This window comes from Hoplias malabaricus, chromosome 7 (assembly GCF_029633855.1).
Source record: "Hoplias malabaricus isolate fHopMal1 chromosome 7, fHopMal1.hap1, whole genome shotgun sequence".
Taxonomy (NCBI): Eukaryota; Metazoa; Chordata; class Actinopteri; order Characiformes; family Erythrinidae; genus Hoplias; species Hoplias malabaricus.
Genome location: NC_089806.1, coordinates 37,891,963 through 37,964,051, shown reverse-complemented (window position 1 = coordinate 37,964,051; position 72,089 = coordinate 37,891,963). Strand labels below are relative to the sequence as shown.

General features: G+C 42.2%; 2 protein-coding genes across 2 annotated transcripts; both read left to right on the top strand.

Moving 5' to 3' along the window:
• Positions 1–20,461: 20,461 nt before the first annotated feature.
• Positions 20,462–22,978, top strand: LOC136701505 (junctional adhesion molecule-like). Its single transcript, XM_066676073.1, has 7 exons — positions 20,462–20,570; positions 20,662–20,961; positions 21,206–21,526; positions 21,679–21,816; positions 21,903–21,974; positions 22,590–22,658; positions 22,765–22,978. The coding sequence occupies exons 1-6, from the start codon at positions 20,522–20,524 to the stop codon at positions 22,637–22,639; spliced, it is 930 nt and encodes a 309-aa protein (XP_066532170.1). The 5' UTR covers positions 20,462–20,521; the 3' UTR covers positions 22,640–22,658; positions 22,765–22,978.
• Positions 22,979–28,664: 5,686 nt separating this feature from the next.
• On the top strand, positions 28,665–68,362 carry LOC136702738 (uncharacterized). Its single transcript, XM_066677881.1, has 6 exons — positions 28,665–28,865; positions 33,409–33,496; positions 38,960–39,097; positions 66,222–66,287; positions 67,685–67,749; positions 68,080–68,362. Exons 1-6 carry the CDS (start codon positions 28,665–28,667, stop codon positions 68,191–68,193), a joined length of 672 nt encoding a protein of 223 aa, XP_066533978.1. The 3' UTR covers positions 68,194–68,362.
• The last annotated feature ends 3,727 nt before the right edge of the window (positions 68,363–72,089 follow it).

Below are 72,089 nucleotides of genomic sequence, written 5' to 3'. Positions count from 1 at the left end.
GGAGGGGGCGCCAGTCCTTCACAGGGCAACACACACACTCACACACACACACAGACACACACTGACACTTTTGAGTTGCCAATCCACCTACTGACGTGTGTTTTTGGACCTTGGGAGGAAACAGGAGCACCCGGAGGAAACACACTTGGACATGGGAAGAAAACACCACACTCCTCACAGATAGTCACACGCAGGAAACCCACACAGACACAGGGAGAACACACCACACTCCTCACAGACAGTCACCCAGAGGAAACCCACACAGACACAGGGAGAACACACCACACTCCTCACAGACAGTCACCCGGAGGAAACCCACGCAGACACAGGGAGAACACAGCACACTCCTCACAGACAGTCACCCGGAGGAAACCCACGCAGACACAGGGAGAACACAGCACACTCCTCACAGACAGTCACCCGGAGGAAACCCACGCAGACACAGAGAGAACACACCACACTCCTCACAGACAGTCACCCGGAGGAAACCCACACAGACACAGGGAGAACACACCACACTCCTCACAGACAGTCACATGCAGGAAACCCACGCAGACACAGGGAGAACACACCACACTCCTCACAGACAGTCACCCGGAGGAAACCCACGCAAACACAGGGAGAACACAGCACACTCCTCACAGACAGTCACCCGGAGGAAACCCACGCAGACACAGGGAGAACACAGCACACTCCTCACAGACAGTCACCCGGAGGAAACCCACGCAGACACAGGGAGAACACAGCACACTCCTCACAGACAGTCACCCGGAGTGGGACTTGAACCCACAACTTCCAGGTCCCTGGAGCTGTGTGACTGCGACACTACTTGCAAAATTTAAGGATAGCTTTTATTCTTAAAGAAACTCAGCAATGAAAGCCTGATTTGAAATATTTGTGTACACCCACTCCTCCAACTTCTGAAATTAATGACATTAATAAATTGCTCATATTCTTATGAGATGGTGTTAGATTTGATGTGGGAACAAATCAACGTTTAACTTTTCTGTAAGTGTTTATTCACTGTTTGAATTAGCACAGAAACTCATTTATAACTCGAGTCGTTTAGTTTTGTAGCACCTTCAGCGATGCAGTTATCCATCTCCCAAATTTGTAGGTATTTCCACCTTAAGTAAAAAAATACCTTAAAATACCTTTAAAAGATTCAAAATACAAAAAAACAAAAATAAGTCAATATTACCCACTTACACTTTCAGAAATGTTGTCATTGTGGTGGTACCCTCAAGGGTACATATACTGTACTTTTAATTGGGGAATATAACTGTACCTTATTTTATTATAATTGTGTTGATTTCATACGGGGGCGGCACAGTGGCACAGCAGGTAGTGTCGCAGTCACACAGCTCCAGGGACCTGGAGGGTGTGGGTTCGATTCCCGCTCCAGGTGACTGTCTATGAGGAGTGTGGTGTGTTCTCCCTGTGTCTGCGTGGGTTTCCTCCGGGTGACTGTCTGTGAGGAGTGTGGTGTGTTCTCTCTGTGTCTGCGTGGTTTCCTCCAGGTGACTGTCTGTGAGGAGTGTGGTGTGTTCTCCCTGTGTCTGCGTGGGTTTCCTCCGGGTGACTGTCTGTGAGGAGTGTGGTGTGTTCTCCCTGTGTCTGTGTGGGTTTCCTCCGGGTGCTCCGGTTTCCTCCCACAGTCAAAAAACACACGTTGGTAGGTGGATTGGCGACTCAAAAGTGTCTGTAGGTGTGAGTGTGTGAGTGAATGTGTGTGTGTGTCTGTGTTGCCCTGTGAAGGATTGGCACCCCCTCCAGGGTGTGTTCCCGCCTTGCGCCCAGTGATTCCAGGTAGGCTCTGGACCCACCGCGACCCTGAACTGGAAAAAGTGGTTACATATAGTGAATGAATGATTTTATAAGCCCAGTTTCATCTCCAGGACTTTTATTATGTTTTTTTTTTATATAACACAGTTCTACAATGAAAGATTAAAAATATGTATCTTGTAAGGGTTGCTGAGGGGTGCGGACTGAAGGAGGGCGGACGCAAACGCTTAGAACACAGACTTTATTGAACAAAACAAACACAAACGAACTAGAACAGGAAGCGAGCATGAAACGGGCGTGAAACGAACCAGAGAAACGAACACGAGAGACGAGCAAGAGACACGAAGAACACTAAGAACATACAAAGAGCAATCTAAAGAACTATGAACACGAAACAAGTAACAATGTACACCGCGAACGAAACATGGAACAAGGTACAATGAACCACAAGAGGAAGTGAGACGAGAGGGCTTAAATACAATAACAAACGAGAAACACCTGAAGACCATAACGAGGGTGACGTAAAAGAGGCGGAGACGAAGGTAGAGACAAAGGCGGGGCATGAACATAAACAAAACAAAGCCATGTGCTGAGAACAGGAAAACACGAGACGAGACGAGACGTAAGTGTGACAGATGCCCCCTCCTGAACGCGCAACTCCGGGGGCGCGTAACCTAGACCCCCCAGAAGCTGGTGCAGGAGGGAGCACGGAAAACAAGACAGACTAGAAAAACAAGGAACTGTAGGAGACGGGACTCAGGACAGGACGGGAACAGACAAGGGAAATGGAGCTGTGAACAAGGGACTAGACAGTAATGGACGCTGGCCAGAACTAGAAACAGGGGACGGGAATCGTGAGAGGACAGGAGACAAGGCAGGAGCAAACACAGGTGACTGAACAGGGTGCTGGACATGATTAACAGGGGACTGAACATGAGACAGGACAGGTGACTGGACTGGGGTTGGGTGCTGGGAACGAACAGGAGCAAGGACTGGTGACCAAACAGGGGACATAACTGGGGACTGGACAGGACTAGAGACAGAAGATTGGACAGGACTTGGCAAGGGAACAGGTACTAAGACATTTACAGGGACAGAGACAAACACGGTAACAGGGACAGGAATCGAAATGAAAGCAGACAAGGGTACAGGGACAAGCACAGAGACAGGAATCAAGACAGGGACAGATACAGGAATCAAAATAACATGGGGGTGCCCAGGACTGGTGAATGTCTGTGGGGCAGTCCGAGGAACCAACCTGGGCACAGTTCTGGGGATCGGCCCCGAAGTCCGTGGGGCCGTTCTACGGGTACGACCGGAAGCGGCCGTATCTACAGTCACCAGGGCAGACACGGCCGTAGCAACAGTCTCGGGGGCAGAAACAGCCGTTGAAGCCGCTTTCACGAGCAGAGGAGCGGCTGGCTGGGCCGCTTTCACGAGCGGAGGAGCGGCTGAGGGAGCCGCACCCATGGAGACAGGGGAACCTGCGACGATGTCCACGGAGACAGGGGAACCTGCAGTGATGTCCACGGAAGCGGAGGGAACTGTGACGACGTCCACGGAGGCAGGGGAACCTGCAGCGACGACGTCCACGGAGGCAGGGGCCCCTGCAGCGACGCCGTCCACGGAGGCAGGGGGACCTGCAACGACGCCGTCCACGGAGGCAGGGGGACCTGCAACGACGACGTCCACGGAGGCAGGGGGACCTGCAACGACGACGTCCACGGAGGCAGGGGGACCTGCAGCGACGACGTCCACGGAGGCAGGGGAACCTGCGACGTTGTCCACGGAGGCAGGAGAAACTGCGACGACGTCCACGGAGGCAGGAGAAACTGCGACGACGTCCACGGAGGCAGAGGAATCTGCGACGTCGTCCACGGAGGCAGGAGAGGCGGACGCCGCACTCACGAAGAGAGGAGCGGCTGGCTGCGCCGCTTTCACGAAGAGAGGAGCGGCTGGCTGCGCCGCGTTCACGCTGAGGGGAGCGGCTGGCTGCGCCGCGTTCACGCTGAGGGGAGCGGCTGGCTGCGCCGCGTTCACGCTGAGGGGAGCGGCTGGCTGCGCCGTGTTCACGCTGAGGGGGGTTTGTGCTGCTCGCCGGGCTCGCGCTGGAGCTTTAAAGGGTTTAGGGGGTTTAACGGGCGCACTCACGAGATCCCCTAGAGGTGCGCCCCTATTAGCCTCTCCTCCATCGTCCTGAGGCTGAAGGCTAACAGCCCCTACCCTTAACCCCCCCCAAAAAATTTCCCCGGACTTGAGGGGGCAGAGGGTCCTGCGGAGATGTCCTCGAGAGTCGATCGGGAGAATCTGGCTCTTAATAGTTCACTGAAGGTCTCCACTGTAATATGCAGGGTTCTCTCTCCCAGCACACGATCAGCCCACTGCAATGCTATCCCTTTGAGAAGGGATCTCATGAACATTACCTTAACGAATTCATGTGGTGCAGGGACCGTCAGGTAATTAAAATACAGGTGGCACTGGAGCAGGAAACCCTCAACGTTTGAAGTCCTCTCAAACTCGGAGGGAACTCCCATAAAGGACGGCAGGGCAGTAGGTTGATCCCCCACCTTCACCGTCAGAGACTCCTGGACTTTCCTGAACGTCTCTTCGAAAAAATAGTCCGTGCTTGCTGCGTCCTCTTTAGGGTCGTTCATTCTGTAAGGGTTGCTGAGGGGTGCGGACTGAAGGAGGGCGGACGCAAACGCTTAGAACACAGACTTTATTGAACAAAACAAACACAAACGAACTAGAACAGGAAGCGAGCATGAAACAGGCGTGAAACGAACCAGAGAAACGAACACGAGAGACGAGCAAGAGACACGAAGAACACTAAGAACATACAAAGAGCAATCTAAAGAACTATGAACACGAAACAAGTAACAATGTACACCGCGAACGAAACATGGAACAAGGTACAATGAACCACAAGAGGAAGTGAGACGAGAGGGCTTAAATACAATAACAAACGAGAAACACCTGAAGACCATAACGAGGGTGACGTAAAAGAGGCGGAGACGAAGGTAGAGACAAAGGCGGAGCATGAACATAAACAAAACAAAGCCATGTGCTGAGAACAGGAAAACACGAGACGAGACGAGACGTAAGTGTTACAGATCTCTCCTAATGGACAAGAGAATGTAATGTACCTTTAAGGAACAAAACTTTTAAGTAAAACACTGTTGTACTTTTGAAGGTACATTTACTCAGTTTGTACCTTTAGTGACCAGTAATATACCTCTACTGTACCTTTTTTCTGAGAGTGTATAGAGCAACATCCTCATCTCGGTTTGGAGTTCCTCGTTTTTATCTAAAAATATTTAAGATGCTTCTGCCATGAGGAGAGAGAGAGAGAGAGAGAGAGTGAGAGAGAGAGAGAGAGTGCCTAGCATACCAAACAGATTGTAAAGCCACAAATGGTGAGGAAGCATGTTCTGAATTTTATAAAAGTGTGTTTTGATCACAATCATGAACATCACTTTTAACTGGTTCACTTTACCATAGCTGTGTATTTTGTGTAATGATTTGTCACTCTTCTATTAATGAACCCATGAGTCATCCCTGTCAACATTTACATCATGTGATCTCTATAAAGATCTTGACCACATCCTCACCTTCGTTTTGGTTGTGCATTCTCAGAGTTTCCTCTTCAGTCCGTAGTCCAGCTTCTCGCTGAGGGACGTTGGTGTGTGTATTAGACCATGCCACAAGCACTCATGCAACCCCATACCATCAGTGATGCAGGCTTCAGAACGGAGCGTTGATAACAACTTGGGTTATCCTTGTCCTCTCTGGTCCGGATGACATGGCGTCCCAGTGTTCCATAAATAACTTCAAATCGTGACTCATCTGACCACAGAACAGTCTTCCATTTTGCCACACTCCATTTTAAAAGACCCCTGGCCCAGTGCAAACGTCTGAGCTTGTGGAGCTTGCTTAGAAATGGCTTCCTCTTTGTACTGTAGGGTTTCAGCTGGCGACGGCGGATGGCACAGTGGATTGTGTTCACTGACAAGGCTTTCTGGAAGTATTCCTGAGCCCATTCTGTTATTTCCTTGACAGTGGCATTCCTGTTTGAGGTCCAGTGACGTTTAAGGGCCCGGAGATCACGAGCATCCAGTAGATGATGATGATAACTTAAAAGTCTTTGCTATTTATCCGCTGGGTAACACCATTCTGGTATTGCTGCACTATCTTTCTGCGCAACAATGGTGGAATTGGTGATCCTCTTACCATCTTGGCTTCAGAGAGACACTGACACTCTGAGAAGCTCTTTTTATACCCAATCATGTTGTCAATTGACCTAATTAGTGTTAATTGGTCTTCCAGCTATTCGTTATATGCTCAATTTCCTTTTTCCAGCCACTTATTGCTACTTGTCCCAACTTTTTTGGGATTTGTTGACACTGTAAAATTTTGAATCAACATTTTCTTCCTTTAAAATGTTCCATTTACTCAGATTAAACTTTTGATCTGTCATCTATGTTCAATTAGGAATGAAATATTGACATTTGCCATCTCCACATCATTGCATTCAGATTTTATTCACAGTTTGTTTAGTGTCCCAACTTTTTTGGAATCTGGTTTGTATGTAGTACACTGTCTCTAAAGGTGAAGTGCTGATTACTGTTAAATGTTTTATTTCTGCAGTTTGTGATCTAGTGAAGGGTGAACATCCAGAAGTGACAGGTTTCTCAGGAGAGTCTGTCGTCCTGCGCTGCTCCTGCACTGACCCACAGACCAAACCAGACACTATTAGATGGAAATTTAAATCAAAGACATCTGCAAACAGTAGCTTTGAGGAAATACACCCTGCACAGACTGGACAGCACAGAGACAGAGTGAGACTGACCAATCAGAACTCAGGAGACCTCTCTCTGCTCATATCACACCTGACTGAAGAGGATCAGGGAGACTACAGGTGTGAGGTTCAGGGAGATACCAAAGATTTCAAACTTTATATTAAAGGTAATGTTTGTTTGCTGTAATGACTCTGAGAGACATGAATAAACACATTTACTCCACAGTTAGAGTTTGTGGTTGTAACATAAATATAACGTTAGCACAAAGTGTTGTAAAGTGTCTGTGTTGATGTGTTTGGGTGTTATTTATTTCTGCAGTGAGAGAAATCATCAGACCCAGCACAACTCCAACAGACTCAACAACACATCCACCCCTAGAGTTTACAACTATAACAACCTCCTCTTCACCGGAGCCTCCCACTGGAGGAGATCAAACAACATTCAGCATCCATCAGGGTCTGAGCACTGTCCATTTTACTCAGCACTAAGAGAAATGACTCTCTTTCTGCTTTCTACTGAACTGCTGTGTGTGTGTTTTACAGGTGTTCATATCCTCATGGTTGTGCTGCTGCTGTTATTCGGGGCAGTGGCGATCACCTGTAGTGGATGGAGAGGTAACAAACACGTACACATTCTCCGGATAAGCCTTAAATCTGGACTGTTCACCGTTTGGAGCGACGAAGATTCCTCGTTGGATCGGGAGCAGCTGTCCGGCCCGAGTGGACTGGGCAGCAGCCGCGGATTTGGTGAGTTATATTTATATTTATGTCTGTATCTCAATATTGAAACAAAAATATGCTATTACTTAGGACTGGTGCCCCCTCCAGGGTGTATTCCCGCCTTGCGCCCAATGATTCCAGGTAGGCTCTGGACCCACCGCGACCCTGAACTGGATAAGGGTTACAGATAATGAATGAATGAATGAATGAATGCTATTACTTTTGATTCTGCATGAATTCAATTCATGAATCCTATGAATGTTTTGAACTGGCTTTAGCTGGTGTTGTTCTGATGCGCTGGTCACCAAGGACACTCTTTCTGTGTAGCCAGCAGACCAGGGTCCAAAACAGTACACTGTACATGTCTTTTCAGAAGGAGAAAACATTCATCATTTAAAATATAAATAAATGTACAACGTTTTTGTTCAAAGCAATTTTAGTCCATTTCTATTGATCTGTTCATCGTTAAAATCAATGTAAAGGGCAGCTGGCATTTTTAATTAGTGCCAAAACATTACAAACAGTGGCAGTACCCTATGGAGAGAGATTAGTCTCAAAATACTTTACAAATGCGTAAATGTTAATCCACAAATTAAACACAAGTCACAGATATGTTTCACTGTTCACAAATGAACACATCACACTCTGTGTCTCACAGTCTGCAGTTTGTACAAATACAGTTACATTCATAAACACATGTGTTTGGGTTTCATAGATATATCACAATTTTATGGGAAAATAAACACATTTGTTTCAATTTACACTGAATATATTTGTAAAGTCTAAGTCTCGAATTTAAAATTTATTTGTAAATTGTTGAATCTGCGTTTGTGAATCGAGTCACTCACGTGTTTTTCGTGACGTGCATTTGTCGCGGGTTTTTGGATTTTGAGACTTTCCTCTCGCATTTCACCCGCTACAAATACAAACGGAGCCTGATCCACAAATGTGGCCAGCAGACGAACAAGACACCGCTAGGGGGCGCTGTTGTTTTAGGACGTGGGTGCCAACTTAAATGGAGACCTATTTGCGCAATATTTAATGTGGAAGTTCGAACAAAATGCCGCCAAGCCGCTGAATTCAGCTTCATATCACAGACAGTTAGGAGGGGGATCACGGGGGAACGCTTTTGAAGGTGCCCTAAATTTAACAAAATTAAAGTCCAACGGAACTTCCCTAATTTCACTGCAGAACAGGGTTGTCAAATAAAATATGTTAAAATCATTCCGTATTTGGACACTAAAAGCGGTGTTGTGTATTGGACTGATACGGGACGCGGTGTGTTTCATATTTTTGCAATTGGACTGTTAAAACTAGTGATTTGTTTCAGACAGACCCCCTCAGCCAGAGGGAGGGGCAGATATCCCACGGCTCCTAAACAGAATATGCACTTCTCATTGGTCATCACTTTAATTTAGCCAATCCGCAGCCAGAGTTATCTGTCTATCATTTACTGCGGCAGCCAATGGAGCCATTTGTGAATCAGGCTGCGTTTGTAATTGGACTGTGGGAGGAAACTGCAGCAGCCGGAGGAAACCCACGCGCACACTGGGAGAACACATCAACTCCTCACAGACTGTCACCCGGAGGAAATCCACGTAGACACAGGGAGAACACACCACACTCCTCACAGGCACCTGGAGCAGGAATCGAACCCACAACCTCCAGGTCCCTGGAGCTGTGTGACTGCGACACCTACCTGCTGCCGCTCCATTTGTGAACAGTGAAACATATCTGTGACTTGTGTTTAATTTGTGGATTAACATTTACGCATTTGTAAAGTATTTTGAGACTAATCTCTCTCCATAGTACCCTATCTACTGAATGTTGCAATGCATCCAATGTTATAAAGGGCTCCTCAGATTAACCTATGTGAACTTTACAGGTCTGTTCCACCATCAGCAGATCCACCACGACGGAGCATCATCATATGCGCCATTCCATCTGCAGACCCACCCCCGTCTGCAAAGTGAGAATGAAGACCTTCGGCGAGGGATTTCCGACGAGATCTATGAAGGACATCATGGAACGGAGGATGAGGGTGAAGATCACGAAGATGAAGACCAGGAGTCTAGCGATCAGGAAGACGGCGATAATCACTACGACGGAGATGATGAAGATAAGGACAGCGATGACGAAGATGAAGACAGCGACGGACAGTCCGAGGATGAGGAGACTGACAGTTTGTCAGTGAGGAGTCTGTCTCCTTGGCGGATGTTGCCGTCCGTACCCAGAGAGGGAGTAGAGTCCATCGCTCAACAGCACCAGAGCATGAGGAGACGACGGAGGAGGGATGAGGTTGTGGAGGAAGAAGAGGACGTGGAGACGGACCGCGATGTGGAGGAACCTCCTCAAAGAAGGATCCGGACCGAGTCCGATGAGGAGAGGCGTTTTGGAGAGCCGACGCCAGGCCCGGACGGGGTGATAGATGTGCCTGATTCTCTCCGTCAGGCACTGAACGGCATCACTGTGGTTCTGGATCTGGCCAGAGCTCTAATGCCTTTCACTAAGGAGCTTTAAACTGGCCTCGTCTCTTTCTATATTATTCATAATAGTTTTATAGTATACTTAACTGTTACTATTTTAACTTTCCTCATTATTATTATTATTATTATTATTATTATTATTATTAATGAGTTTATTTTATTTTCAGGTCATGGTGGGGCCAGAGCTTACCTGGAAGCATTGGACACAAGACGCAAACACACTTTGGACAGGACACCATTCATCACAGGGCGACATACACACACTCCATAACTCTCACACACACACACACACACACGTGTGGAGAGTTTCACACATTCACCCTGTCACTCACACACACAGCTGTGCACAGTTTCACACACTCACCCTGTCACTCACACACACACCTGTGGATCATTTCTCACCACCAGTTCACTAAGAATAAGTGTTTTTTTTATTGCAGGAGGAACCCAGAGCACCCAGAGGAAACCCACGCAGACACAGGGAGAAGACCCCACACCCGTCATGGGGAGTGACCCGAGGTGTGGACTGAACCCAGGACCCTGGAGCTGTGTGACAGCGATAACTGCTACGACACCATGCCGCCACATTATTATTTTATTTTATTTTTTTATCTTGTTTTTCTCTTCTTATTAGTTTTAGATATTTTGCAGTGAATTAATTTGGTTTTTATTATTTTATTATAAATATTATTAGAATTAGCCGCAGTAGTTTTATTAAATTTCTTTAGTTTTCTGTTTTTATTCATGTTTTTTAATGAGACAATGATTTTTTTGTCTTATTTTGTTTCACCTTCATTAGTTTTATTATATTGTTTTGTTAGTATTTTATGTGTCATATTCATTTCTTTCTTTCTTTATTAATTTGGACGTTGGTGTGTTCTGCTGTGGATTTAAGACACACACGTCATCAATGGAATTTACTGTTATATATTCATTAATTTAATGTTATTGTTATTAATATGATTTTTAATACTTACATTTTTCTTTTTTAAAGGTCATTGACGTCGTTTAATCCTCAAACTATTATTTTGTCAGTTTTCTGTTGCTATTTTATCTCATGTCCACTTTTTTTTCTTTATTTTAACCACTTGTATCTACTGTTTTACATTTAAGACAATTGTATGATTTATTATTATTATTATTATCAATAAATCAGTGTTTTATTATTGTTATTACTGTGTGAAGATCTTGGTCCTTATCTCACACTTCCTCTGAAATTAAGGTCCTATGGTATAAGTGACCACTAACCAACACAGTCCCCCCCAGTCCTAGAACCCCTGCAATAACGCTGTTGCACCTGCAGAGGGAGCTGTCCACTTCTCACACAGTAACGCTATATTCCTCAGCATGATTCAGCGCATCAGATACAGTGCAAATGCAATAAGTAAAATAAAATAAGTGATGCACAACAGGTGGAGTCGCTGTCTCACAGCTGCAGGGTTCTGGGGTTGTGGGTTCAATCCCTGTGAGGAGTTTGGTGTGTTCTCCATGTGTCTGTGTGGGTTTCCTCCCCGGTCCAAAAAGACACGTTGATAGGAGTCTGAAATCGTCCTCAGGTGTGTGAGTGACCGGAGGAGTGTGTGAATATCTGGGTACATGATTTACATGAAACTTTATTTCAATTGATGGTACCCTGATTACCTCGTATCTGGCTGCTGCACTCTGCATATTAAATACCCCTACACCTTCCACTGTGTATGCACATGTTCATGTTTACGTGTGTGTGTGTGTGTGTGAGAGACAGAACTCAGGTTGGGAGGTCTACATTACTGTGTAACTTACAACACACTCATTGTTTGTATAAAGCCTGTCTCCGATGATCTGCATTTAATACTAACTTGAGTAAAGTACATATTTATATAAGACACACCAAATAAAGAGCACCGCTGTCAACAGGCCTGTGGGTAATGAGTGTAAATGCATTTGAAACGTTCAGCAATTGGGCTCAGAAAACACACTGAAACCTGCTGAAAAATATGAAATTTGCAGAGTGTTGATTTATTTTCAGTTTGACAATCAGCAAAATGAGAAACGGTCCAAACAGTTTGCACACAGCTGTACCTGAACTGGTGGAACTACAGAGAACACACTATGTAAATAATAGCTGTTGGACTTCATCTTCATTCATTCATTATCTGTAACCCTTATCCAGTTCAGGGTCGTGGTGGGTCCAGAGCCTACGTGGAATCATTGGGCGAAAGGCGGGAATACACCCTGGAGGGGGCACCAGTCCTTCACAGGGCAACACACACTCACACATTCACACCTATGGACACTTTTGAGTCGCCAATCCACCTACCAACGTGTGTTTTTGGACTGTGGGAGGAAAAGTAATGGAGTAGTAGTGATGGGGAAAAAAAACGCCGAACTTAAATTATCCACTGGCAGCAAACAAAAATGCTGTCCTCTCTCTGCGTGCAGTCAGCTGTCAAAAAGTTCAAGAAACCGCACACTGACGGGTGTCGCACATTAGAAGTTGTGACGTGTATTAAGAGCGACAAAATATTTTAAATATTTAAATATTTTAGATGTTACAAGATCGCCATAATCTTCATAGAATTACATTTTGAAAATGAAAGCACTAAAATAAATACATTTTAAGTAAATACTTATTTATTATCTTCAAAAGCTGAGCCGCATCAGAGGGATGAGGTCACGCCCCTCGCTGCCGTTGTGTGCTTAGCTGAACCTATGTGTGCTTTTAGGTCCTTTACACTTATTTTTACTACACAAAACATGGGAATTTCTTTTTTAATTCACGCGAGAACTTACATTTACGTTTCGGCATAGCTGCTCAAGATGAGGGTAGGTGCATGAGCTTTGTCTGACATAAACAAGGACTACTGACGTGCAGACTGACCAATTAAATGTTTACAGAGAAGGTTATCGACCAATAACGGTAGGGCTACAGTCAGACCGTCCAATCAGAAGATTCTAGGCTCCTTCTCACTCAAGCGAACCAATCGGAGCAGGGGAGGGCGGGACTAGTTTGTGAAGGAAACTTCTCGAAATTCTATGTAAGCGCTAGAAAAACAAAAGCTATTTTGTAAAAAGGCCAGTAAGAAGGTGACGAATGAACTAATGTCAAGTTTGGGACAGTTTCTTATTATTATAAAAAATAGTTGAAGAAAATGTTAAATCAGTTAAATGTTTGTTGACAGTTGTGGTTCTTTTAATCACTACCGCTGAATTGCACTTTGCAGAGTATTTGTTTATTTTATTACCCAGAAATGGATGATTATTTAATTTAATAAGCTATTTTGTAATACCTACCTTTTGGGTTCCATTGGCTATATTTCAGAGTTTACAAGTGATTTTTTATGAAGGTGTTTAAATAAAAATCCAGTTATTTATACAATTGAACGTGTGCAATCAGTGAGTTATTACAAGACAGCCATAAAAACAAATGGCCATTGCAACGCTCTATTTTTAATATTAAACAACAATATTTTGTCCATACAGTGATGTAAAATGTAGGTAATATTGTTCTGTACCAGTGGAAATAAGTGGTAAAACAAAGAGTCGTTTAGGAGCCGAAAAAGAGCCGAAATTCCCATGACTAGGACCATTTATTTAGTTATTCTATAGTCTATAAGTTCATTTCTAGTTATTTAACACATTTATAATCTCAATATAACACATACCTTCCTTCTTTATTTATATACCTTTTAAATTCATAACTCTCAGGTCACCACAGCCATTACACTCTGTCCCTTCAAGTTAAAGTATATGGACACTTTGTGATCATTAAATGATACTCATTTATTTATAGCAACAGTCCTTTGTTGGGGGAAAAGCAATTATATGTTTCACTGAATATAAATGTATTATTGTGTAATTTTTCTGTGGTAGAAATGACCATAATTACTAATATATGTGGGATATTTTTAACCACGTTTATTTTTATTTCAGTTTATTTCATGATGACCTAGATTTGTTGTAGTTTTTTAGAAAGATCTTGTCTACCATTTTTAAGAGAATCCAGCTGTTATTTTAACCAGGATCCACCAGGGGGTGCCAAAAACCTATAAAAAATAAAATTACCATCACCATAAAAGAAGAGACTACACTCGAAGCAGTAGAGTGAACTATATTTAGCAGAATCGCATACCATATTAAAATCTACACTTACTTTTTAAAAAGTATTTGGCAGATGCTCCTTTCCAGAGCCACTTGAAACATATCAGTTTAAAAATGTAGTCAAATCCAAGTCAAGTCAAATTAATTTGTATAACGCTTTTTACAACTGATGTCACAAAGCAGCTTCTCCCCTGACAACAAGGAGACGGCGGACCATTTTTAGTATAATCATTTTATATCAGGCTTATACTCATTATTATATCTCTCATAGTTGTTGGTAATATTTGTATTAGTTTGTTTTCCAGAATAAAAGTCTCTGTGAATTTAAAATCTGTTTGAGGAGATTATAAATGAGTTATATCCTGTACAGGACAGTAATCTGAGTGGTCCGATGGTGGACCAGCAGTGGTCTACAGTCAGTGGTCTACAGTCAGTGGTGTGACAGCCGTTTTATGCCAGTGGACCGATATATGCTCGCTGTCTAAGACAGAATTCCATTAAAGACAGAAGCTTTAACATGAAATGTAAAAGCCCCCAGGAGAGCAAGCCAGTGGCGACAGTGGCAAGGAAAATCTCTCTCAGAGTTGAAGAAGGGACCAAGGCTCACAAGGGGAGGACCTATCCTCCTCTGGTCAATCTACCTAGAAATTATTGACTAAAATAAAAGGACCCTATACATCACATAGGTCTGTTGTTATGTTCATGTGTACTGATACAATCATTCATTCATTATCTGTAAGCACTTCTACAGTTCAGGGTTGCAGTGGGTCTGGAGCCTACCCAGAATCATTCGGCGCAAGGTGGGAATACACCCTGGAGGGGGTGCCAGTCCTTCACAGGGTAACACACACACACACTTTTGAGTCACCAATCCACCTACCAACGTGTGTTTTTGGATCTTAGGAGGTAACTGGAGCAGCTGGAGAAAACCCACACAGACACAAGGAGAACACACCACACTCCTCACAGACAGTCACTTGGAGCGGGACTCAAACCCACAAACTCCAGGTCTCTGGAGCTGTGTGACTGCGACACCTACCTGCTGCACCACCGTGCCACCCGCGCCAGTTCTTCACAGGGCTAAATAAACTTTAATTAGACTAAATTAAAGGATAGCTTTTATTCTTAAAGAGACTCAGCAATAAAAGCCTGATTTGAAATGTTGGTGTACACCCACTCATCCAACTCCTGAAATCAATGACATTAATAAGTTCCTCATATTCTTATGAGACGGTGTTAGATTTGATGTCGGAACAAATCTACGTTTAACTTTTCTGTACGTTTTTATTCACTGTTTGAATTAGCACAGAAACTCATTTGTAACTCGAGTCGTTTAGTTTTGTAGCACCTTCAGCGATGCAGTTATCCATCTCCCAAATTTGTAGGTATTTCCACCTTAAGTAAAAAAACGTAAGCAAAAATAAGTCAATATTACCCACCTACACGGTCAGAAATGTTGTCTCTGTGGTGGTACCCTCAAGGGTACATATAAAGTACCTTTAATTAAGGAATATAACTGTACTTTATTTTATTATAATTGTGTTGATTTCATATGCCCCGTTTCTTCTCCAGGACTTTTATTATGTTTTTTTTATACAACACAGTTCTATAATGAAGGATTACAAACATGTATCTCTCCTAATGGAGAAGAGAATGTAATGTACCTTTAAGGAACAAAACTGGACTTTTAAACACTGTTGTACCTTTAATGACCAGTAATATACCTCTACTGTACCTTTCTTTCTGAGAGTGTATAGAGCAACTTCTGGTTTGTGCTCAGTTTGGAGTTTTTTTTATCTAAAAATATTCAAGATGCCTCTGCCATGAGGAGAGAGAGAGAGAGAGAGAGAGAGAGAGAGAGAGAGACTAGCATACTAAACAGATTTTAAAGCAAGAAATGGTGAGGAAACATGTTCTGAATTTTTGTGTGTTTTTTTATTACAATCATGAACGTCACTTTTAACTGGTTCACTTTACCATAGCTGTGTATTTTCTGTAATGATTTGTCACACGTCTATTAATGAACCCATGAGTCATCTGTATTTACATCATCTGAACTCTGTAAAGATCTTTACCACATCCTCACCTTGGTTTTGGGTGTGAGTTAGTTCTAAGCATTTAAGAAAACTGCTGTTTTTTCTCCGAGTCTTTTCTTGTTCTACTTCTTCAGAGTTTCCTCATCAGTCCTTATTCCAGTTTCTCGTTGGTGTGTGTAGAGGAGTCTGTGATGATGGAGTGTGTGTATCTTCTGTTTGTTCTGCTTCACTTTTCTGCAGGTGAGAGCAGTTATTTAAAATCTTCTTTCAGAGTTTTCCCCTCATTTTTAATAAGATCTGAGCTGTTGTGTTGTGTGTTGTGCAGGCTGCACTCCCTCAAGGATCATTGAAATCTTTGTAAACAAGGGTGGGTCTGTACTGCTGCCCTGCTCCTGCACTGACCCAGAGACCAAACCTCAGACATTCACCTGGAAGTTTACTAGAAACAGAGAAAACTGGATTGATGTTTTCAGTGATGGTCAGTTCACAGCCAGATTTCAGAGGTTTAATGAGAATTCTCCTGCTAATCTCTCTCTGCTCATATCTCACCTGAGAGAAGAAGATCAGGGGACCTACAGGTGTCAGACTGAGAAGGAAACTAAAGATGTTCGTCTCTATGTAAAAGGTGAATCATATTTAATGCACAGGATTAGTTACTCTTCATTATTCAAAGTCAGGGCAAATATTTGAAGCTGACTTTTAATAACGTCCATGTTTAGATTCATTTAACATGTAGATGTTGTCTTTAAACTTCAGTAACTTTAAAAACATTAAAGTATTACAACAGAGTGAATGTGAGCAACCACTGGACACCCTTTAGAAAGTGGCTCTGCAAAGTTTCTTTCATTTGGCAAGTGGTTATTTACAGAACCATGAGAAATCAAAAACACATTTGGACACATTACATAGTTATTGTTCCTGGTGAATGGCTTCTTTACTTCAATGAAAACCTGTTTCATCTGGTTCTTCAGAGATAAAAGATGAAGGTTATATCACCTAAAGTGTTCTGCTGTTGTTACAAGTCGTGTAAAACCTGTATAAACTTATGTAGTACACTGTCTCTAAAGGTGAAGTGATGATTACTGTTAAATGTTTTATTTCTGCAGTTTGTGATCTAGTGAAGGGTGAACATACAGAGGAAGTGACAGGTTTCTCAGGAGAGTCTGTCGTCCTGCGCTGCTCCTGCACTGACCCACAGACCAAACCAGACACTGTTAGATGGATGTTTAAATCAAAGACATCTGCAAACAGTAACTTTGAAGAAATATACCCTGCACAGACTGGAAAGCACAGAGACAGAGTGAGACTGACCAATCAGAACTCAGGAAACCTCTCTCTGCTCATATCACACCTGACTGAAGAGGATCAGGGAGAATACAGGTGTGAGGTTCAGGGAGATCACAAAGATTTCAGACTTCATATTAAAGGTAATGTTTGTTTGCTGTAATGACTCTGAGAAACATGAATAAACACATTTACTCCACTGTTAGAGTTTGTGGTTGTAACATAAATATAACATTAGCACAAAGTGTTGTAAAGTGTTTGTGTTGATGTGTTTGGGTGTTATTTATTTCTGCAGTGAGAGAAATCATCAGACCCAGAACAACTCCAACAGACTCAACAACACATCCACCCCTAGAGTTTACAACTATAACAACCTCCTCTTCACCAGAGCCTCCCACTGGAGGAGATCAAACAACATTCAGCATCCATCAGGGTCTGAGCACTGTCCATTTTACTCAGCACTAAGAGAAATGACTCTCTTTCTGCTTTCTACTGAACTGCTGTGTGTGTGTTTTACAGGTGTTCATATCCTCATGGTTGTGCTGCTGCTGTTATTCGGGGCAGTGGCGATCACCTGTAGTGGATGGAGAGGTAACAAACATGTACACATTCTCTGGATGAGCCTTAAACCTGGACTGTTCACCGCTTTAGAGCAGATCAACAGAGTTCAATAGCACTGTTTACTATTGGCACAAACATACATAGTCCCCTTCAGCTTTTTAAACGTGGTTCTGTGTGTTATTGAGAGTTCAGTGATGGTCTTGTTCCTTTAGGAAGGAGAGGTGGACAGAACTCTGACTGCTGCAGGACATCTGGGTCTTAACAGAAAGCAGGAGAATCAGGTCGATGCCTCAAGGTCTCATCTGCTTTTCCATTTAAACTCTCTTAGACTGATCTGATTCTTAGTACAGTGCTATGTACTCTCTCTCTCTCTCTCTCTCTCTCTCTGATGTAATGCACTCTACTAAAGAGTAGTTCAGTTCTTGCTTCGTTGTTCATTGATAAAAATGACCTACAACTTAAAACATGTCTCAGATCATGGCTTTGTTTATTTCACTGTACTCTCTTTCTCTAATAAACAGCAGAGTTTGGTTGTTGTTGAATGTAGTGACTCTGTGTGTGTTGAGGGATGTGAAAGTCTGTTCACTGTTGTGTGTGAAGTCTCAGCTCAGATTAAAAGCTGAATAAACCATATGGTAAATATACATGTGTAGACTGCATGTCAGTAATATTCTTCACTGAATATAAATGTATTATTGTGTATTTTTTCTGTGGTAGAAATGACCATAATTACTAATATATGTGGGATATTTTTAACCACGTTTAATTTTATTTCAGTTTATTTTATTATGACCAAGATTTGTTGTAGTTTATTAGAAAGATCTTGTCTACCATTTTTTAGAGAATCCAGCTGTGAGTTCAACCAGCATCCACGAGGGGGCGCCAAAAACATTTAAAAAATAATACTACCATCACCACAAAAGAAGAGACAACACTCGAAGCAGTAGAGTGAACTATCTTTAGCAGAATCGTGTACCATATTAAAATCCACACTTACTTTATAAATAGTATTTGGCAGATGTTCTTTTCCAGAGCCACTTGAAATATATCAGTTTAAAAATGTAGTCAAGTCAAATTAATTTGTATAACGCTTTTTACAACTGATGTCACAAAGCAGCTTCTCCCCTGACAACAAGGAGACGGTGGACCACTGTTGTCCCACTGAGGGCAAAGTTGGAGGTCCACTAGTGTTTTACACAGCGTTTTCTGGGCGGACCACTGGTGATTAAACAGAATTTTAGAAAAAATGCCACATTTTAGCACTTTTCCATTCAGTCTTTTTCTTCATTCGGTTATTTTCTTATTCTTTACAAATAAGATTAGTAAATAATTTTAATCCAGTACAGTGTCAACATTTTTAGTATAATCATTTTATATCAGGCTTATACTCATTATTATATCTCTCATAGTTGTTGGTCATATTTGTATTAGTTTGTTTTCCAGAATAAAAGTCCCTGTGAATTTAAAATCTGCTTGAGGAGATTATAAATGAGTTATATCCTGTACAGGACAGTAATCTGAGTGGTCCGATGGTGGACCAGCAGTGGTCTACAGTCAGTGGTGTGCCAGCCTTTTTATGTCAGTGGACCGATATATGCTCGCTGTCTGGGACAGAATTCCATTAAAGACAGAAGCTTTAACATGAAATGTAAAAACCCCCAGGAGAGCAAGCCAGTGGTGACAGTGGCAAGGAAAATCTCTCTCAGAGTTGAGGAAGGGACCAAGGCTCACAAGGGGGGGACCTATCCTCCTCTGGTCAATCTACCTAGAAGTTATTGACTAAAATAAAATGACGCTATACATCACATAGGTCTGTTGTTATGGGTCGCGGTGGGAATGGAGCCTACCCGGAATCACTGGGCACAAGGTGGGAATACACCCTGGAGGGGGCGCCAGTCCTTCACAGGGGGATGATACAATCATAGTATATGTAATGTAAGCAATGATGATGATATTGTTATTAATATTAATAATTATTATTACAATGTAACTGAATAAAAAGTGGCGGCATGGTAGCGCAGCAGGTAGTGTCGCAGTCACACAGCTCCAGGGGCCTGGAAGTTGTGGGTTCGAGTCCCGCTCCGGGTGACTGTCTGTGAGGAGTTAGTGTGCTCCGGTTTCCTCCCACAGTCCAAAAACACACGTTGCTAGGTGGATTGGCGACTCAAAAATTGTCCGTAGGTGTGAGTGTGTGAGTGAATGTGTGTGTGTGTCTGTGTTGCCCTGTGAAGGACTGGCGCCCCCTCCAGAGTGTATTCCCGTCTTGTGCCCAATGATTCCAGGTAGGCTCTGGACCCACCGCGACCCTGAACTGGATAAGGGTTACAGATGATGAATGAATGAATGAATAAAGAGTGTGAAATCCTGCCCAGTTACTGGTCCAGGGTGGTGCTGCTCAAACTGAGAAATGAACCCCAGTCTTCTGCACGTCTCAAATGTCTCTCCTGGTGTGTTTTGTCTCGTGATGTAGGATCTCACCCTGAGGGAGACCCCTGTCAGGCCCTTGCACTTTTATTAATAAACCTATGAGTTACATTGCACACAAAATAGAAACTTATTTCCTGTGAGTTCAGAGTTGTCTTTATCAACGTTTACATCATTTGATCTGTAGTTCCTGATCTCTTCCTCACGGAGGTTTGAGTGATGACTATGTTCTCACCATTTAAAACGCCTCTCTGGTCGTCAACCACTTCTTCAGTGTCTGAGTGTCCTCTTCAGTCCTTAGTCCAGCTTCTCGCTGAGGGACGTTGGTGTGTGTAGAGGAGTCTGTGATGATGGAGTGTGTGTATCTTCTGTTTGTTCTGCTTCACTTTTCTGCAGGTGAGAGCAGTTATTTAAAATCTTCTTTCAGAGTTACTTTTTTCCCCTCATTTTTAATAAGATCTGAGCTGTTGTGTTGTGTGTTGTGCAGGCTGCAATCTCTCAAACATCAGTGATGTCTCTGTAAACAAGGGTGGGTCTGTACTGCTGCCCTGCTCCTGCACTGACCCAAAGACCAAATCTCAGACATTCACCTGGAAGTTTATTAGAAACGGAGGACACTGGACTTATGTTTTCAGTGATGGTCAGTTCACAGGCAGATTTCAGACGTTTAATGAGAATTCTCCTGCTAATCTCTCTCTGCTCATATCTCACCTGAGAGAAGAAGATCAGGGGACCTACAGGTGTCAGGCTGAGAAGGAAATGAAAGATGTTCAGCTCTACGTAAAAGGTGAATCATATTTAATGCACAGGATTAGTTTCTCTTCATTATTCAAAGACAGGGCAAACATTTGAAGCTGACTTTTAATAGCGTCCATGTTTAGATTCATTTAAGATGTATATGTTGTCTTTAAACTTCAGTAACTTTAAAAACATTAATGTATTACAAGTCGTGTAAAACCTGTATAAACTTATGTAGTACACTGTCTCTAAAGGTGAAGTGCTGATTACTGTTAAATGTTTTATTTCTGCAGCTTGTGATCTAGTGAAGGGTGAACCTTTACAGGAAGTGACAGGTTTCTCAGGAGAGTCTGTCGTCCTGCGCTGCTCCTGCACTGACCCACAGACCAAACCAAACACTGTTAGATGGACATTTAAATCAAAGACATCTGCAAACAGTAACTTTGAAGAAATATACCCTGCACAGACTGGAAAGCACAGAGACAGAGTGAGACTGACCAATCAGAACTCAGGAGACCTCTCTCTGCTCATATCACACCTGACTGAAGAGGATCAGGGAGAATACAGGTGTGAGGTTCAGGGAGATACCAAAGATTTCAGACTTCATATTAAAGGTAATGTTTGTTTGCTGTAATGACTCTGAGAAACATGAATAAACACATTTACTCCACTGTTAGAGTTTGTGGTTGTAACATAAATATAACATTAGCACAAAGTGTTGTAAAGTGTCTGTGTTGATGTGTTTGGGTGTTATTTATTTCTGCAGTGAGAGACGTCATCAGACCCAGCACAACTCCAACAGACTCAACAACACATCCACCCCTAGAGTTTACAACTATAACAACCTCCTCTTCACCAGAGCCTTCCACTGGAGAAGATCAAACAACATCCAGCATCCATCAGGGTCTGAGCACTGTCCATTTTACTCAGCACTAAGAGAAATGACACTCTTTCTGCTTTCTACTGAACTGCTGTGTGTGTGTTTTACAGGTGTTCATATCCTCATGGTTGTGCTGCTGCTGTTATTCGGGGCAGTGGCGATCACCTGTAGTGGATGGAGAGGTAACAAACACGTACACATTCTCTGGATAAGCCTTAAACCTGGACTGTTCACCGCTTTAGAGCATCAGCCTTACTTTTATCACAAGTTGTCTGACTGTAATTGGTACAACAAAGCTATTCCCAGCCTTTCAAAGCAGATTATTAATTAATTCATTATCTGTAACCCTTATCCAATTCAGGGTCGCGGTGAGTCTAGAGCCTACCCGGAATCATTGGGCGCAAGGCAGGAATACACCCTAGAGGGGCGCCAGTCCTTCACAGGGCAACACAGACACACACACACACACCTGCAGACACTTTTGAGTCACTAATCCACCTACTAATGTGTGTTTTTTGGACTGTGGGAGGAAACCGGAGCACCCGGAGGAAACCCACGCAGACACGGGGAGAACACACCAACTCCTCACAGACAGTCACGCGGGAATCTAACCCTCCAGGCCCCTGGAGCTGTGTGACTGTGACACTACCTGCTGTGCCACCGTGCGACCCTGAAAGTAGATCAACAGAGTTCAATAGCACTGTTTACTATCAGCACAAACATACATAGTCCCCTTCAGCTTTTTAAACTTGGTTCTGTGTGTTATTGAGAGTTCAGTGATGGTCTTGCTCCTTTAGGAAGGAGAGGTGGACAGAACTCTGACTGCTGCAGGACATCTGGGTCTTAACAGAAAGCAGGAGAATCAGGTCGATACCTCACAATCTCATCTGCTTTTCAATTTAAACTGTCTTAGACTGATCTGATTCTTAGTACAGTGCTATGTTCTCTCTCTCTCTCTCTCTCTCTCTGTAGGCGGCTGTTTGTGATGATGTGATGTACTGTACCATAGCCCACAGTGACAAAGCAGCACAGGTCCAGATCAACACTGCAGAGCAAACTGTATACGCCCGTATCAAAACTAAATAGACCAATGTCAATCAACAAAGACCTACACTCAGATATAGAGTAGTGCAGTGTCCTTATCTTGTACTTTCTTGCTTTGTTGCTCTTAATATGAGGTTCCTCTTGCCGTTTAATTTAGACTTAGATATTTACAGTTAAGTTACAGAAATGTCTTACGCCACGGCAGAATGTTTCAAGTCATGCTTTTGTTTATTTCGCTGTATTCTCTTTCACTAATAAACAGCTGAGTTTGTCAGTTGTTGACTGCAGTGTCTGTGTGTGTGTTGAGGGGTGTGGGACAGTCGTGTCACTGCTGTGTGTGAAGTGTCGGCTCGTATGTAATCGTAATTAAACCACGTGTTTGAGAAGTGTAGGTTACACATCATTGGTGCACTGAAGCTCAGGAACACTGGAAGTGGTTGGAAGGTTGTGTTAACACATGCAGTGCGGTCACTCAGAAACCGTGGACGTCTCACAGCGCTTTATAATTTTCCCACGAATGTGTGAATTAATCTATAATCATTATAACATTTAAATTATTATAAACATCAAAGTTAAAAAAAATGTTAATATATTAAAATTATGAACACCTCTTTGTTTCTACAATGTCCACTCTCTCAGATCCACTCAACACACAGGAGAACATTTCTGTTCTACATTTACAAACTGAAGTCCACGTGTTGCTCTGCATACTTTGTTTGCCCCCTTACAAAAGAATGAATACATGAATCTCGGTTGAAAATACATGAAAATACGGTTACAAAGAATGAATACATGAATCTCTCAGTCCTTTTGCTGGTGAATGACATGTTTCTACAAATTTAAAACTATAACTTATGAGCATGACTTAGATTAAAAAAAAGACTAAATAAGATCCAAAATGAGATTGTTGGGCTCAAAATACAGTGGATGTCCGATAAAAACACCATTCCAGTTTGATGATGAATGGGATATTTTTTGGCAAAGCATCACAGTTTGGACCCTTTCCTTAAAACTAGCGTCACTTAATCAATTGAGATCCTCTGCCCAGTTTCCTAAGTGCTGTGTGGGTGTTTTACTACACCATGTGGGTATTTTCCTCCTAGACGTGGCAGAGAAGCATCACTACAGCATCCAGTTAAATTTGTTGATTTTTCTCTTGCTTTGTGTTCATGGTTTGAAATAAGGCCTGATTAAATAACTCTATGATAGATAGATGATGACTGGACAGAAAGTTGGAACAGGGTTTGACAACAGTAACAGTTCATCCAAAGCTTAAACAAGAATAAGGAAGCAATGAAGAATTGTATAAAATGCATAAAGAGATGATAATTTGTGAATATTTTAATGTTCAATAGTTGAAGACACAAAAAGTAATGTCTCATGTGCCTTCTCAGAGGCCTTGCAGTCTTCACTGTCTTTCTCATATTTCAGAAATCCTCCCCCAATATTAGCACTATTTCTAGCCCAGTTCATTTATCGACTATAAGTTCTGTACTTACCAGAGTTTCTATTTCAGCGTCAGTTTGAACTGATCCAATCTAAAAGCTAGGCCTGATATCAGTTAACACTGTATGTTGCTTATTTCCTGTGAAAAAAAGAGATTGTTACTGAGAAGCTGCACTGTGGTTTTGTGAATTAGTTTAACTAAACCACGTTTAGAAAGCACCAAAATAATTTATATTTTAAAAAGTCTTTTAAAAACCTTTTACTTGTGTATTTATTACCTTTACTTCCAAGGATATTCTAAAATAGCATAAATACGCTCCTAAATCTTAATACTTATTAATAATTCTAAAATGACTAACTGTGCATGTCTGTTTTAATTATACACCACCTCTGCCCCTAATTTCTAAACCTGACCCTGGTATGTTAAAGTCATTCTGTAAATTTGTATTAAATTCTGGCTTCTTGGTCAACAGTTTCATATAATAAATAAATAAATAAATACATAAATAAATAAAAAATATTTGCACAGTAAATGGGATTTTTGAAGTGAGAACGTCTTACCATTTTCCACGTTTAAAGAGGAAATGTTTCTATAAAAATATTGCTTTACAAGTTAGGGTAGTATAAACTTAACATGTTTTATTTATTTATTTGGTCACAAAACATAATAAATATTCTGTATATTGGGTAGTGTTGCTCTCACACAGCTCCTATATTATCTATATTCACACACCCACTCTGTACAAAGTACATATCTCTGCAGGCCGGAGGCCCGCAAGTGGGCGGAAACCAGCAATTGGGAGGGGCGTACGCAGCAAGTGGGGGATCTAGATGTTTTGTGGGAAGGTGAATGTAGGAAATGCAGCCTTTGTGATTTGAAAAAAGGGCATAGTTTATGTCCAACAGAACTAGGTACCCTCTACTAGTTATAGTTTAAAATATTACGTTTCAGTGAAAACGAATGTAGTGGAGTATGGATCAAATCAAATGAAGAAATAAAGAAATGGAAAGTTCTGAATAAAGGCTCTCCACTCTGAATAAGGATTTCTTGGGAGAGGACCCCACATTCCACAGACTGCGTGTGTGCAAAGACCCTGCAGTCCCCCCCACACACACACACACACCTAAGGCCTACATCAAAGGACGCCTGGCCACGGCCCCTTCCTCTCTTCAGAAACGGGAAGATAACAAGCCATTATATGCTTTTAGACCAAAAGAAGAACAAACAAGGTGGTGAAAACCGGAGTTAAAAGGACTCTTTATGGCTGTGGCGCCTAAACGGCGAAACGTTATCTCGTGTGAAAATCAACAGATGGCAACGCTGACTTAACTCGAGTTGACCTCCTGGTAACCCATCCGCACAGAACGAACAGCATGGACCAACAGCGACCCCAAGTGGACGTTTGCGAAATCGTTCGCCCTACTGACTCCTAAAATGCACACCGAGCGCAACGAGTGTTCAGGAACATTGTTTTATGCAAATATGTATTAATGTCAGCCCCTTTTGTTGTCCTCAGATGGACGTCTACCAACCAATGAAGTGATGTGTATTACTGTTTCAATCACGAAAGAAAGTTTCTGTCTCTAATTGAGAAAACGAATTAATTTCTTCTAACATAATATTGTAGTGGGATGTAATCATAAAGTACCCAAGATATACACGTAGATGTTTGATATTAATAATCCAGGACACACATTATGCGATACCACAAGTATGTATAGGTAATTTTTATGTTATTCAATTTTGTGTATACGTGTATCTTTCCTCTCTCTCTCTGAAACGTGAAACAAGTCACGTGAGCCTCAGACCCAGGATCCAATCAAAGGAAGGATACCTCCCAGTTGGACGTGACCGCGCCACCTCTGAAAAGAGTGTGCCCGGATCATGCCGCTCTCTTCTCTCTTTTTTTTTCTCTCTGCTTTTGCTCTGACTCTACGCTCGACTCTTTGCTTTACCCTCTCTTACGCTCTCAACTCCAACTTCCGAACTTTCTTCAAGCGAAGTTCTTCCTCTTCCTTACGTCGACGAAACAAAGACTCTAAAAGGACCTCACTCAGCTTCCCAGGAGACGTCTTGCGCCAGCTAGAGTGTGAAAGAAAAATGACCAGTAACGTCGAGTAACTCCGAATAATCCTTTGTTCTTTTTATTGTGTTTATGTTTTATCGCCTAATCTAAGTTTAATCTCACGACTTATCAAAGCAGGTGAAACTTATTCGTAGCCAGAATAAGATATCACCCCTAAGATTAGTTGATAGCGGATACATTAGCGTTATAAGCCGAGTTCTGAGGGCACCGCTTCTGAAACTCGAGTAAAGGACGGAACAACTCTGAGACGCCCCCCCCACTCAGGGGAAAGACCAGCCAGGCCTGCAGCCCGCCGTGAAGGGAACTCCCGACTGACGTCACCCCGTCTAAGACCAAGAGTGTCTGACTCAACCTGGAAGGAATCCCCTTTCCAGCGAGCCTACCTTCAACGACGCGGGGAGGACAAGAAGCAAAAACCCGGAGCACGGAGGTTAAAACAGCGGGACCCGACGGCTCTGTGAAAACGGCAAAAGTAAGCAAGCAAACTTTCCAGAAGCTGGTGCCTAATTAAGTCTCTTGATAAATTTATACATTAATTAAAACCTCAGTTAGTAACACATTAGTCACAAGTCCTAGCGCCTAGCTTATCTTTAAATTTGAATCGGCTTCACCTGCATTGATGCCGTGAGATTTTGAGATTATGCTGTTGAGTACATATTCTTTTGTTAATAAATGTTTCCATTATTTGAAATCACAGTGTGTGGAGTCTGTTCATTAAAAGTCTGAAGATCCTGAAGAACTCACGTAGCTTGGCCATTATTCATTCTCAAACTACTTGTTAATGTTTTAATTACTTAAGTCAATTATAAAATTTTAATTATTATCATTAGTCAAATATCGGTAATCATAAGAGTTTGAATAAGGTCAACGCTACAAACACAATATATAAATATATATAATATATATATTTATATATATCACGGTGTATACACAACATACACTACACGAAATACATAGCACTTCTGATATTTTAATGATATATTTTTGGTAATCTGATAATGGGGTGAACTGCAAACTTATGAAATCCATTAGGTCTCTCATGTCTACAATCATTATTTTAATTTGCTTACAGAACTATAAGACTGTATTATTTGTTTTGTACTCAGCACAGTATTGGATTATAATCAGTTTAAATGTGTAAACCCTTAAGTAACACTTATGGCCCACTATTCAAATAAATATTTAAAGCAGCTCCTTTCCATTAATGGACATGAGAGAAATGGTGCTAATAATTTGCAAATAATCATAATATTCAGCAAACCTACCATGACCACTCAGTCATAGTGGGTGTATATGACAGTATAGTCAGTGCATGTAGCTACAAGTTAGGTGAACTTAATAAGATGGAAATTCACTGTAATATAGTTATAGTTAATTTAATGAATTCCAAGATAGTGGTGCAACCTTTCAGGAAATTTGGCTCAATTAAGAATATAAACAGACATTCAGAGAAGTTCACTGTACTTCATCTAGTTCCTTTGCGTGGTTTTAAATGATTCTTTATAGAAGTATGTCCTTGTTGTAGAGTATTATGTATTACTCTTTGTATTATGTATTATATATTACTCTATTATGTAATACTCTTATCACATATGCTTTGATTTGGCATCAGAACCTGGTCCTGGAACATCCTACTCACAAAATGAGTTGAATCAAGTTTGTTTGAACAGGTAGAATAAGGTCAGAATTGGATAACACTGGCTTAGACTGTCAGAAAGCCTCCCTTTATTATTACCTGGATTGTGCATGTGGATTTGTAGGAGTATCATTCATTCATTCATTGTCTGAAACTGCTTATCTAATTCAACTCCTCACAGACCGTCACATGGAGTGTGGCTCAAACCCACAACCTGGAGCTGTGTGACTGCATCACTACCTCCCGCACCACCGTGCCTGTCACGCCCTCGTCCTGTCAGGTCTGTTTTCCCCGCCATGTGCTTTATCTGCACATGGCTTTGTCTGTTATTGTCCTTGTCTCCGCCCTAGTCCCGCCTTTGTTCCGCCTCCTCGTTTGTCTCATATGTTACCCTGCCCCCTCGTTATCTGTCTCAGGTGCGTCTCGTCTGTGTTTTGTATTTAAGTCCCCTTCCTTCTCTTCCTCTTATCGGTCATTTGTTGTTTTACTCTTTCCTGGTCTAGTCAAGTCGTTTCGTTTCCCAGTCATGTCGTGTTGTTTAAATTCCTACTCTTGTTGTTTCCTCACTTCGTGTTTGCCCTTTGTTTTGTTTCTTTGTTGTGATATATATTAAATCACTGTGTTCTAGCAAGTGCGTCCGTCCCGCGATTCCTGACATAATGACCGATCATTATAAGGACGCAGCTAATACAGACTATCCTTTTGCGAGATGTGCAATTCCGTGTGCAACTCCATTCCGTACAGGCCCTAAAGATCCTGTGGAGGAGGCTTTAAAAGCGGCCTCGGAATGGAGTCGCCGGCACCAGCTCATGCCTGGCGCGGTCTCTTTCCCATACCAGAGGAGTCGACTCATGAATCGAGTAATTGCGCCAGCGCGAGTAGAACGAGTAGGCGTAAGAAGCGTGCTGGAGTCACCCCCCTCGATGGTGGATTACCCCCTCAGGTCCGGGGAAATTTTTGGGGGGGGGGCTGTTAGCCTCCGACTTCAGGACAAAGGAAGTGAGGCTAACAGGGGCGCACCTCTGGGGGATGTTAGTTCTGTGTGTGAGTGTAAAAGAGGTTGGGGTTCCGGAACACAGGTTTCCTGAAAAAGGAAAAAAAATTGATTAATCTCCAGCTGCTGTTTTTTTTTTTTTTTTTTTTTTGCTGCTGCGTCTGCGAAAGCATTTCCTCGTGCCACTTCTGAAGTGTCTTTTGTGTGAGCCTGGCATTTAATCACAGCAACAGCTTTGGGCAAAGAATTGCTTTCAGTAAAGCCACCAGTAAATTATGATCAATGTGTTTACCTGTGAATGTAAGAAACCTCCTTTATTACCACATCATTCAAAAAATCATGAACACAGGAATAAGCCAAAAATTTGCACTCTCACCCTCAGCCAGTGTAGCAGTCCCTCAGACTCAAGAAAAGACGGAGAGCTTCGACGGGTGCAGTAGATTCACGTTTACTTCTTGCAGTCAAATATTACAGTGCACCAAATACACCGTGAAAACTAAAGGAAAACAAAATACATTTACTGAGGAGCATTTGACACAGAACATGAATACACTGCATAAAGAGAGGGGGTTGGATCTCTCCGTGGCGACTGGCGAGTGGAAATGGCGAGTTGAATGGCGACAGAGCTCGCCAGTTTTATTAGTGGCGTACACTTCGCCAGCGGTTCTTCGCCAGTTTTATCAGTGGTCTCAACTGCATCAGCGGCTCTCGCCAGTTTTATTAGTGATCTCAACTGAACCAGCGGCTCTCCGCCAGTTCCTCGCCAGTTTTATCAGAGAGCTCTCGCCAGTTTTATCAGTGATTTCTGGCCAGTTTTATTAATTACGTCAACTTCACCACATCCCTTGTCTCGTCAGTGCAACGCAAACTATCTGTAATAATTTCATTTTAAATATCTATAAAGCAATCAATAATACGAGTTATTGATAAAAAAAATCGGCGGAGCTTGTAGCCTGAAAATATGTCACAGCCTCAGCATTCATCTGGAGAAATTGTATTCATAGATATTTATTAAATATTTTTATTATTAATAATTATTGTTAAATAATCTATAAAAGATATCTTGATCTACTTACTATGATAAATGTATTCCTGCCAGCGCATTTGTAAGTTATAAATTTCTAATGTTTAATATTATTTTTAATCTAAAATTCGTGTACTGTTTTAACCTTGTAACAATATTAAGTTCTTTAGTTGAAAACTGCTCGGCCACCAAACTTTGGTGCAGGGGAAACAAGATCAGAAGCCTCTTTTTTTATGGTCAGCTCCGGTTATGAAGGTGATGGGAGATGTAATATATAATTATAAAAATACATTGTAAAAAAAACAGAATTGGCATAAAATATTTTATTATAGTTCTCAAGGAGTTTTCTCAATTGAAAAATAAAAAAAAGGAGAGGAGGGGGGGTGTTGTACAAATTTACTTCAAGTATCCTTTCGTTACAAAGGCCATTTTTGATTGGAACCTGTGGAAACCCTCAGTCTTTTTTAGGATTGCGATGGTTACCTTTAAATGGAACAAAATGTGTGTATATGGAATCAGATTTGTGCCAAAAAGAATCGCACAAAAAATTAATCTCAAACGTAAAACTTATAATTTTCAAACAAAATATCTAGCTCTGACCTTTGTGCTCCATGGTTTTAGTGCGTGAGCTCTGAGTTCTGTGCGTGCTCTCTAAGTTTTGTGCGCCTGATCCCTGAGTTTTGCCAGCAGATTTGGCATAAAGCTCTCGCTTGGGCGGGACTTCTCAGTGGTGCCTTCCTATTGGCTAATGACTTTTTGAGTGACAACTCAGTGCCCTGAACGTTGTTCACGACTCTGAGTGCAGGAAGCGTGTGTATTCTATGGCGTTATTTTTGTGCCACAATTCTGCGCGCGCGAGCAGATATTTCGAACGAGCAAGAAGGGTTCTGCGCGCGCGCGCGGATATTTTTGAGGGAGCAAGAAGGTTACTGGTCTCCGGCCTGTATATCCTTCCCACTTGGCGGTCAAACCATCCAATCAGAAATTACCTTTGTCAGTTGACGTTTCTGATTGGCTGAATCTGAGGCACTTTGTAATGGCTGTAAGTGTGTAGCGAGCGCGCAGGTCAGAGACCTCGCGTGCGCAGAAACCTTCTTGCTCACCCAAAAATATCCGCGTGCGCGCAGAAACCTTCTTGCTCGTTCGAAATATCCGCGCGCGTGCGTGCAGGATTGTGGCACAAAACAAAAAAAACGCCATAGTCACATTGCTGAACAATAAAAGAAAGCAATTTTTAATGTTTTTAATTTTTACAGAAATGGCAATTTCAATATAATTGTATTTAAACAGCGGAGAGTCGCTGCTTCAGTTGAGATCACTAATAAAACGGGCGAGAGATCACTTATAAAACTGGCGAGCTCTGTCGCCATTCAACTCGCCATTTCCGCTCGCCAGTCGCCACGGAGAGATCCAACTCCTACTGTGCATAAAGTGCAAACTTCGTGAACTAATACAGCTCCAAACATGTACCTCGCCCCGCTGTCTAAGGGCTGCAAAGTGTTCACATTAAAGTCCGTGCTGTGCTGCTAGGAGTCCTCACGAGCCGCGCTCTGACAAACGTGCGCTACCTGTCTGTTTCACAAAGATGAAGCGCGTTCTTCTCTCCCAATTGTCTGTGGCACAGTCCAGCTCTGAGTAGCGACTGCCAAGAAATGCGCCAAAAACTTCCCTAACTCTTGTTTAATGTTTCAGTGAAAGCACAGCTCATTACAACTAGACTGCAGCACCCTCTACTGTGCGATACATGTAACAGCATGGATTCAACCCAAAAAAAACCATAACGGACATTTACAGCCAGTCTACAGGCCTCTGTTAGAGCCACTGATTCAACTGCTTGAGCTGAGAATGACCCTGACAACCTGCCAGAACACAAACACTCATGCAGAGACACAACAGTCAAACCAGCGTGCAGCTGACACATGACATGGATCCTGTTCTGACAAAAATCATTAACACCTCATATTGAACAACATCAAATTTATTTATTTTTTAAACACCATGATATCTCTAGAAGTTAGGATCACCAGTTTTGCTGGAGAAATATACACCTGTGCAGTTATAATGACATGAGAACACAACAATCCAACATTATCTTCATGACATGCAACAAATAATCTACGTACTGAAGACGTGCACTGCCTCCTGAAAAATAAATCCTCAAATCAGTCTTAAGAGCTGCATTAAAAATGATCAGTGATTCTACATAACCCTGAGGCAATCGGGTCCACAATTTACCCTTAAATAAAAATGCCAACCAGTACTGGATTTCTGGGTGCACCGAAATGCTGAAAAACGCATTCACTAAATTAATCACAAAAAAGTGCTGTTAACAGGTTTAACAGGTACCAGGGATAAGACTATGTGCTGATTTGGAACTTCTGGAGAGGGTGGATGAATCTCAGGATTAATCCCAGAATTTACTGCCTGCAGGTCTTCCACAAATCTCCACTCTCCAGATTCCCCTGAAGGGTATGAACCGCTGATTTAGGGCGGAGAACAATCACACCAGCAGCGACGAGCGAATTGAACACTGATGTGATGCCCTCAATAGTGACGCGCTTGAGCGGCTTTTTCGGTTGATAGTCACTTTTAGGATTAACTACTACAGGTTGGGCGCATATCATCATCCCCAACTTTATATTTGCACTTTGCACATCAGCGTCTGGGACTGCAGCCAGATCCTCAGGAGGAACTGAAACCCATACACAGCTCTGGTTTGTGTGTGTTCATGTCAACTGAGAAACAGAAACCACAGCTGTGTATTAGATGCGGAACACTTCAGAATTTTTCACCTTTTTTCTTTTTTTCTCACACCTCCTCCATGATCCCGCCAATCATTCAAGGAGGTGCACTTGCACTGCCGTGGACCCAGATCTTTCCACCCATCCTCAGGATGTTTAGACAGTGATATATGAGGCTCAGAATTCAAAAATAGACTTCTCTTTTGAACAAACAGTTTAAACAATTGCTTTTGTGAGGGTGAGAGGATGATCTGAGCCACGGAGTGACAATTTTTCCCACTAGAGATAAACAAGCTTTGGCTTTTCACTTAAAACCCGTTAAATTCCTTTATCAAAAAAATCTTCATCAGGCCCTTCATGCATGTGCACAGTGCAATGAAGGTCCTCTACTTTACAACACCCGCAACAGCTAAGCTGAATGTTCTGTCTGAGTTTCTACATAATCTAGTAAGATTTAATCAAGATTAATTAATACAATTACTCCATGAAAATATATTGTGTATATAATATTAATCATTAGTTATCATTAACCATTACTTATTGGTGTTAATCTGCATTTCCCCATCACACCAAACACTGTTAGATTTAAGTTTAAATCAACGACATCTGCAAACAGTAACTTTGAAGAAATATACCCTGCACAGACTGGACAGCACCTGACTGAAGAGGATCAGGGAGACTACAGGTGTGAGGTTCAGGGAGATACCAAAGATTTCAGACTTCATATTAAAGGTAATGTTTGTTTGCTGAAATGACTCTGAGAAACATGAATAAACACATTTACTCCACTGTTAGAGTTTGTGGTTGTAACATAAAAATAACATTAGCACAAAGTGTTGTAAAGTGTTTGTGTTGATGTGTTTGGGTGTTATTTATTTCTGCAGTGAGAGACGTCATCAGACCCAGCACAACTCCAACAGACTCAACAACACATCCACCCCTAGAGTTTACAACTATAACAACCTCCTCTTCACCAGAGCCTCCCACTGGAGAAGATCAAACAACATTCAGCATCCATCAGGGTCTGAGCACTGTCCATTTTACTCAGCACTAAGAGAAATGACTCTCTTTCTGCTTTCTACTGAACTGCTGTGTGTGTGTTTTACAGGTGTTCATATCCTCATGGTTGTGCTGCTGCTGTTATTCGGGGCAGTGGCGATCACCTGTAGTGGATGGAGAGGTAACAAACACATAAACATTCTCTGGATGAGCCTTAAACCTGGACTGTTCACCGCTTTAGAGCATCAGCATTACTTTTATCACAAGTTGTCTGACGTTAATTGGTACAACAAAGCTATTCCCAGCCTTTCAAAGCAGATCAACAAAGTTCAATAGCACTGTTTACTATCGGCACAAACATACATAGTCCCCTTCAGCTTTTTAAACGTGGTTCTGTGTGTTATTGAGAGTTCAGTGATGGTCTTGTTCCTTTAGGAAGGAGAGGTGGACAGAACTCTGACTGCTGCAGGACATCTGGGTCTTAACAGAAAGCAGGAGAATCAGGTCGATGCCTCAAGATCTCATCTGCTTTTCAATTTAAACTCTCTTAGACTGATCTGATTCTTAGTACAGTGCTATGTACTCTCTCTCTCTCTCTCTCTCTCTCTCTCTCCCTCTCTCTTTCTCTCTGATGTAATGCACTCTACTAAAGGGTAGTTCAGTTCTTACTTTGTACTTTACTTCGTTTTTCATTGATAATAATGACCTACGCCTTAAAACATCATGGCTTTGTTTATTTCACTGTACTCTCTTTCTCTAATAAACAGTAGAGTTTAGTTGTTGTTGAATGTAGTGACTCTGTGTGTGTTGAGGGATGTGAAAGTCTGTTCACTGTTGTGTGTGAAGTCTCAGCTCAGATTAAAATCTGAATAAAGAACATGGTAAACATACATGTGTCGATTGCATGTCATGTGTGTGGCGATGTTATGAGAAACAGGAAGTGGTCAGCTGTGCTAACACACACCGAGTGGTTACTCAGAGACAGTGGACGTCTCACAGTTGTATTTTGGCCAGAGTTATAGAGTATAACATTTATTTAGTTATTCTATAGTCTATAAGTTCATTTCTAGTTATTAAACACATTTATAATCTCAATATAACACACACCTTCCTTCTTTATTTATATACCTTTTAAATTTATGACTCTCAGGTCACCACAGCCATTACACTCTGTCCTTTCAAGTTTAAGTATATGGACACTTTGTGATCATTAAATGATACTCATTTATTTATAGCAACAGTCCTTTGTTGAGGGAAAAGCAGTAATATTCTTCACTGAATATAAATGTATTATTGTGTATTTTTTCTGTGGTAGAAATGACCATAATTACTAATATATGTGGGATATTTTTAACCACGTCTAATTTTATTACAGTTTATTTTATTATGACCAAGGTTTTTTGTAGTTTTTTAGAAAGATCTTGTCTACCATTTTTTAGAGAATCCAGCTTTGAATTCAACCAGCATCCACGAGGGGGCGCCAAAAACTTATAAAAAAATAATACTACCATCACCACAAAAGAAGAGACAACACTCGAAGCAGTAGAGTGAACTATCTTTAGCAGAATTGAGTACCATATTAACATCCACGCTTACTTTATAAATAGTATTTGGCAGATGTTCTTTTCCAGAGCCACTTGAAATATATCAGTTTAAAAATGTAGTCAAGTCAAATTAATTTGTATAACGCTTTTTACAACTGATGTCACAAAGCAGCTTCTCCCCTGACAACAAGGAGACGGTGGACCACTGTTGTCCCACTGAGGGCAAAGTTGGAGGTCCACTAGTGTTTTACACAGCGTTTTCTGGGCGGACCACTGGTGATTAAACAGAATTTTAGACAAAATGCCACATTTTAGCACTTTTACATTCACAGTCTTTTTCTTCGTTCGGTTATTTTCTTATTCTTTACAAATAAGATTAGTAAATAATTTGAATCCAGTACAGTGTCAACATTTTTAGTATAATCATTTTATATCAGGCTTATACTCATTATTATATCTCTCATAGTTGTTGGTCACATTTGTATTAATTTGTTTTCCAGAATAAAAGTCTCTGTGAATGTAAAATCTGCTTGAACAGATTAAAATTTAGTTATATCCTGTACAGGACAGTAATCTGAGTGGTCCGATGGTGGACCAGCAGTGGTCTACAGTCAGTGGTGTGACAGCCTTTTTATGCCAGTGGACCGATATATGCTCACTATCTGGGACAGAATTCCATTAAAGACAGAAGCTTTAACATGAAATGTAAAAACCCCCAGGAGAGCAAGCCAGTGGTGACAGTGGCAAGGAAAATCTCTCTCAGAGTTGAGGAAGGGACCAAGGCTCACAAGGGGGGGACTTATCCTCCTCTGGTCAATCCACCTAGAAATTATTGACAAAAATAAAATGACGCTATACATCACATAGGTCTGTTGTTATGGGTCGCGGTGGGAATGGAGCCTACCCGGAATCACCGGGCACAAGGTGGGAATACACCCTGGAGGGGGCGCCAGTCCTTCACAGGGGGATGATGCAATCATAGTATATGTAATGTAAGCAATGATGATGATATTGTTATTAATATTAATAATTATTATTACAATGTAACTGAAAAAAAAAGTGGCGGCACGGTAGCGCAGCAGGTAGTGTCGCAGTCACACAGCTCCAGGGGCCTGGAAGTTGTGGGTTCGAGTCCCGCTCCGGGTGACTGTCTGTGAGGAGTTAGTGTGCTCCGGTTTCCTCCCACAGTCCAAAAACACACGTTGGCAGGTGGATTGGCGACTCAAAAATTGTCTGTAGGTGTGAGTGTGTCAGTGAATGTGTGTGTGTGTGTCTGTGTTGCCCTGTGAAGGACTGGCGCCCCCTCCAGAGTGTATTCCCGCCTTGTGCCCAATGATTCCAGGTAGGCTCTGGACCCACCGCGACCCTGAACTGATAAGGGTTACAGATAATGAATGAATGAATGAATGAATAAAGAGTGTGAAATCCTGCCCAGTTACTGGTCCAGGCTGGTGCTGCTCAAACTGAAAAATGAACCCCATTCTTCTGTGTGGAAGGGAGTTTTACCCATTACACTATTCCAACACATGAGACACTTGTTCAGATACTGAGACACTGCATGTCTTTTTCTGCACGTCTCAAATGTCTCTCCTGGTGTGTTTTGTCTCGTGATGTAGGATCTCACCCTGAGGGGGGCCCCTGTCAGGCCCTTGCACTTTTATTAATAAACCTATGAGTTACATTTCACACAAAATAGAAACTTATTTCCTGTGAGTTCAGAGCTGTCTCTATAAACGTTTATATCATTTGATCTGTAGTTCCTGATCTCTTCCTCACGATGGTTTGAGTGATGACTGTGTTCTCGCCATTTTAAACGCCTCTCTGGTCGTCAACCACTTCTTCAGTGTCTGAGTGTCCTCTTCAGTCCTTAGTCCAGCTTCTCGCTGAGGGACGTTGGTGTGTGTAGAGGAGTCTGTGATGATGGAGTGCGTGTATCTTCTGTTTGTTCTGTCTCACTTTTCTGCAGGTGAGAGCAGTTATTTAAAATCTTCTTTCAGAGTTACTTTTTTCCCCTTGATTTTTAATAAGATCTGAGCTGTTGTGTTGTGTGTTGTGCAGGCTGCACTCTCTCAAACATCAGTGATGTCTCTGTAAACAAGGGTGGGTCTGTACTGCTGCCCTGCTCCTGCACTGACCCAGAGACCAAACCTCAGACATTCACCTGGATATTTATTAGAACCAGAGGAAACTGGACTGATGTTTTCAGTGGTGGTCAGTTCACAGGCAGATTTCAGAGGTTTAATGAGAATTCTCCTGCTAATCTCTCTCTGCTCATATCTCACCTGAGAGAAGAAGATCAGGGGACCTACAGGTGTCAGACTGAGAAGGAAACTAAAGATGTTAAGCTCTATGTAAAAGGTGAATCATATTTAATGCACAGGATTAGTTACTCTTCATTATTCAAAGTCAGGGCAAACATTTGAAGCTGACTTTTAATAACGTCCATGTTTAGATTCATTTAACATGTATATGTTGTCTTTAAACTTCAGTAACTTTAAAAACATTAATGTATTACAACAGAGTGAATGTGAGCAACCACTGGACACCCTTTAGAAAGTGGCTCTGCAAAGTTTCTTTCATTTGGCAAGTGGTTATTTACAGAACCATGAGAAATCAAAAACACACAGGGTGAACATTCAGAGGAAGTGACAGGTTTCTCAGGAGAGTCTGTCGTCCTGCGCTGCTCCTGCACTGACCCACAGACCAAACCAGACACTGTTAGATGGATGTTTAAATCAAAGACATCTGCAAACAGTAGCTTTGAAGAAATATACCCTGCACAGACTGGACAGCACAGAGACAGAGTGAGACTGACCAATCAGAACTCAGGAGACCTCTCTCTGCTCATATCACACCTGACTGAAGAGGATCAAGGAGACTACAGGTGTGATGTTCAGGGAGATACCAAAGATTTCAAACTTCATATTAAAGGTAATCTTTGTTTGCTGTAATAAATATGAGAAACATTAATAAACACATTTACACACTTAGGCTCTTCTTACACAGAGCAAAGGAGTTTGACCATGAGCTCATCTGGCGTTCAGCAGCAGATTTATGGAATCATCACTGACAACCGAAGAGGCAGTGTTTTCTTATTATGTCCCAAACTCTGGAATAAACTTCCAGAATATCTAGAGCACTAAATGATTAAGGCTTTTTAAAATTAGACAAAAACTCTTCTCTTTAGCTTTAGTGGTGAAACCAACCCGGCGCGTGGAGCTGGTGCTGATCACAGCGCATAAATGAGCCACTGCTTATAGGTATCAGTGTGTAAAGGCCACTTTACTGGAAAATAAGCCCAAACACATTAAACATTACATGGACGACGAACTACACACAATTGGACCAACGGATCATCGCTGGTGACTGTGGCGTGACCCAGTGAAACCACGGCTGAGTGGCTCTTGTGTCGGAACAGTATTGGTATTACCAACAGAGTGGAGACAGACATACCTCATTAGAACGAGATACGTATCTCATAATTACGACATGCTGAGGATTTATTTTTTCGTGTTTGGCAGCAATACGCTTCCATTCTTAAATATGACATTAGCCACTGTTAGAGTTTGTGGTTGTAACATAAATATAACATTAGCACAAAGTGTTGTAAAGTGTTTGTGTTGATGTGTTTGGGTGTTATTTATTTCTGCAGTGAGAGAAATCATCAGACCCAGCACAACTCCAACAGACTCAACAACACATCCACCCCTAGAGTTTACAACTATAACAACCTCCTCTTCACTGGAGCCTCCCACTGGAGAAGATCAATCACCATTCAGCATCCATCAGGGTCTGAGCACTGTCTGTTTAAATCAGCACTGAGTGGAAGAGCAAATATTAATGTTTCTTGACATTTGTATGTGTTTTTATTAACTGAACAGGTGTCTGGATTGTGATACTGGTGTTGGTACTTGGAGCAGTGGTGTTTATCTGGAGATTCAGAGATACCATTCATGTACTTACACACACACACACACACACACACACACACTATGTTGTGGTGTCCACAGAAACCCTCTGTAGCTCTAACATATGAGAAATCTTATTACTTGATTTGTTTGATAAAGTAGCCCCTGATGATAATTCCATGTTAAAATCTTGGAGGTCCTCAGTATGACACTCTACTGCCAGTGTTTGTCTGTGAAGACTGTATAACTTTATGCATCCGTTAGCAGTGTGTGTGCCCTAAAAAAGTCCTCTCTAGTCATAATTCATCTAGTGTAGTGAACTGGTGATTTTTCTCATTTGATTGTGAAACCAACATCAAAATTACTTCATTAATTAATAATGTAACAACATTCATACTTTGAATCACACTGAGAATCCATACTTTTTAAAACTCATTAAGTTATTTTCTAAATATAACGATAAAAACTGACAGAAATTAGGACATTCATGTGTCCACCAAACATCATTCATTCATTATCTGTAACCGCTTATCCAATACAGGGTCACGGTGGGTCCAGAGCCTACCTGGAATCATTGGGCGCAAGGCGGGAATACACCCTGGAGGGGGCGCCAGTCCTTCACAGGGCAGCACAGACACACACACACACACACACATTCGGACACTTTTGAGTCGCCAATCCACCTACCAACGTTTGTTTTTGGACTGTGGGAGGAAACCTGAGCACCTGGAGGAAACCCACGCAGACACAGGGAGAACACACCAAACTCCTCACAGACAGTCACCCAGAGCAGGAATCGAACCCACAACCTCCAGGTCCCTAGAGCTGTGTGACTGCGACACTACCTGCTGAGCCTAAAAATAGTTACTGTTTGACCCAATGTAGCCCAGAAAGATCGATTTTTTCAGACGATTCACCATCTTGTTACAATTTCAGATGTAGAGGGATGTCTTTTTTTAGCCGTCTTTTCACCTTTCAGTTTCAGCGTTGTTTATATTAGTTTTTTCTTCAGCTTTTAAATCTGAGTAATGAATATTGAATAGAGATGTTATGAAAACATATGTTTATCTTTTTGGTGAAAAAATATTGTCTAAGATTTGCTTCGGAATAAACGTTAATCCGTGTACTGTTCAAAATAATAAATAAAGTCACCTGTGATTGGTTCTGTGGCAGACACATAAGACAAATTTAGTCCTGCCCAGCACCAGTCCGACAGAAGAAAAGTCTGATAAATCACTAAAACAATCTCTCAAAAGACAAAAGCATTCATCATTTTCTCTGAACCACTTCAGAGCACATTCATCATAATTGAAATAAATAAAGGATAGAAAAAAAGTGTGAAAATTGGGTGTGGGCAGTTGCTTTAAAAATGAAATGGCCACTAATTTTCTCCTTAGGAAGAAGTGGACAGAATGTGGCCACTGCTGGACACTCAGTTCCTAACACACAGCAGGAAAATCCAGTGAGAAACACATACAGAAATGTACTCAAATGTCTGGGAGGTATTTTTAAAAAGTTTTATCACAGTCCAACTGAAATGTAGATTTTCTGAAATCTTCTGAAACTAATGAAATTCAACACGGGCATACTCACTTATTCTCTCTCTCTCTCTCTCTCTCTCTCTCTCTCGGCGGCTGTTTGTGATGATGTGATGTACTCTACCATAGCCCACAGTGACAAAGCAGCACAGGTCCAGATCAACACTGCAGAGCAAACTGTATACGCCCGTATCAAAACTAAATAGACCAAGGTCAATCAACAAAGACCTACACTCAGATATAGAGTAGTGCAGTGTCCTTATCTTGTACTTTCTTGCTTTGTTGCTCTTAATATGAGCTTCCTCTTACCGTTTAATTTAGACTTAGATATTTACAGTTAAGTTGCAGAAATGTCTTACGCCACGGCAGAATGTTTCAAGTCATGCTTTTGTTTATTTCGCTGTATTCTCTTTCGCTAATAAACAGTCGAGTTTGTCTGTTGTTGACTGCAGTGTCTGTGTGTGTGTTGAGGGGTGTGGGACAGTCATGTCACTGCTGTGTGTGAAGTGTCGGCTCGTATGTAATCGTAATTAAACCACGTGTTTGAGAAGTGTAGGTTACACATCATTGGTGCACTGAAGCTTAGGGACACTGGAAGTGGCAGTGCGGTCACTCAGAGACCGTGGACGTCTCACAACACTTTATAATTTCTCCACGAATGTGTGAATTGATCTACAATCATTATAACATTTAAATCATTATTGTAGTGGGTATGCTCTAGGGCTACTATGCACCCACTGTAGAATAAAAATAAGAGCTGTTACCACATACAATATCCACGACTGCCACATCCTGGCCCTATCTTGTTTGTTTTCCCTTGCCATGTGGCTCTGTCTGTCTGTTACTGTCCATGTCTCCGCCTTTGTTCTGCCTCCTTGTCATTTTCCCTCGTTATCTGTGTCAGGTGTGTCTCGTTTGTTGATGTATTTAAGTTCCGTTGTTGTCACTTCCTGTTATCGGTCATTTGTTTGTTTTGTTGGTTTTGTGTCATTTCTCTTGCTCGTTTCATGCCCGTTTCATGCCCCAGTCCTGTAGTGTTGTTCGTGCTCTTTTGCTATGTTCCTAGTCGTGTTATTTCGTGTTTACCCTCAAGTTCGTTTGTGTTTGGTTTGTTATTTTGTTCTATAGTAAATTATCTGTGTTGTAACGAGTGCGTCTGCCTCCATTAGTCCGCCCTTCACGTCCCCGTGACATAATGACCGATCAACAAATGGACGCAGCTAACACAGTTACAGACAGTCCGTTTGCGAGGTGTGCAATTCGCTGGACTCCATTTCGCACAGGCCCTAAAGATCCTGTGGAGGAAGCTTTATGAGCGGCCTCGGAATGGAATCATCGGCTCCAGCACGTACACGCCAGAGCGGCTCAGCGGCGATTCAGGAATCGTGTGATTGCTCCAGCGGGAATTGTAGGAGCCGCCGAAAGAAGCGGGCTGGAGTCTCCCCCTCACTGGTGGATTACCCCCTCAGGTCCGGGGTTTTTTTTTTTTGGGGGGGGGGGGTTAAGGGTAGGGGCTGTTAGCCTCCAACCTCAGGACAACAGAGGTGAGGCTAACAGGGGCGCACCTCTGGGGGATCCAGGGTTGAAGAAATCCCCCAAGAGTGCGCCCATCAGACCCCCTAAACCCTTAACAGCTCCAGTCCATGACATCGTCGCAGGGCTCCCTGCCTCCGTGGACGTCGCTGCTTGTCCTTGTGAAAGCGGCGCCTCCAGCCGCTCCTGTCCTTGTGAAAGCGGTGCCTCCAGCCGCTCCTGTCCTTGTGAAAGCGGCGCCTCCAGCCGCTCCTGTCCTTGTGAAAGCGGCGCCTCCAGCCGCTTCTGTTCTCGTGAAAGCGGCGCCTCCAGCCGCTCCTGTCCTTGTGAAAGCGGCGCCTCCAGCCGCTTCTGTTCTCCTGAAAGCGGCGCCTCCAGCCGCTTCTGTTCTCCTGAAAGCGGCGCCTCCGGCCGCACCGGCTCCATCGGAGGCAGCTTCCTCAGCTGCTTCTGTCCCAGCGAAGGAGGCTTCCTCAGCCGCTTCTGAGTCCGTGACTGTGGCTCCGGCCGCTTCTGAATCCGTGACTGTGGCTCTGGCCGCTTCTGAACCCGTGACTGTGGCCCCGGCCACTCCAGGTTGTGTCCATAGGTCGGCCCCAAGGACTTCGGGGCCGATCCCCAGAACTGTGCCCAGGCTGGTACCTCAGGTTTCCCAACAGACTTTACCAGTCCTGGGTACCCTCATATTGTGTTAATTCCCATGTCTGTCCCTGTCATAGTTCCTGTTTCTGTTATCGTCCATGTACCTGTGTCTGCTTTTGTTTCAGTTCCTGTCCCTGTCACGGTGTTCGTGTCTGTCCCGGTAAACGTCATGGTCCCTGTTCCCCTGCCTAGTCCAGTACAGTCCCCTGTTAGTCCTGTCCAGTCACCATTTAAACCCTCTGTCCGGTTTCATTTTCAGTCTCCTGTTCACTCCCAGTATCGAACCTCAGTCTCAGCACCTGTCCAGTCTATGTTTCAGTCCCCTGTCTCTGCTCCTGTCTTGTCCCAAGTCCAGTCTCATGTCTCTGCTCCTGTTCTGTCTCAGTCCCCGTTCAGTGTCCAGTCTAAGTTCCAGCACCCTGTCTTGTCATGAGTCCCATCTCCTGTTTCTAATTTTGTCCTGTATCCATTACGGTCTAGTCCCTTGTTCCCAGCTCCATTTCCTGTCTTTGCCTGAGTATTGTGGTTTCATTTTTGTTTTGTTTCTCCTGACCCCTCCTGCGCCAGCTCCTGGGGAGTCTAGTTTTTCATCTGCAAACAGTAACTTTGAAGAAATATACCCTGCACAGACTGGACAGCACAGAGACAGAGTGAGACTGACCAATCAGAACTCAGGAGACCTCTCTCTGCTCATATCACACCTGACTGGAGAGGATCAAGGATGGTACAGGTGTGAGGTTCACGGAGATACCAAAGGTTTCAGTCTTCATATTAATTAATTAATTATTTTTTTTATTTATTTACAATTAATTTTATTATTATTTATTAAGGTAATGTTTGTTTGCTGTAATGACTCAGAGGAACATGAATAAACACATTTACTCCACTGTTAGAGTTTGTGGTTGTAACATAAATATAACATTAGCACAAAGTGTTGTAAAGTGTTTGTGTTGATGTGTTTGGGTGTTATTTATTTCTGCAGTGAGAGAAATCATCAGACCCAGAACAACTCCAACAGACTCAACAACACATCCACCCCTAGAGTTTACAACTATAACAACCTCCTCTTCACCAGAGCCTCCCACTGGAGAAGATCAAACAATATTCAGCATCCATCAGGGTCTGAGCACTGTCCATTTTACTCAGCACTAAGAGAAATGACTCTCCTTCTGCTTTCTACTGAACTGCTGTGTGTGTGTTTTACAGGTGTTCATATCCTCATGGTTGTGCTGCAGGGCAATCACCTGTAGTGGATGGAGAGGTAACAAACACGTACACATTCTCTGGATAAGCCTTAAACCTGGACTTTACACCACCTTAGAGCATTGTCTGACTCTATTTACAAAGACTATACAAAAAAGCTATTCCCAGCCTTTCAAAGCAGATAAACATGAAGTTTAATAGCACTGTTTACTGTCAGCACAAACATACATAGTCCCCTTCAGGTTCTGTGTGTTATTGAGAGTTCAGTGATGGTCTTGTTCCTTTAGGAAGGAGAGGTGTACAGAACTCTGACTGCTGCAGGACATCTGGGTCTTAACAGAAAGCAGGAGAATCAGGTCGATGCCTCAAGATCTCATCTGCTTTTCCATTTAAACTCTCTTAGACCGAACTGATTCTTAGTACAGTGCTATGTACACTCTCTCCCTCTTTCTCTCTCTCTCTCTCTGATGTAATGCACTCTACTAAAGAATAGGTCAGTTCTTATTTGTGTAGTATGATATGATGAATGTGTATTAATTCCTAATATGAAATTTGACTTTCTGAGGGTTTTATTTTAAATACCCAAACTTCAGCAGAACTTGCTGCAGTCAAAGATGAACTCCAATTGTCTCAGCACCTGCGGTATCCTGAGGTATCCCAAACACAGCTGAACATAGGTTCTCTCAGTTTAGCTATGTGCCCCCAGCACATTACCAGACTCCCTCCTACAGGGACCTGGACAGAATTGTGCACTACATAACGCGCTTCGAGCCAAAGCCGGATGGCTCAAATGAAATCTATTCATACCTAAGGGATATAGATTTCTTTTTGCAAAGGTTCTCCGGAGCCACGGTAGATGACAGAATCTACCTGATCAGAATGACATCCAGCAGGGAAGTCAGCAGTTTCATTGAACGGCAACCTAACTATATCAGGAGACAATATGATGTGTTCTGTGATGCTTTGTAGAAGGAGTTCTCCAATCAGCTGTCACTGGCAGGACTGATGACAGCACTGCAAGTTAAACAACAAAGGCAGGAGTCACCCCATCAGTACTATCACCGCCTTAGATGAGCTTATTTTGGGCCCCGAAATGAACCAGGAGTGGAAGAAGAGTTGAATTTCAAAACACTGTTTGTCTTAAATCTCCCAACACTAGTTATTGGCTAGGGGTTGTAGCATGTCCACGCACTCTGTCTCAACTCAACTTTATTTATAGAGCACTTTAAAAAACACCAACAGTTAAAACAAAGTGCTGTACAAAAGATGTTTATAAAACAAACTAAAACAAAATAAAATAACCAATAATGAAAAATAAATAACTTAAATAAAAACAACACTAATAAAATTAATAAAAGAAAACAAACGTCTCATGCTGAGTTGAAAGCCAAGGAATAAAAATGGGTTTTAAGATAAGTTTTAAAAACCGAAAGTGAAGAAGCCTGCCTAATCTGTAATGGTAGGCTATTCCACAGTTTCGGCGCAGCAATTGAAAAAGCTCTATCTCCTCTGAGCTTACGTTTTGACCTCGGCACCTCCAGGAGCAGCTGATCAGCTGACCTGAGGCACCGAGCAGAGACGTGGGGGTGTAGCAGCTCAGTGAGGTAAGGTGGGGCGAGTCCATTTAAAGATTTGAAAACAAATAAAAGAATCTTAAAATGTACTCTAAAATGCACAGGCAACCAGTGGAGAGAGGCCAGAATGGGAGTGATATGTTCCCTCTTACGTGATCCCGTTAAGAGTCGGGCAGCAGCATTTTGCACCAATTGGAGATGTCTGAGGGAGGACTGGCTGACTCCAAAATACAGTGCATTGCAGTAATCCAATCGGGATGTGATGAAGGCATGGATTACTGTTTGAAAGTGCTCGTAAGAGAGAATTGGCTTCACCTTTGCCAGCTGCCTCAGGTGGAAAAAGCTGGACCTAACTACTGTGCCTATTTGGCGGTCCAATTTAAAATCACTGTCCATCTTAAAACCCAAATTTAAGATAGTTGGCTTCACATACAAAGTCAAGGGGCCCAAATCAACTGGAGGGGCTTCACAGGGACCACTGGGACCAAACACCATCACTTCTGTTTTGTTTTCGTTAAAATGTAAAAAATTTAAAGCCATCCAGTCTTTAATGTCATTGAGACATAACAACAGTGGTTTAATTGAGAAAGCATCTTTCTTCTTTAAAGGGACATATATCTGGCTGTCGTCAGCGTAACAGTGAAATGCAATGCCATGTTTTCTCAAGATAGAGCCCAATGGGAGCAGATAAAGTGAGAAAAGGAGGGGTCCTAAGATTGAGCCCTGTGGAACTCCATATGATAGGGGAGCTGAGGAGGATTCTGAGCCAGCAAAACTCACACACAAAGTTCTGTCCGTCAGATAGGACCTAAACCAGTCCAAAGCACTACCACAAATGCCGACTAGATGCTGCAAGCGGGAAACTAAAATGTTGTGATCCACTGTGTCAAAAGCAGCAGTTAGATCCAGCAGGACAAGAATTGCATGGTCCCCAGAATCATTGGCCAGGAGAATGTCATTAAAAACCCTGAGCAACGCTGACTCTGTACTATGCAAGGTTTTAAAACCAGACTGAAAAACCTCCAGAATATTATGCTCATCCAAAAATAATTTCAGTTGAGCATAAACAACTTTCTCCAAGATCTTTGAAATAAAAGGCAGCTTGGAAATAGGCCTATAATTAGCCAATACTGTATGGTCGAGGCTAGGTTTCTTGAGCAGGGGTTGTACTACAGCATGTTTAAAACTCACAGGAACAACACCAGAAGACAGGCTGCTGTTAATAATGGCCAGAACCTGCTGCCCTAGAGTATGAAAAATCTCTTTAAGAAAGTGAGGAGGCAAAACATCACAAGGAGAACCTGAGGGCTTTAAATGGCCCACCACATCCTCCAAGTGCGACAGAGTCACCGGCTCAAACCTATCAAACACAGCCAAGCAAGGGGCAGAGTCAGAGGGGTCAACAGCAGGAGCTGTGATAAGAGCTCTTGCAGTAACAATCTTATCAATAAAAAAGTGCAGAAAGTCATTACACATGTCAGGAGATGCTTCCAAACAGACAGGCTGAGGGGCCTTAAGAACAGAGTCAATGGTTTTAAATAACACACGTGGCTTATGACAATTTGCCATAATAATATTTGACAAGTGTTCTCTCTTAGCCTCTTTGATGGTGCTCTGGTAAGAACGCCAGCAGTCTTTTAACATTTGAAATGAAACCTGCAGCTTATCCTTTTTCCATCGGCGTTCAGCTCTGCGACACTTCTGCTTTGCTGCACGCGCTTGGTCATTGAACCAGGGCTCAGGTTTAACTTTGGGCTGTTTAGTTCTTAATGGAGCCACTGAGTCCAGTATGGTTCGGCAGGAGGAGTGAAACCAGGAGCTGAGCTCCTCCGTATTAACAGAGGCTGAGTCAGGAGGAGGACAAAGCTGGTCGAAAGCGCAGGTGAACTGTCCGGCAGTGAAAGAGTTAAAACTCCGACCAAGCCGAGCAGGAGCGCAAGGTTTAAAAGCAGCACAGGAGAAAACAACATCAAATAAAACAGGCATGTGATCAGAAAACCCACCATCATGGATCTCTAAATTTAACACAGACAACCCATAAGACAGAACAAGGTCTAAGGTATGTCCATGTTCATGTGTGGGCCCGGACACATACTGCACTAAATTAAAAGAGTCAATGATGTTAACAAAGTCCTTCACCAGCGGTTTATCTGGACAGCACACGTGAATGTTAAAGTCCCCGACGATAAGGATGCGATCATATTTCGGCATATGTCCCGCCAAAAAATCAGAAAAATCATTTATGAAATCCTTATTGTATTTAGGGGGTCGATAGATGACAGCACACAGCACTGGGTCAGAGCGGCCCACCTCAAATAAAGTGACTTCAAAACTGGAAAATGAGGGTGATACAGTGCGCTGTTTACATTTAAAATTATTTTTAAAAACAGTCGCCGTTCCTCCTCCCCGGCCTGACGTCCGCGGGGTATTGAAATAACCACAGCCAGCCGGCAGAAGTTCAACGAGAGCACTGTACTCACCAGCACCAATCCAAGTCTCTGTCACAAAAAGAAAATCCAGGCTTTGAGAAGAGAAGAAGTCCCTCAGGATAAAAGTTTTATTTGCCAGTGATCTGGCGTTCACAAGGCCGATCCTGGCAGGAGCTGAGGCCTGTGCTTTAGACAGATTAGGAGCACGAAGCGGCGTCCTCAGGTTGCGGGGATTCACCCCACGCTCGCGGAGCCGGGAAAAGCAGGGGCGGCGGGGACAGGATCCCTCATCCAGGCCGATGACAGGTACCAGGGAGATGCTGATGGGCTCCAGAAAACGCCAGGACACCACGAATTGGGGGGATAATCCACGTCGTGGCCGGGAACTGGATGACGATTGTGAGAGGTAGACCTTTAGTTTCACTAGCCGACCGCCACGTTTACCGCGGCGGCGGCGACGCTTTCGCTGAATTGTTTGGGCCGAGGCCCGGCGCAGGTGATTCGGAATACCCGATAGGTGCGGGGGCAGAGGATTCTGTCCACTATGATTAAAAACACCTACATCACAGGTATTATATCTAAGATCCAGGAGAAACTGGCGATCATACACCAGTAGAGACTTCACATGTGAAGTGCCAAAGCTTAGCAACACTAACAACACAAGGCAAAGTGAGAGCAGCAGACGGCCAGCCACACACACCGGCGCCATCTTGATCCAAGATCTTGAAGCTCAAATCCACGGAGCTGTGTGACACGGTCTAGCAAACAGCTGCGTGGCTTAGCACTCAAAGGCTTTGTAAAAGACCAGCAAACTTTAAATCAACAGCCAGAAATGCCACACAATTTTAGCTATTACACTCAGCCTTCCCCTATGGAGCTAGAGGAAGCCTCTAGGGCTGAATCATGGTATCCAAAAACCGCTCCATCTCACAGGCTTACAGAAAATCAGAACAATAATAAAACTTTACACTCCAACAGGAGTTCTCCTGACTCCAGTCCTCACTGGTCAGGTGAAACCCAACATCACTCAAACCCCTGTGTTAATCAGTTAATGTCAGGGCACCCTCAGAATAAATTCCCAGCCAGTAGGCATGAGAGTCCAGCACCCAAGGGAAATGTGTTGGACCACAGATGGCCCCAAAACTCTCACACACATGACGAAACCCTAGACAAAAGCCCCTGTCCTAACTCGACTAACGAGAACAGGGATGAGAACTGGCACCAGTGAGAAAGCTCAGATGATGCGAATGAGTCTAAAGTATCTGGAATTAGCACAGAAATTTCAGTAACCGCTGAACAGGTGTTTTCGCACCTGTGTAAAGAGGAGCATCAGACAGCTGACCTCTTCTCAGACATCTCAGATGAAACTGAGCATGTCCCAAGGACCCCTGCAATTCAGACTTGCACGTCTGACCAATATAATAAGGGGGGTGAAAATCAGACTCCTCTTAAAGTCACGGTTGTTCAAGGTGATCCACCTGCACCACAGTTCCTGGACCATTTAACAGAAAAGGGGAGTGCTTGTAGATTAAACTTGACCACAATCCTGGAAAAGAAGCTTGTACAAAAAGTTCTCTTGGACCCTGCATCAGACATCGCTCTGATGTCATCCACACTCTTTGATGAAGTGTGGGCTGCGGCAGACTACGCCCCATGAAGATTACAGTTACAAAACTGTTCCCTCCAAATTGTGCCTTATTCATACACTGGTATCAAAATAAAGTCTGTGGCAAGAGTGCTCATAACAATAGGACCCATAAGTCTGGTTCACCCTGTAAATGTGTCTCCTATTGAAAGCATTCCCTTCCTTATTGGCAAGGACCTGCTCAACAGGCTTGGGCCACTGATTGAAGTGTTTGAAGATCTGGGCCCAGGTTCACAAACCCCTGCCCATCTCACACTCACATCACCTTGAAGCTCAGTCCTGTCACCAAAACCCCAGGTCCGCAGAGACTAGTAACACCTTTCACACTCCAACAATGACAAAGGATGCCATGAGCCAGAGAATCTCAACTCATGGTGAACAAATGATTGTCCACACAATAACAGTCCCTTTTGCTAACACCCATTCGGATCCCAAATGACTTCCAGAAAGAGATAAATTAAAAGACCTGACAAACCAGGGTAACCACAAAAACACCCAATGTGATTTTGATCCCATTCAATTCCCAAGTGCAGGACAAAAAGGGATTAAAGTAAAACATCACATAGTCCAGCAAAACACATACAACTCACAACAGGATAGGGACAGCTTGCAAAACTCCTTAGAGCCGCATTTGCAGTCAACCAGCAGAGACTGGAAAAGAGCAAAATGGGGATGCAAAAATGGTTATGACCAAAATGTGTTCCGTGAAAGGCTGAAAAGGGGGGACATGTTGCAAAACTACAACTCAGTTAAACTGGCCCAAAAGTCCATGAAAAGTGAGAAACAGGCTCATAAGCTCCTGCCACATGGGTCAGACCCACACAAGGTCCTAAATCTTTCCCCCACCATTTATCCTCTGTTCAGGAATGTGAATAAAGATCAGCAAAGCACTGACTTCAAATGGGTTCCTCACAACTAGATGGAACCTCACCAAATCACCATGAGACTTGTATGGAACAATAAAAGGGCAGCAGACACCCAGAATGCCTTTAATGGTATTAATCATCAGCTTGCACAACCAAATATAAAAAAAAAACAAACAAACAAACTTTCATCTGTACTTACGTTGCGTCCGCCTGATGAATACATTGTATTCCATTCTAACTCCTGTATCGCTGTCTGTCGCTATGCACAGCTAATTCATTAAGCCACGACAAACTATTCAAAAGGGGGGAGACGCAGTCAGCACACAGTACTGTTTTAAATTTTTTCTTCTGGAAAGCTTCTTTTTCTTTGTTTCTTCAGCAATCTAAAGTGGCAACGCTCACATTAAATGCTTAACAGGCTTATGCCCACTGGTCATGATAAATCAGAGTTCTTAGTAGTTAGCTTAACTATAGAGGAACACCCTGCTTATCCAGTAATTATCACTAAAGCAAAGATTTGTTTTTAAGTATTTGTCTGAATAACTACCCTTGAAAATGTCCCTTGATAACAATATTTCCTAGATAACAGACACTTTTAAAGTAAGGTGAACGCTTATACCAGCATATTGGATCAAGTCCAATAAAGGTTTATTCCCATATTAAATGATCCCAGAAAGATATCAATCCTGAGTGTATGAATGAATGATCCAACTGACCTTGCTGTTCACAATTATCTCTGCATTATCAGCTCAATGCTTCTAGAAAGAAAGCATGAAAGGGGGCTCTGTAGTATGATATGAATGTGTATTAATTCCTAATATGAAATTTGACTTTCTGAGAGTTTTATTTTAAATACCCAAACTTCAGCTCGTCTCAGAGACATCTCCTCCACACAAGCCAGATGGAATTTCAGATAACAGAGAGCAGGCTCGTAAACCTCTCAAAGGACCCTTTTTTTATCACCCCAGGACCCCCAAGGTCAAGAAAATAATCTTTGCAAAATGCAGAGACACACAGACCCACCTTTATTCCATGCCCTCTTACACCTTTTTAAAGACTGTTAACCCAAAAAGACTCAAACATCCCAAAGTTCTTATATGGTGTAGTGGAGTATGGACCAGATCAAGAAATGAAAAGTTTAAGACTCTCCACTCTGATAAGGATTTTTGGAACAGAACCCCACAATCCACAGAATGTGTGTGTGCTGAAAGACTGCACCCTCCCACACACGCACAAACTCACGCACACACATATGTCTTCAACCCAAGGACTAAGCAGAACACACTCCAGTGACCCCAGGATGAATGAATCACCACCTTCAACCCAGATGACTATTCCCCTCTTCATAAGGAATGTAAAGAAAAGGAGAACCCAGTTTATGACGCTATTAAGCCGAGGAGATCAAACAAAGTTTTGGAGACCAGGATTAAAGAACCCCAGTTATAGCCATGGGCGCCTAGATAGCAATGATTATCTTCTGCAAAATCAACAGATGGCCCCCAGAATTGACCTTGTAGTGAACTCTCGCAACCCTAGTTCAAACCAGACAAACAGTATGGACCAACAGTGCCCCCAAGTGGACATTTGCAAAATCACGTTTTGCCCTGCCGCGTCGCTGTTTATAAACATGTTTTATGCAATATGTATTAATGTTACCCTCTGTATTCTCAGGTGAATGTCTACTAACTAATGAAGGTATGTGTATTACTGTTTCAACCATGAAGGAAAAATTCTGTCTCTGTTTAGGAAAACGAATTAGTTTCTAACATCTAGAATAGTTGGTAATGCACTCAAGATATATACATACATATATATTTGATAAAAATAATCCAGTACACTCATTATGCTATACCCAAGTATGTATAAGTATTTTATTTTATCCAGTAGTATATTTTATCCAGTATTTTTGTAAGAAAAAAAAAGTGACTTCTCTCTATCTCTGAAACGTGAACAAAGTCACTTGAGCCTCAGACCCAGGATCCAATCAAAGAAAGGAGACCTCCCAAATGGGCGTGACCGCGCCACATCTGAAAAGGAGTCGCCCAGCTCTAAGCAGCTCTCTTCGCTCTTCTCTTCTTTTCGCGCTCGCTTCCGAGCTCTGGTTTCCAGGCTCTTCTTCCTCTCACCTTTTTCTGAATCTTCTCGTACAGCTACCGTACGTTTTCAGTTCCTTTGTCTCCTCTCTAAGCCGACAAGCCGACTCTCAAAGAACTCTAAGAAAAGGACCTCACACAACTCCCAAGGGACGCCTTGTGCCAGTTAGGGACTGGCCCTTGAGCATGTAGGTTAAGTGGTTCTCTATCCACTTGGCCACCATGTGGTCACAACTGACCTGTGAGGCTTTCTGCACTGTTTCTGCGAGTCCAGGCATCACATCACTGGTGAGGCTGCTCAGAACAGAGAATGCCTCATCCCACAAGCTATCTACATATACTTCCGGGGGAGAAGTCCCTTCTTCCATGTTAGCTGTGTCTAACTGTGAGGTGTACCTTAATTCTATTTAATTAGGATTAATTCCGTTAATCCTTTTTAAATTAAACTGAATTAAAATTCACCTGTACCGAGTGCTCTAAGAATAACTGCTATTCTGCATGGTGTTTGAGTTCACTTGTGAATCTCTAAAGGAAGCCTGTTAGTAGTAGAGTGTGGAGTGAAAGTTGCTATACGCAAGTGAGCGGGAAAGAATTTTTTTTTTTCAATAATTAAAGAATTATTAAAAATAAAAAAATTTGAATTAAAGAATAAAAAATTTAATTAAAGAATAAAAAAAACATCAAATTAAAAATTATTAAACTTAATAAAAATTTCAAATTAAAGAATTATGAAAACAAAAGAAATTTTCCAAATTAAGGAATTATTAAAAATAACAAAAATTAAAAAAACTTTCCCTTTTAACTGCGTTTACGAGCTGGTATCAAGTTAAAATGCCAATCTCTAATTATTGCGCACTGTATACTATAGCTGTATCAGCTTACTGTGTTTCCAAGTCTTTAATCGTAGTTATTTGGATATGTAGCGTTAAGAGACAGCCACTAGAACTGTAATACCAGATCTTGTTAGTGGGAACTGATCAAACAATTTCAATTGCGATAACAAGTTTCTCCACTAGAGGGCACTGAAAGTAAATCTGAATGCCAAGAGCAAGCTTCAGTATTAGAGTTGAACTTAAATTGTAATACCAGACCGGGGCACCAGAGGGTGACAAGCAAGTTTATAATGCCATAGCAGCAATGAACACCACTTGGCGCTGGTGGGAGTTCTAATAAACACGGCACGAGGAGACACAATGTATCACAAATGGGAGTTTCCACTGTAGCGGGAAGTTTTAACACTAGAGGGCGTTATCAAAAATTTAAATCTAAAATGGGAACAAAGATTTCAAACAGGTACATTAAAAGGTTTTCATTTGTAATGACAGCTTTTAAGCACCAGAGGGCTGCTAAACACTTAAGGTTGCCTCGGCGGACAACCTCCCAACTACTAGAGGGTGTACGGGAATCAAACGTCAAGGGTAGCACCACACTTGACCACAAGGAGGAGCACGGGAGGACACGCTTCAATAGACGCTAGTTATGAAGTGATTTCCCTGCAATCACACACTTTAACCACAAGAGGGAATTAGGCTTCCTCTGTTTTGTGGGTGTTTTGAATTTCCCTCCTTAGTTTTAGCTCTGCCCCTTCAAAGGGGTCGTTCCTTTCCTGAATTCGCGTTCAGTTCGCCAGGAAGAGCTGAGCAGAGCAGACCGCTCTCTACACAAGCTGTATTTTTGGCTGTGTTCTTTTAGTAACCTCCAATCGCCTAGCGCGCGATTCGTTATTAACGCTGGGAGCGACCCAGTTTTAAAACGAGTGGAGGAATTCGGTTCAGTGGTCCTTCGCGCCGGATTCCGCAGCCGAGGGTCGAACCGGAGGCCTTTACACAGTTTTATGCATGCAAAATGGCGCACTTCAAAAACAACCAAGCTTATTTTTTCAACGGTATATACCACAGATCAGATTTTCAACAGTAACACACACAACACAAAATTGACAAATCAAGCTTTGAATCTCAATTGTTATTCAGCAACATAAACAGCGGAAAGGATTTCTATAACCCAAGCTGAGATTATTTATCAGTGTTTGCAGTTGGTTCATTAGAGACTTTCTCCTGCCCCACGTTGGGCGCCAAAAGTTAATAAACGATGAATATATCTATGTAGCGGAGTGACTTTATTCGAACTAGTTATGCTTAATAGTGATTTAACTAATGATAATAATAATAATAATTTTTATTATCAGCAGCTGAGAAAACTGCCAAAGTACCAAAATATTTTTTTATTTTTTGAGATTGTTGCCCTGAACTAAACTCCTGAAAGTCTGTGCCTGCTGTGACTCTCAGAGCTTTATCAGTCAACATAGTTCACACTATCACCCATCCCCCCCGTTTTAGCACCTAGTAGTGGCTTAATGTACATAACAAAAGATGGCCTAGTGGGATGCAAATTACCCCAGCACTGCCATTTGGAAACCTCTGGTAGAAAAAGGGTTCATATGAAAATCCTGGTAGTTCTAGTGTTAAGGAACTACGTAGTTTCTTAGGAGTATGCAACTACTCATGCCAGTTCATACAAATCTATGCGGACCTAGCCCGTCCACTTTATGACCTACTGAAAAAGGATACTCCATTCACCTGGGGCAAAGCCCAGGAACAAGCCATGCAGAAACTGAAATCGAAACTGCCTACCCTGATAGTAGCAAAGAATTCTACCTAGAAGTAGGGTTCTCTGACCACTGTCTAAGCTCTGGTCTGTATCAATTATATGACAGAGACAAACGTGTCATAGCCTATGCTAGTAAAACTATGCTGGCTGCTGAACACAAATATAGTGACTGCGAAAAAGCACTACTAGCAACAGTGTGGGCAGTCAAACATTTCTCCAACTACCTAGGTGGTCAGAAGGTGATTGTTGAAACTCATCATCAACCAGTCACGTTCCTTAACAGCCAACAAATTCGAGAGGGTGTAGTAACTAACGCTCGAGTAGCCTCCTGGCTAATGGCTCTCCAAAGCTTTGATTTGGAGGTACGTTACGCACAAAACTTCAAAAGCCCTCTAGGCACAGGCCTTGCTTCCTGCTCCAGACTCCAGAAACCCTCTTACCCACCGTGGCTAACCACCACTATTTTGACCCTAACACATGCAAAGACCTTGTCACCGCATATGTAGATGGTTGTTCGTTCCGCCGAGAACACACCCTAATGGCAGGGGTGGGTATTGTCGGAATAAACGGGTGGCCTCACGAACCCCTAATGTTCAAATTGGGTGCTCAGTCCTCCCAATATGCTGAAATAGCAGGAATCCTCATCACAATTCAGTCTGCGGTCATAGACTCCAACTATGCGCGCCTAAGCTTCACATGCCACTTGAAACTGTGGAAAACCTACAACTACACCACATCAAACAAAAAGCTAGTCAAACACAAAGAGCTTTTCGTGGCGTGTGAACACTTGGTAGACATACATGACCTGCAGATCTACTGGAAGAAAGTGAGGGGTCACTCCCGAGTCCTGGGAGATGACAAAGAATTCAATGACCAGGCAGATAGCTTAGCCAAACAAGGGGCCCGCGAAGGCACATCATGGACATTCGATCCCTCCCTTTATCCAAACCCGCCTGACATCGAAGTCCTAGATATTACACAGTCTCAATCTGTAGCAGCAGCGTCACCTGACAATGCTAAAACTACCTTTGTCTCTATTAACCCTGCTTTTTCTGACACTGACTTAATCTCCAAGCTCAGGACCCATCCATTTCTAAAATGCTTAGCCATGTCTCTGACCCATCTACATGTCCCATCTCAGCTCAAGATCTTGACATCATACTAGGCCTTAAAGACCTATACGGCACCAGAGCGTCCCTCCAAGTCATCAAAGGCTTGCTTGTTCATGCCACTGACTCGCACACTTCACCTGCGTTCGTGGTTCCTCAGTGCCACAGGGGGGTGATGCTGATGCACGCCCATGACTCCCCATCTGCGGGACACAAAGGGGTCAAAGCAACACACCATGCGCTCCGGCAGGTGGCATATTGGCCCCACATGGTAAAAGATGTCGCTGATTACATTAAAGGCTGTCTGGTATGTTGCCAATTTCAACCCTCAAATCCTCTTCATAGAGCCCCCTTGCAAAAGAAAGGGTTATCCTACCCTTGGTCAAACCTCCAGATAGACTGGGTTGGACCACTCACCTGAACAGTAAGAGGTAACAAGTACTTCCTCACAGTCACATGTGCATTCACTAAATGGGTAGAATGCCTCCACACCGAATGACACAGCGCTAACCACTGCCTACTTACTGATGAACCACGTCTTCTCACGGTTTGGCCTACCCAGCCGTATCGACTCTGACAGAGGGACACATTTCACAGCAGAGGTCATGCAGCAGCTCTGGCAACTCTTAGGAGTAAAAGCCAGCCTTCACATTAGCTACCATCCTCAAAGCTCAGGTCAGGTAGAGCGAGCCAACCGAACTGTTGTTAGCATACTGAAAAAGTACGTAGCAGCAAACCAGCGAGACTGGGATGTCAAGTTACCCCTTGTACTGGCCATACGTGCGACCCCACATGATGTGGTCGGGGTCTCACCCTTTGAGTTGATGACAGGGAGACAGATGACTCTGCCTCTACATCTGCTGTATCAGCCAGGTGAAGCTAGCATAGCAGTAGCCTACACCACTCAGTATATGGAGGACCTGCAGAAACACCTCAAAGCCACTTTCGCCTTCGCCCAGCAGAAACTGGAAAACAGTGCAGAAGGTCGCAAAGCATACTATGATCACAAGGCATCCCATAACGAACTCCAAATAGGGGACAAGGTATGGTACTACATCTTTGTCCAACCTGTTGGAAGGTCGCGGAAAACGGGGAAATCTGGCCTTCAAATTCCTACCCCGATGGTCCGGTCCCTATAAGATCACAGACAAACTGTCCCCCGTTGTGTACCGGATCAAGATAAACAAAGTTCGGGGCAGTACTGAGCTCAAGTAGGTCCACCGCAACCAAATCAGACCACACACAACCCCCATGGGACTTGTAGGGGATACTAACGCATGTGTTAGGTCATAAACAATAGAACCAAAGGCAAGAAGGGAAAGTTTATCCTAGAAAAATTTTTAACAAAAGGGGGGTATAGTGGAAAATGTTATAATTTGTCTAAAAATGACTTGCCGTAAATACCCTAAATCTAACCATGAGGATGGCCCTGCTGCTCATTCTCCTGATCGTCGGCTCCCTAGGAACTGCCATGCTCCCTGAAGTGATTGAACCGGGTCCTGACTTTGGAATAATACTGAAAGACCAGCCAGGACTGCTAATCACTAATTGTTGCCTCCATACCCAGAGAGTATTCGTACGGGTGAATCCCACCGAAGCGTGTAGTAAAAACCTACCGATAACCACCTTACAAACTGGCCGGAATGGAGTTAGATGGACTGAGGAAGCTATCAGCCATGCCGAAGCTGATGTAACTCATATGCTCCACCAGCTACAAATGTACAAATGTGGTTTCAACAAACGGTCTAAACGTTTCATAGGGGGATTGCTAATGGAAGCTGCAACTGTGGGATCACTACTGAGCCTCGGACCGTCCGCCGTCAACACCGTCAATGTAGCCACTGTCAAACGTCAAATAGGAGAATTGCAGGCTGAAATTCCAAACATTAAAACCCAATTAAACAAGCAGCAGCAACACCTGCAAACAATTGGGCAAACCCTACGTGGCACCGTCGTAGTATTCAATGCTCACAGTGTCGCTTTGAACAAAACGCTCCAGATGGTTAACTCTATGCTTTCAGTAGTGCAACTTGACCTTGCCCACATTCAGCTTGTGAATATGCTATTGTTTGATATGCTACAAGAAATCAGCTCCTCTCTGGATAGCCTAGCCATGGGGAGAATTCCTCCCTATCTGGTGCCTCTATCCTTAGTACAGGAGATTTTGTCTACAGCAACTCAAGAAGTAGTTACTGATCTCCAGGCCCACCTAGCCTATACCTTAGGTCGTGCCATCCCAATTTATGTCAATCCACAAGACAGAGAATTAGCATTCATCATTAACCTTCCCATAATGGTGCCTGAAAACATCTACCATTTGAAAGATGTTGTCATTGTTCGCTTTTGGCAAGATTCTGCCTATGTTCGTGTAAAGACAACATCTCTTGTAGCATACCAAGACGATAACCCTGATCTATACTTGGTACCCAACTTGCTTATGTGCACACTCACTAAAGACATCCACTACTTGTGCCCTAGCAAACCTTTTATTTGTGACAGCGCAAATGAGATTTGTGGCCTTAAGCCTATGATGAGTAATACTCAATGTCCGGTGGTCATCACACCCTGACGTTTGGTAGCCAGTACCCAAGCTGAGATTGTTGGAAACCGTTGGTTGTTAACACCCCCTTTAGAGAGGCCCTACTAACCTATGATCAACATGACACCTCAGAAAGGGTACCCCTTCCTAGCCAGACTTTCTCGGTAGACGTCCCCATAAATGCAATCCTACATGTAGGAGACCTGGCTCTGTATCACTTGAACCCTGACAAATATGAGAGCAACATAGAAATATCAGGGTTCTTCTCCAAACACACCATTGAGCTAGATACTAAAACACTAACTCACCTAGAATATGAGGGAACCCAAGTCATTGACCTAACCTCTATCGATAACACTCTTAGAGAACTGTTGTCTCAACCCCTCTGGCCAGTACAGCCTGTCACCTATGCATGGTTCACTCCAGACACATTACTAGTTACACTGGTAAGATTAGGATATCTTTTGACCTTTGGTATAGCTTGGTTCTATTTCAAACGCACTCGAGCCCTACAGAGCAGGTTAGAAACTTGGTCTAATAAAATGGTTAAGTTCGTTAGACATAAGAGAGCCTAGAGAGGTGAAACCCCAAGTTTTAGATATGAAGCCGAAGGCCATGTCGAAGAACCAGCTCTCGAGGTTGCGCTTGAACAAGACCTACCCCTAAGTAATTAGAATCCCTTCAGCATGCAAACATCAACACTCCATATGCACCCATACACAGATAGGAAGACAGCAGCTCTGGAAATGTGTTTGAATATGCTTGCTGATCTCACCTTCCTCCACAGAAAAAGTTCTTTTCAGCTCCATGCTCCCTGCCGGACCATAAAACTGAAAAAAGGGGGAATGTATGGAAGTATGGACCAGATCAAGAAATGAAAAGTTTAAGACTCTCCACTCTGATAAGGATTTTTGGAACAGAACCCCACATTCCACAGAAAGTGTGTGTGCTGAAAGACTCTGGAATCACGAAATCACGTTTCGCCCTGCCGCCCTCTAAATACATAACAGACGCATCGGGCGTCGCTGTTTATAAACATGTTTTATGCAATATGTATTAATGTTACCCTCTGTATTCTCAGGTGAATGTCTACTAACTAATGAAGTGATGTGTATTACTGTTTCAATCATGAAGGAAAGTTTCTGTCTCTGTTTAGGAAAACGAATTAGTTTCTAACATCTAGAATAGTTGGTAATGCACTCAAGATATATACATACAGATATATTTGATAAAAATAATCCAGTACACTCAGTATGCTATACCCAAGTATGTATAATATTTTATTTTATCCAGTATTCTATTTTATCCAGTATTTTTGTAAGAAAAAAAATGTGACTTCTCTCTCTCTCTCTGAAACGTGAAGAAAGTGAGCCTCAGACCCAGGATCCAATCAAAGAAAGGAGACCTCCCAAATGGGCGTGACCGCGCCACATCTGAAAAGGAGTCACCCAGCTCTAAGCAGCTCTCTTCGTCTCTTCGCTCTTCTCTTCTTTTCGCGCTCGCTTCCGAGCTCTGGTTTCCAGGCTCTTCTTCCGCTCACCTTTTTCTGAATCTTCTCGTACAGCTACCGTACGTTTTCCGTTCCTTTGTCTCCTCTCTAAGCCGACAAGCTGACTCTCAAAGAACTCTAAGAAAAGGACCTCACGCAACTCCCAAGGGACGCCTTGTGCCAGTTAGCAGTGCGATACAGAAACTACAGAGTAACGTTGAGTAATTGTCAGTAATCTTTTCTTTGTTTATTTGTGTTCGTGTTTGTAGCCCAATCCAAGTTTAAATTTTCCGACTGATCAAAGCAGGTGAAACTTATTTGTGGCCAGAATAAAAGACACCGCTAAGACAGAGGAAAATCGTAAAATAAGTATGAGCTAAATAATTCAATATTGGTTCTGGAGATCGGAGGAAAAACAGCAGACTTTCATCTTGAAGCCCCTTCTATCGGGAAGGATAAAATCCAGCCAAGCCAGCAGCTCTCTGTGAAGGGAATCCCCGGCTGACGTCACACCGTCCGAAGGACATCGAAAAGTGGCTGACTCATCCGGGAGGGAATCTCCCCACTGATCAGCCTAACTTCAGCCGTGACAAGTCAAGCCCCAGAGAAACAACAGAGCGAAGATCTGCGGCTGTGATCATAAAACCCAACAAAGAAAAATCTGCAGAAAAGTGAGCTAAAATTCCTCATATCCAGAGCTGAAATTGAATTAAATCTCTTGGTAAAATAATCTCTTAATCAGATCATATCAACGCCTCATTTCCAAGTCATATTGCCTAGCCTATCTCTAAATTCGAACCGGTTTCACCTGCATTGATTCCGTGAGATTTTGATGACTGTGCTATGTTTATCAAATATTATCTTTCCTCTTAATAAAGTATTTCCATTATTTGAAATAACAGTGTGTGGTGTTTGTACATTAAGAGTCTGAAAATCCTGAAGAACTCACATAGTGGTGACAGTATTCACTCTCTAATTAATTGTTAATGTTTTTGTCATTTAAGTCAATAATTATAATAATAATTATCATTAGTTAAATCACTATTAAGCATAACTAGTTCGAATAAGGTCACTCCGCTACAATGGAAAACAAGTGTATATGGGCACGAATGTTTGACATTAATTCCATTTAGACAATTAAACTGGGTGGGATTAATTTACATGTGTTTAAAGTCATTTTTGTTTATATGAATTAATGTAGAACCAAGGTAGCTATAGTAAACATACTATGTGTGTAGTTGGTTAATGATTATGTAGATCATGGTTGTCTTAATGATATTACTTTGTATTAGCATCTAATCTTTTATATTGCAAAAGCATGATTCAGAATTCTGGGATGGTCAGGAATTGTCTTCAAGTTTTGTCTTGTCAAGGGTTATAAATTCTATGTGATTACACTACCAAGGTACAGGAAACCGTCAATCAGGAGCAAGAAATGCTCCAGTTCTCCCTCACTGAGGATGAATCATATATTCGGGCGGGTTTTCTAAACTCTGGTTAAAAACCTGTGGCGCCAAACGACACGCGCTTCTTCTCCGGCTTCTTCCCCCTTTCTCTGCTGCTCGACTCTTCACTTCAAGGCTCCAGACATTTGGGGCATTTTCATTTTCAGGAAAATGAATCGATTATTTAAATGACTCTGCAGGCTCTTCTGCAGTCGTCAGACTCATGGCTTTCTTAAACAGTCTCGGGCCCTTAATGCGTGGTCCAGATAGAAACTACAGATTAAGAAAAGCTATAGTTTAACAGTAGTGAAATTTCAACACAACACCCACAGCCTGAAGGAAACTAGACCTCTGACACCTCAAAAGGACGACAATGCCTCCGGAACAGCAACAACGAAGTTAGCCACACGCACCCTCAGAATGACCATCTGAAATCAGGAGAAACCTGCCCAGGAGAGACCTGCATGCACGTGTCTCTCTCTCACAAGGTGGCAGATCAGCGACGACGAAGAATCCCTACAGAGACCTTAAGAATGCCACCAGCTCTGGAGCCACTTGAAATATATCAGTTTAAAAATGTAGTCAAGTCAAATTAATTTGTATAGCGCTTTTTACAACTGATGTCACAAAGCAGCTTCTCCCCTGACAACAAGGAGATGGCAGACCACTGTTGTCCCACTGAGGGCAAAGTTGGAGGTCCACTAGTGTTTTACACAGCGTTTTCTGGGCGGACCACTGGTGATTAAACAGAAGTTTAGACAAATTGCCACATTTGAGCACTTTTCCATTCACAGTCCAGTTTACATTTTTTTCCTTCATTAGGTTCCTTTTGTACCGCGACCCTGAAATGGAGAAGCGGAGAAGAAAATGATGATGATGATGATGAGGTTCCTTTTGTTATTCTTTATAAATAAGATTAGTAAATCATTTTAATCCAGCACAGTGTCAACATTTTTAGTATAATCATTTTATATCAGGCTTATACTCATTATTATATCTCTCATAGTTGTTGGTAATGTTTGTATTAGTTTGTTTTCCAGAATAAAAGTCTCTGTGAATTTAAAATCTGTTTGAGGAGATTATAAATGAGTTATATCCTGTACTGGACAGTAATCTGAGTGGTCCGATGGTGGACCAGCAGTGGTCTACAGTCAGTGGTGTGCCAGCCTTTTTATGCCAGTGGACCGATATATGCTTGCTGTCTGGGACAGAATTGCATTAAAGACAGAAGCTTTAACATGAAATGTAAAAGCCCCCAGGAGAGCAAACCAGTGGCAACAGTGGCAAGGAAAATCTCCCTCAGAGTTGAAGAAGGGACCAAGGCTCACAAGGGGGGGACTTATCCTCCTCTGGTCAATCTGCCTAGAAATTACTGACAAAAATAAAAGGACCCTATACATCACATAGATCTGTTGTTATGCTCATGTGTACTGATACAATCATTCATTCATTCATTATCTGTAACCGCTTCTCCAGTTCAGGGTCATGGTGGGTCTGGAGCCTACCCGGAATCACTGGGTGCAAGGTGGGAATACACCATGGAGGGGGCACCAGTCCTTCACAGGGTGATGATAAAATCATAGTATATGTAATGTAAGCAATTATGATGATATTATTATTATTATTATTATTATTATTATTATTATTATTAATAATAATATTAATAATTCTTATTACAATGTAGTTGAAAAAAGAGTGTGAAATCCTGCCCAGTTACTGGTCCAGGGTGGTGCTGCTCAAACTGAGAACTGAACCCCAGTCTTCTGTGTGGAAGGAGGTCTTACTCATTACACTATTCCAACACATGAGACACTTGTTCAGATACTGAGACACTGCATGTCTTTTTCTGCACGTCTCAAATGAGTTACATTTCACACAAAATAGAAACTTATTTCCTGTGAGTTCAGAGTTGTCTTTATCAACGTTTACATCATTTGATCTGTAGTTCCTGATCTCTTCCTCACGGTGGTTTAAGTGATGACTGTGTTCTCGCCATTTTAAACGTCTCTCTGGTCGTCAACCACTTCTTCAGTGTCTGAGTTTCCTCTTCAGTCCTTAGTCCAGCTCCTTGCTGAGGGACGTTGGTGTGTGTAGAGGACTCTGTGATGATGGAGTGCGTGTATCTTCTGTTTGTTCTTCTTCACTTTTCTGCAGGTGAGAGCAGTTATTTAAAATCTTCTTTCAGAGTTACTTTTTCCCCCTCATTTTTAATAAGATCTGAGCTGTCGTGTGGTGTGGTTTGCAGGCTGCACTCTCTCAAGCATCAGTGATGTCTCTGTAAAGAAGTGTGGGTCTGTACTGCTGCCCTGCTCCTGCACTGACCCAGAGACCAAACCTCAGACATTCACCTGGATGTTTATTAGAAACGGAGGAAATTGGACTGATGTCTTCAGTGGTGGTCAGTTCACAGCCAGATTTCAGAGGTTTAATGAGAATTCTCCTGCTAATCTCTCTCTGCTCATATCTCACCTGAGAGAAGAAGATCAGGGGACCTACAGGTGTCAGACTGAGAAGGACATTAAAGATGTTCGTCTCTATGTAAAAGGTGAATCATATTTAATGCACAGGATTAGTTACTCTTCATTATTCAAAGTCAGAGCAAACATTTGAAGCTGACTTTTAATAACGTCCATGTTTGGATTCATTTAACATGTATATGTTGTCTTTAAACTTCAGTAACTTTAAAAACATTAAAGTATTACAACAGAGTGAATGTGAGCAACCACTGGACACCCTTTAGAAAGTGGCTCTGCAAAGTTTCTTTCATTTGGCAAGTGGTTATTTACAGAACCATGAGAAATCAAAAACACATTTGGACACATTACATAGTTATTGTTCCTGGTGAATGGCTTCTTTACTTCAATGAAAACCTGCTTCATCTGGTTCTTCAGAGATAAAAGATGAATGTCATATCACCTAAAGTGTTCTGCTGTTGTTACAAGTCGTGTAAAACCTGTATAAACTTATGTAGTACACTGTCTCTAAAGGTGAAGTGCTGATTACTGTTAAATGTTTTATTTCTGCAGTTTGTGATCCAGTGAAGGGTGAACATCCAGAGGAAGTGACAGGTTTCTCAGGAGAGTCTGTCGTCCTGCACTGCTCCTGCACTGACCCACAGACCAAACCAAACACTGTTAGATGGATGTTTAAATCAAAGACATCTGCAAACAGTAACTTTGAAGAAATATACCCTGCACAGACTGGACAGCACAGAGACAGAGTGAGACTGACCAATCAGAACTCAGGAGACGTCTCTCTACTCATATCACACCTGACTGAAAAGGATCACGGAATCTACAGGTGCACAGTTCAGGGAGATACCAAAGATTTCAACCTTCATATTAAAGGTAATTTTGTTTGCTGTAATGACTCTGAGAAACATGAATAAACACATTTACACACTTAGGCTCCTCTTACACAAAGTAAAAGAGTTTGACCATGAGCTCATCTGGCGTTCAGCAGCAGATTTATGGAATCATCACTGACAACCAAAGAAGCAGTGTTTTCTTATTATGCCCCAAACTCTGGACTAAACTTCCAGAATATCTCGAGCACTAAATGATTAAGGCTTTTTAAAATTAGACAAAAACTCTTCTCTTTAGCTTTAGTGGTGAAACCAACCCGGCGCGTGGAGCTGGTGCTGATCACAGCGCATAAATGAGCCACTGCTTATAGGTATCAGTGTGTAAAGGCCACTTTACTGGAAAATAAGCCCAAACACATTAAACATTACATGGACGACGAACTACACACAATTGGAGCAACAGTGGCTCTTGTGTCAGAACAGTATTGGTATTACCAACAGAGTGGAGACAGACATACCTCATTAGAACGAGATACGTGTCTCATAATTACGACATGCTGAGGATTTATTTTTTCGTGTTTGGCAGCAATACGCTTCCATTCTTATGTTCATATTCATATGTTAATATGACATTAGCCACTGTTAGAGTTTGGGGTTGTAACACAAATATAACATTAGCACAAAGTGTTGTAAAGTGTTTGTGTTGATGTGTTTGGGTGTTATTTATTTCTGCAGCGAGAGACGTCATCAGACCCAGTACAACTCCAGAACCAGCAAAACACCACACAACTCCAACAGACTCAACAACACATCCACCCCTAGAGTTTACAACTATAACAACCTCCTCTTCACCAGAGCTTCCCACTGGAGGAGATAAAACAACATTCAGCATCCATCAGGGTCTGAGTACTGTCTGTTTAAATCAGCACTGAGTGGAAGAGCAATATGAATGTTTCTTGACATTTGTATGTGTTTTTATTAACTGAACAGGTGTCTGGATTGTGATTCTGGTGTTGGTACTTGGAGCAGTGGTGTTTATGTGTTGGAGATTCAGAGGTACCATTCATGTACTTACACACACATATACGTACATACAAATAAGGTTAAAAACAAGTTTTTAATGTATTGTGGGGACATTACATTGACTTTCATTAATTTCATGGACATTCACCTTAACCATTACTACTACTCGCCTAACCTTTAACCTTAATACTATCCATAACATTATTCTAACTTAAAACACGTGTTCACCACAAACACACACACATACATACACACACACACACACAGATACTCTCTCTCTCTCTCTCTCTCTCACACACACACACACCCAAACAGACACACACACACACAAACACAAACAGACACACACACACACACACACACACACACTAAGCTGTGGTCTCCACATAAACCCTCGGTAGCTCTAACATATGAGAAATCTTATCACTTGATTTGTTTTAAAAGTAGCCTCTGATGATAATGCCATGTTAAAATCTTGGAGGTCCTCAGTATGACACTCTACTGCCAGTGTTTGTCTGTGAAGACTGTATAACTTTATGCATCCGTTAGCAGTGTGTGTGCCCTAAAAAAGTCCTCTCTAGTCATAATTCATCTAGTGTAGTGAACTGGTGATTTTTCTCATTTGATTGTGAAACCAACATCAAAATGTATTCATTAATTAATAATGCAACAACATTCATACTTTGAATCACACTGAGAATCCATACTTTTTAAAACTCATTGAGTTATTTTCTAAATATAACGTTAAAAACAGACAGAAATTAGGACATTCATGTGTCCACCGAACATCAGAAGTCTTATAAATGGTGTTTTTAGGGGGTGGGGGGTGAATCCAGTTGGTCCACCATGGCCTTTCTTTAGCCTAAAAATAGTCACTGTTTGATCCATGTGTTTTTGTCCAAATGTAGCCCAAGAAAAATAGATTTTTTCAGACAATTTAACATTTTTTAAAAATAATTTTTGATGTAGAGGGATGTCTTCTTGTAGCCGTCTTTTCACCTTTCAGTTTCAGCGTTGTTTATATTAGTTTTTTCTGAGCTTTTAAATCTAAGTAATGAATATTGAATAGAGATGTTATGAAAACATATGTTTATCTTTATGGTGAAAAAATATTGTCTAAGATTTGCTTCTGAATAAACATTAATCCGTGTACTGTTCAAAATAATAAATAAAGTCACTTAATAAATGTGATTGGTTCTGTGGCAGACACATGAGACAAATTTAGTCCTGCCCAGCACCAGTCCGACAGAAGAAAAGTCTGATAAATCACTAAAACAATCTCTCAAAAGACAAAAGCATTCATCATTTTCTCTGAACCACTTCAGAGCACATTCATCATAATTCATATAAATAAAGGATAGAAAAAAAGAGTGAAAATTGGGTGTGGGCAGTTGCTTTAAAAATGAAATGGCCACTAATTTTCTCCTTAGGAAGAAGTGGACAGAATGTGGCCACTGCTGGACACTCAGATCCTAACACACAGCAGGAAAATCCGGTGAGAAACACATACAGAAATGTACTCAAATGTCTGGGAGGAATTTTTAACATTTTTGTCACAGTCCAACTGAAATGATGTAGAATTTCTGAAATCTTCTGAAAGTAATGAAATTCAACAGGGGCATACTCACTCATACTCTCTCTCTCTCTCTCTCTCTCTCTCTCTCTCTCTCTCATTCTCTCTCTCTCTCTCATTCTCTCTCTCTCTCTCTCTCTCTCTCTCTCTCTCTCATTCTCTCTCTCTCTCTCATTCTCTCTCTCTCTCTCTCTCTCTCTCTCTCTCTCTCTCATTCTCTCTCTCTCTCTCTCTCTCTCTCTCTCTCTGTAGGCGGCTGTTTGTGATGATGTGATGTACTCTACCATAGCCCACAGTGACAAAGCAGCACAGGTCCAGATCAACACTGCAGAGCAAACTGTATACGCCCGTATCAAAACTAAATAGACCAAGGTCAATCAACAAAGACCTACACTCAGATATAGAGCAGTGCAGTGTCCTTATCTTGTACTTTCTTGCTTTGTTGCTCTTAATATGAGGTTCCTCTTACCGTTTAATTTAGACTTAGATATTTACAGTTAAGTTACAGAAATGTCTTACGCCACGGCAGAATGTTTCAAGTCATGCTTTTGTTTATTTCGCTGTATTCTCTTTCACTAATAAACAGCCGAGTTTGTTTGTTGTTGACTGCAGTGTCTGTGTGTGTGTTGAGGGGTGTGGGACAGTCGTGTCACTGCTGTGTGTGAAGTGTCGGCTCGTATGTAATCGTAATTAAACCATGTGTTTGAGAAGTGTAGGTTACACATCATTGGTGCACTGAAGCTCAGGGACACTGGAAGTGGTTGGAAGGTTGTGTGAACACATGCAGTGGACGTCTCACAGCGCTTTATAATTTTCCCACGAATGTGTGAATTAATCTATAATCATTATAACATTTAAATTATTATAAACATCAAATTTTAAAAAAATGTTTATATATTAAAATTATGAACACCTCTTTGTTTCTACAATGTCCATTCTCTCAGCACCACTTAACACACAGGAAAACATTTTTGCTCTACATTTACAAACGGAAGTCCATGTGTTGCTCTGCATACTTTGTTTGCGACCTTTCACCCTGTTCTTCAATGGTCAGGACCACTACAGAGCAGCTATGATGTGGGTGGTCAATCATACTCTACACTGACACTAATGTGATGGTGATGTGTTAGTGAGTGTTGAGCTGGTACAAATGGATCAGACACAGCAGTGCTACTGGAGTTTTTAAACACTTTGTCCTATCACTGTCTACTCTGTGAGACACACCTACTTTTCTGGCCCCCACCTTGTAGATGTAAAGTCAGAGCAATAGCTCATCCGTGGCCGCACAGTGTGTGTTGGTCATTCATCAGTGGACACAGGATGCTCTGTTGGCTGAATATATTTGATTGGTGGATTATTTACAGTCAACTGAGGGGTTAAAAACTCCAGCAGCACTGCTGTGTCTGATCCATTTATACCATAACCACAGGCACTAACATACCACATCAATCACCGAAGCACTGAGAATGATCCATCACACCTGCTCTGTGGTGGTCATCTGGGGTACCTGACCCTGCTGCCATTCGCTGTTCATCAGTTTCATCTTTTGGCCTCCATCCTGACGAGAATGTCCTGTAATCTGAAATTTTTATGCCACCGCTGGTCAACGCGTATTACCGTACACTTCAATACACACACAATCCAGCTACTTCCTTCACACTGTCATTTGGCACGACAAAATTAAATAATTTCTTCATACCACTTATCAACACAGAGCTCCAGGGTCCTGGGATTGTGGCTATTCAAAAGTGTCCATGGATGTGTGTATGGGTGAATGTGTGAGTGCATGATGCACTAAGATGAACTGGCACCCTGTCCAGGGTGTGTCTCTGTAATGCTCTCAATGGCTCTGGACCAGTGGAGGATGCTGCTCTTTCAAGGAGGGGAAGCTCAATTTCGGCCTACATCATAAAATGTGTCGGTTTATTTATACGTAAATTCTACCCTCCGTTCCTTTTCAAGAAAATGATCTGTGACCCTGTCGTACCAACAAGGCGCCTTTTACAGGGACTTGACTAGTGTCCTCTCAATGGCCAGCGGAGCTAGGCTGCTTAAACGGCCTTGGCCCATGTGAAGTGTGTCCGCCTGTTAGTGCTTTTTGACGGTGAAGGGACTCAGCAGCACCCGCTGGACAGAAACTGGGATAGAAGTCAGAAAGAGTGATAGAAGTCAGTCTCCAAACACAAGCGGCTACAAAAAACCCACCAGAAATAGAAGCTCGATTTGTCACTAGTTGTTTTTAACAAAGAAAATGCCGCTAAGAGGTTTAAGAAAGTCTCCGGTTCAACTCAGAACAGAATGAAAATGTAATGCTCCCACGGATCTCTACACCAAAGGATCGCTGATTCGCTCATTTCGCTGTCAGTCAAAAAGGGATTCAGCCTCAGACAGATCATCCAATTATCATGCAGAAGCTGAGCCAGCCCACTGCCCCATAGACCCCCAGAGACACTGAGCGTCCGATGGGCGGGACAGAGCCCAGCATTTATCCAATGACTCGTCTTGTTTCGCTGTACTTCGCTGCTTCGCTATTGAACTCTGTGGACATCCACACTGTTTAAAGCACCGTGAGGCTGCGGGAATGATTGAGAGGAAAGCCGCATCTTTACCAGTGATAAGAAGCTGATTCTGAACAAAAGTTGAGCTCGTTGTAGTGCATATTTATTCAATGACATGTACCCACAACAGTATATATTTGATCACTTATTTTTGGGGGGTATTTTAGGGGAAGCTGAGCTTCCCTTGCAGTCTTAGAGCAATCGCCTCTGCTCTGGACCCACCGCCACCAGTAACATGTTTCAGCGGTTACAAAGAATGAATACATGAATCTCTCAGTCCTTTTGCTGGTGAATGACATGTTTCTACAAATTTAAAATCATGACTTATATATATAAGTTATATATATGTATAAAGCATGACTAAGATAAAAAAAAGACTAAATAAGATCCAAAATGAGATTGTTGGGCTCTAAATACAGTGGATGTCCAATAAAAACACCATTCCAGTTTGATGATGAATGGGATATTTTTTGGCAAAGCAACACACTTTGGACCCTTTCCTTAAAACTAGCGTCACTTAACCAATTGAGATCTTCTGCCCAGTTTCCTAAGTGCTCTGTGGGTGTTTTACTACACCATGTGGGTATTTTCCTCCTAGACATGGCAGAGAAGCATCACTACAGCATCCAGTTAATTTTGTTGATTTGCTTTGTTTTTTGCTTTGTGTTCATGGTTTGAAATAAGGCTTGATTAAATAACTCTATGATAGATAGATGATGACTGGACAGAAAGTTGGAACAGGGTTTGACAACAGTAACAGTTCATCCAAAGCTTAAACAAGAATAAGGAAGCAATGAAGAATTGTATAAAATGCATAAAGAGATGATAATTTGTAAATATTTTATTGTTCAATAGTTGAAGACACAAAAAGTAATGTCTCATGTGCCTTCTCAGAAGCCTTGCAGTCTTCACTGTCTTTCTCATATTTCAGAAATCCTCCCCCCCAATATTAGCACTATTTCTAGCTCAGTTCATTTATCGACTATAAGTTCTGTCTACTTACCAGAGTTTCTATTTCAGCGTCAGTTTGAACTGATCCAATCTAAAAGCTAGGCCTGACATCAGTTAACAGTGTATGTTGCTTATTTCCTGTGAAAAAAAAAGAGATTGTTACTGAGATGCTGCACTGTGGTTTTGTGAATTAGTTTAACTAAACCACGTTTCGAAAGCACCAAAATAATTTATATTTTAAAAAGCCTTTTATAAATCTTTTACTTCTGTATTTATTACCTTTACTTCCAAGGATATTCTAAAATAGCATAAATACGCTCCTAAATCTTAATACTTATTAACAATTTAAAAATGACTAACTGTGCATGTCTGTTTTAATTATACACCACCTCTGCCCCTAATTTCTAAACCTGCCCCTGGTATGTTAACTAGTGAAACTTTAAAGTCATTCTGTAAATTTGTATTAAATTCTGGCTTCCTGGTCACATAATAAATAAATAAATATTTGCACAATAAATGGGATTTATGACGTGAGAACGTCTTACCATTTTCCACGTTTAAAGAAGAAAGGTTTCTATAAAAATATTGCTTTACAAGTTAGGGTAGTATAAAATTAACACGTTTTATTTATTTATTTGGTCACAAAACATAATAAATATACTGTATATTGGTAGTGTTGCTCTCACACAGCTCCTATATTATCTATATTCACACACCCACTCTGTACCAGCCCGTAACATTTATTGTGACGTC

Coding starts and splice junctions, on each gene's coding strand:
- LOC136701505 (XM_066676073.1), top strand. CDS start 20,522: ATGATGGAGTGTGTGTATCTTCTGTTTGTTCTGCTTCACTTTTCTGCA. Junction 21,527..21,678: donor TTTCAGACTTCATATTAAAG/GTAATGTTTGTT, acceptor TTATTTCTGCAG/TGAGAGACGTCATCAGACCC. Junction 21,975..22,589: donor CACCTGTAGTGGATGGAGAG/GTAACAAACACG, acceptor TTGCTCCTTTAG/GAAGGAGAGGTGGACAGAAC.
- LOC136702738 (XM_066677881.1), top strand. CDS start 28,665: ATGACCGATCATTATAAGGACGCAGCTAATACAGACTATCCTTTTGCG. Junction 28,866..33,408: donor GGAGTCGACTCATGAATCGA/GTAATTGCGCCA, acceptor TACCCTGCACAG/ACTGGACAGCACCTGACTGA. Junction 33,497..38,959: donor TTTCAGACTTCATATTAAAG/GTAATGTTTGTT, acceptor TTATTTCTGCAG/TGAGAGAAATCATCAGACCC.